The following is a 72,089-nucleotide window of genomic DNA, read 5'->3' as shown; positions in this document are numbered from 1 at the left end:
CCATTTCCAGTCTTGCTTCTCCTGTCATTACAAGTACCTCAGCTGCATTTTCAAATGTTTGATTATCATGTAAGCATACTCAATAAAATGGTACATAACAGCATCATAACCCATATGTTCCCTACAATGACAGAACAAAAGCATTTATTGTGTTTAGTTGTAGAAACTAAATAGGAACCGTTCATTCAAATCTTCAACTTCCCCAAAATGAAACACAGAAAGTAGGTGTGAGCTACACTGTTCTATGCAATCCAATGCAAATGTATGCAAATTTCTTCATATTAGAATCATTGTCTAGTTGTCATCCTCACATGGGGCACATCAAAGCCATATGACCTGATTTTGCACCTGCTGTTTAATTAAATTTACAAGGCAGACACTCTCTCTACTCCCGGTGATATACAAATACATTTTTACTACCACAGCTTCTAATTTACAAGGTAGTAGACTGCTGTGTTTCGCCGTCAATAGCTGCCCAACTGCTCTTTGTTAAAGTGAAGATTAAAAACTGAAAACTGGCCACCATTTGGGGGTATGAATTAAAAGAAATACTAAATGTGATTTCCCTCTTCACCTTTTTTAAAAAATGGGGCAAAAAGGAAACTACAGTAGGAATACCTCATACTAATTATAACGGTCTTGATTTTTTCATTCCCCTGCTGTGAAGAGGCCAAAACACAGCACTTTTGTCAACTTATCCATAGATTTTTTTCTCTTTTGCAGGAGCCATATGTTGAAACGTAGCAAGGCACCAGTGCTAGTAGCATTGATATTAACAAAGCTGTCTCTTTTCCTGGATGATCATGCAGTTTTCAATATTTATGTTATTGAATTCATGTCTTGTTTGGAAATGATTTTGCTGATCTTAATTTGATTTTTTCCACCAAAAAATAAAACCTGTTACTTTTTACTCCTTCCTGTATGCAGCCGGTACGCCTGCAATAACTCAGGATGTCAGAATGTTCAATGCTATGAAATTGTTCTCCAACCTTTAGACCAACTCATCAGCTGGCATTTACTATAGCTAACTTAACTATTGCCAAAGTATTAGTAGTCATAGTACACAGGTGCATGGAGTGCACAAATTATGAGTTACCAAAACCCACTAATTAATCTTTGTTTCACATATAAAATCATAGAATCATAGAGTGATTTAGGCTGGAAGGGACCTTTAAAGATCATCTAGTCCAACCCTGCTGCCATGAACAGGAACATCTTTTACCAGATCAGGTTGTACAAAGCCTGTCCAACCTGACCTTGAACACTTCCAATGTTGAGGCATCCACAGCTTCTCTGGGCAACTTGTTCCAGTATCTCAACACCCTCATAGTAAAGAATTTCTTCTTTATATCCAATCTAAACCTACCCTCTTTTATTTTAAAACTGTTGCCCCTTGTCCTGTTGCTACAGGCCTTAGAAGCCCCCTTTAAGTATTGAAAAGCCACAGTAAAGTCTTCCCAGAGCCTTCTCTTCTTCCAGGTAAGAAAGCACACTTGAATTTAATTATTAAAAATTATTAAAATTATATTTAAGTGAGAGTTATTGGTAGCAACGCATCAGAGAATGGGGGGAATCACCCTTTGCTCATTTTCTTTTATAGACACAATGAGGAAAAGCAGCAGTAATACCATATTCACAAGCAGTGAGACATTTTCAGTGAGCTACCTTTAACTAAAATAGTGACATTAGCTCATTCTCACCTTGTTTATGCTTAATTTAATGTCATATTCTGTAGTTAGCTCCGAGGATAGATGGGAAATGTGAGAGAACAGGGGAAAAGGCTTTCACAGGAGAAGCGGTGTTTATTATGAACTGTAAGAGCAAAGAGACATTTTCGGGGCTGCCTATGGGTGGCAGCACACGTTCACTCAACGACAGCGACATTTGTTAGAAAAGTTAGAATTAGTCCATACAAATAAATCAAAGGCGGGTTTTTTTTTCCTGCCTATGAACTTTTTTCATGAGCTACATGGGGCGAATCACTGAAATTCAGCAGTGCTTTCTGATGATGCAAAAGCTAAGCATTGCCATGCTGAGAGTACAAAACCTATGAAAATGGTGCCTAACACCCTGCCTATATCAAAGCCTCCTGTCACAGTTTTGTAGCGTGGAGCAACTCAGCCCAAATTTCCCGGCTGTTTCCCACCAGCTCACTTGCTGTTGCTGCTGTGCTTAACTGTGAACAATGACAGCAGTGTTAGTCCCAGCATTATCAGAAGTAATTCAGGTGATCTGAGGTCAGCGCTGAGCTGGTGCTCTCCCCACACTTGCTGGCAGGCATGGGGCCATAAGGAAATGCACTATGGTAGTGCAGGTGGCTGAACCTCGAGTTGCTGCAGAGCAGATGGGATTTGCCTGTGTCACCTCTGGAGGCTCCCCTAGAAGGACTGATTCTCAGAAGGTAACTGTCTCGGCTCTCATTTCTGTATTTCTCATGCTTTTCTATCAGCTCTGGCCCCTATATAATCTTCTTCCTGGATTATTACATACATACCATTTCTGAAGCTGCTGGCCACAGTTTTCCTTAGCCTCCACTGGTTCTACATCAATGCCTTGAGTCCCTTTGGAAAAGTTAATTCAGATCAAATGTCATTAACACATGTATTTCCAGCACAGCTTTTTACTCCTTAGCTTTTCCTCATTTCTCCCCGAGGGTCTCTGTGACTGTGGGAGCTGCTTTTTGTGGGAAGGGAGTCACTTCAGGTGTGGCACAGAAGGAGTTGCCACAAATTCAACAGTGACTGAAAGCATTCAGCAAGGCAAGCTTTTCAAGTAACACCAAAAGGACAGGAAAAAAAACCCCAAACAAAACCAAAACAGAAATTAAAAGACTACATTTGACTCATATTTAGGCAAGTTTGGACACTACTAGAAGACCCAGAGGGAGCTGACAGCAGAATTTTACCCAGTGTTCTCACACCATGTAAATGGACATATTCAGTGGTTCTTTGTCTACCTTGGATATTTTATAATATACATTTTACACAAAAAGCAAAAATTAAGACTTAACTCTTAAATAAAAAACGACCCAGTTTCAGCATAGCCCACTTTAGGTTGCCATAATACTTTAATTTTCCTGTTGATTCATATTTTAATGAGGAAACTATTATTGCAGTATCTTCATTGTTTAATTAAAATTATAATTAGATATTAAAATGTTAAAGCACAAAAGTAAGTTCTTGCTGAAGGGTATCCTCAGGAAAACAAAGGCTTATAAGGGTTGTTATGGCTTTGAGAAATTAGATGTGTTCACCAAATTGCATCTTATTTTTTTCAATAGTAATTACCTCACTAAGAACATACTGGGTTCCATAAAGAATTACTGGATTAAATTTGGTAGCCTGTATAATGAAAAAGGTCATTCTTGATGATCAGTGTCGAACTTTAGGCCTTAAACTCTATAAATCAAGAGAATCAATGGTAAAAAGCAATTACACTTAGCATTTGCATAGTGTTCAAAAATACCAACCACAGAACTAATAAACCTTCAGTGTCCCCATTCTAATTCATTTCCTGCTCCACCACAGCATTAACAGCATTCAGTATTTCATCATTATGTATTACCTAATATTTTAGAAGCAAGCAGAGACTAAGATATGAAGATATAATAGCTTCATCCAGGAATAATATACAATAAATAAGAAAATGTAGATAGAAAAATGTATGCATAAGTGGAATCACTGATACACATGCGAGAAAGTTCTCAGTTGTATTTTGGAATCAGCAAGCAGAAAGAGCAACTTGCAGAAAATCTGGTCCAGAGGAGGGAGGACTAGATCTTAAAAGGGAGCTGTGAAGACAGAGGGCAGGGAGATGAGCAGAGGAGGAGGGATGCAGATTTGAGAATGAGTTGCATAGTGGCTTACAGGTAGCCAAGCTCCATAGCAAGTGTTGTGCTTCTAATGGAATATTCATGGCTTGGCTTAAGAGCATGAATCATGACTCTTATCATGTTCCTGGAGCCTTTGCTGTGTCCTGTGATCAGCAAAACCACAACCTTGGTTGCAGGAAGCAGGGGGGAGGGAGCTGCGCACACAGGCCTTGCAGTGGAGGTGTAGCCATGGCAGGCACATACATGGTGCCATGATTTGGTGGGATGCCTGTTCTGTGTCGGCAGCCACATCATGCATGGCTGGGTAAGAAGGCCCGCCAGGTAGAGGGTAGAGAGAACCTGTGAAGGGAGCAGTGACCAGAGCTGAGAGTGGAAGTGAGAATTAGTTTGCTGTACTGGAGAGAAGATACGTAGTTCCAAGGAGTCCCAGGACAGGATGCAGCTGCCCAAAGGGAAGCATTTACTTCACTTTAGGTTCCGTGGGATTCTGAGGGTCCAGCCTCCAGATTGTGCTCCAAAGGTTACCCACAAATCCTGTGTCATCTGTGCAGATGTCTCTGAAGCCCTGGTAGGCTTCAAGTGACACTAGGTGTCTATATTTATCTGACAAATGTAGTCCTCTGGTGGTGTTGGCTAAATGCTCAACTTGGCTGCCTGATCCTCGTTCTCTCTGAGGTGTACAAGGGCATCTGTGGGGTTAGGGGACCCATGGCCTCCACGAAACCTATGTTCTTCTGGAGTCACAGCTGGAAGACAGGCAGGATGTTCTGGTGCATCTTGGGAAAAACATAAGATACCAGTTTGTATGCACCTGAACTGAGCCCTAAATATCCATAGACAATAAAGGGAGATACTGATATGTAGATTTGGGTACATTAGTTTTGAACTCTATCTGAAGGTAAGAACCTACTGAAATGGATGGGGTCCACTTGCCTAAACACAGACATATAGTGTCATCTGAGAGGCCTTAGCATGTCTTGACTTCCAGCTGCTCCAGAGGACAATGATATCCTACTGGTCGAGTGCTGTATTGCCAGGTTTCGGGGCACCTAGAATGGCCCATGTGGCTCAGTCTCACACAAACATGTGCATATGATGCATATGGTTTCAAGCAACCCAAGAAACAGACTGGGAAGAAATCAAACTTCTGGAGCAGGATGCAAAACCAGACTTAGCAGGGACACAGGGAAGGCAATTGTGACTGGAGGCCTGCTACTGATGAGTACATGGTCCTGTTCAGAAAACAAAAAATCCAAAGCTAATTATGCTTGCAAAAGCAGAGGATTTGGGTCAATCACCCACAAAAAAGTCCTTCTGCCCCATGGTCCTTAAATAGGAAATAGGGATTACTTTTTTTGGTTACTACCAAAGAGAAGAAAGACTGGAAATTTTCTCTCACATATAGATTCTGGTGAGGGAAGTCACAGGCTCTTTGCTACACTCGCACCAGTGAGGGAACATGGCTTAGAGGTGAGATTTCCTGCCCATATTCAAGTTACTACATAGCTCTGTATTGTAGCGCGTCTTGACAAGCCTCGACTCTGCCTATTATTAGCAATGGAAGCATTTTCATGAATTTACATTTTTAAAAGTTTACCATTTTATTCCAGGTAATTTCTGACTATTGTAATTAGCTGTCTTCTAAAAATTAGAACAATAAATGTTATTCTATGCAAAGAATGAAAAATGATAAAGAAAGAAAACTTAAGCAGATACAGTATATGGGCCCTTTGGCATTTTTCTTTGCTGTATGATATGCAAATTCAGAAATTACAGAGTCAGAAAGGCAAACTTTTTTTAATATCCTTCCCAAAAGCTGATTTCATTTGGGCTCTTGTACACTGTCAATGTTTTGACTGCTAGTGTCTATGCTCATTGTGTAACGAAATGTCTTACCCATGCAGCTCCACAAATGTAGAAGTCCAGTAAATTGAGATCAATATTTTTCCAGCATTGCATCAGCGGGGGGGATGTTGCACATATTTGAATTTAAACTGAGCGACAGGACAAGAGATAAGCTTTACTAAGCAGTGAACATCAGCAACAGGATTGACATAAAAGACAAATTTTAATTGCAAAATATACCAACAATGTCATATAAAGGTATCACTACAGTTCATATGTGGGTGTACTGAACAGTGAATATGCACTGAATTTGTTAGACTGTTTCAGGGGAAAAACAAACAAACAAACAAACAAAAAGGTTAGAACTTTTGTACTGATCCTTTCAAAACAATTGGCTGTTTTTTCTTTCTCATTTTTCAGATGTACTTACATGGAATTTTGAAAAACAGTGTCTGTTCCTTACAAATACTTCTTTTTGTCCCTCTGAAATATGCAAAACACTTCATTTCAGATAGAACAAGCTGTTTCATTTAAAGGAAGAGAACGTTGGAAGGAAGAGGCTTGCATTAGCAGGGAGGACAAACGTTGATGTTATAACCTGGACCAACACATTTGCATTGTGTTTTAGTTTGATTACACACATTGTCTTCTCATTAGCACTAGCAGCATCTGAATAGCTGAACTGCAATCTCTTCATCTATCGGTCATGAAAATCACTGTGACTGGAGTGAGCTGCAATCAGTGTGCAAGCAGTCACAGTGTGACTGGGCGGGGGGGGAGAAAGGAGATATCCATATTGCTTCCTTGCAGTACTTTAGGTTAAAAGGCTGCAGGTGGATAGCCGATGCCACTGCTGATGGTGACATTGTCCTGACTGCTGCACACAGGGTCAAGTTTGCCCTTGCAGGAAAGATTAATCCTACCTCGAGAGCGGTTCAGCATGTGAGTGGGCTTCCCAGTAAGCAGGTAAATGCGGGAAAGGAGAAAACAGAGCAAAACTCACATCCAGGGGAGAGGCTTAAACAAAAACAGAGAGCAACCTCAGAGCTTAAACACACCAAACTTTGTCCGAAGGGACCACTGAGACACCACCCAGGAAGAGGCTGAACTAAGTGGGCTCTGCAAGGCATGGGATTTTTTTACAGACTTCGCTCTAACTCATACAGAACACTTTCAAAACAACTCATTTATTTCCTATTTCCTTTACTTTTGAAATGTAACCTGCTTTTGTTTGCTTTGGTGTGCTACATGAGGAGCACAATGGTTATCGAGGTGAGTTTCCTGAGCTATAAATCATCAGCAGGTGGAAGATGACTGCCCTCAGACAAGCGCACATGGGAGCTGAAGTGAAGCTAGAAACTCTCATGAGGCATCAGTGAAGACAAGAAACATTACTGAAGGGTCAAGGTAACATTAAGAGTAGCAGAAACAGGTTTACCTTTACATCTTCACTTAACCTGGTCGTAAGACAAAGAATGCTTTTTTGAAATGATCAGTATAGGTAAACCTCCCCACTCCAAAACCTCTAGAAATGAAAATAAGTTATGTGAGGATGAGATTGTTGCCTAACCAGTTATTTCCGGCAGGACACATGCATGGCACTTTGTGAGGAAGGTAACAAAGCTTGGAAAATACCTAAGACATCAGGTCTGAAACCTCCAACTCTTTCTTACACAAACCTGATTGCCTAATAAATATAATTTATTTGCTCTCAAAATTTAATGGACACTAGATTTCACACTGCCATAGCTTTGGCTTTTAATAATGAAATTAAAAAGAGTTGTTTTATCTTCCAGTAGAACAACTTCAAAATTTAGTTGTAGCAAATGTCCAAAGTTCCCTTTGTCTGTCAAAGCACCTGAATATATTCAAAGCTGTGGTGGAAAATAGACTTTTTATATAGTATGTTGTGACTCCAACTAGCTTAGAAGTTTTCTCATGGCAATTTGAAACATCTCTGCATAGGTATATCTGTGAATATGTGTGAAAATGACAAAACAAATTTATGTTAACATTATATTAAGGATTAACTCATGCTAAGGTTTTTCACAGTGGTTTACAAGCTGCCTATCCTAAATGTAAAATAAAGTTTCCAGCCTGCCTCAGTTCAATCTCTTAGTTTTTCTCACAGTTGAATATATGTCGTCTTTTATGCAAACAGATGTCTATCTTGACTATTTTGTACATTTGCCCTTGCAAATGGGCATATTTGAGTTTCAGTATGGTAATTTCTTTCTTTAGAAAAAATATGGTGTAGGCAGATAATGGAACTGAATAATGTGCCTTTTCCATTTCTAACTTCTAGGATTCCATACATGTGTAAATTAGATACCACTTGAGGAGAAACATTTTCAATATTTTAATTAATTTGATGTGTTAAAACACAAGAATCGTGGGGCATGTCTAGAAAAGTTGAACGGTTTCTCCAGCAGTGCAAGTTTCTAACAGATTATTATCTCCACTGGTCCCTTAAATAAATAAATAAATAAAACTCACCTTGTTTTGGGCTGAAAAGGTATTTGGCATCGTACAATGCGTGTAAATAAAGGCAGTCCCTGTCACACAGAATAATTATCCTCCAGTTACGTATTCTCAATCCAGTCTCTGTGGTGCTGTGCCTGCCTGAAGGAGCTAGAGCCCTTTTGATATAGACACCACTTTCCCTTGTTTACCTGGTCTTTTCCACTGTTGAGCCCTGCCCTGGCAAAGCTTTTAGCTGCTGCTACTAAACTGCATCAGCGTTTTCCTCTGTACAGGTCCCTACATACCAGCTATCACTCTAGAGCTGGTCTACGAAGCCACTGACCTCTCTTCAGTTAAATTGTAAACCTTTAGTGGATAGTCTATGACTCATTTACGAGGCTCTACTAAATAGAAGCGTTGTTAAATAAAATAAATGTTAAATAAAAAAATAAAATACAAAAAATGTGATTTTGGTATCATAAAATGAAAGGTAGTTCTCCTGGATGAGCACAGGTTTTTGGAGTCACCACTAAAGACAAATACTGGTATGACATGAAACAGAAATGCCACAGAAATGAGATGTGAGTTATTAGTGGGATTTGTTTCAAATACTATTACATGCTCTAGCAAAGGACACTGAACAAAGTAAGTAGAGTAGGGTTCTCTTCCTTGAGCCAGGAAAGGAAAAAAGACTCAAACCCCTCACATACTGCAGGCAAGATGAAAGGCAGAAAGCAAAGTTTTATGCCAGAGTATCTCTATTCCACCTGAAATCTGATTTTAAGCTGCTCTGAAGTAAAAAAAAAAGGAACAAGTCTTTTCCTATACAAAGTCCCAAAACATATTTAATCTAAATCTTCATATGTAATTGTCACTCTCTGTTTTCACAGTCCTGCATTTGCTTCTTGTGAATTCTTTGTACAGCCCCACGGTTGATTTACTATTCACCTGCAGTCAAGAAGCACGTTGTACAGTCGCTCTACTAAAAGAAAAATTGCCCCTTAACAAGGAAACCTGTTAAGATTTATCCCAAAGACACACACAGTTTCTTAACTTCCAAGCAAGTAAGGTTGTCCCAGGACCCTAAAAGTCCAGGCGCACCCTCTTCTGCCCTTCACCAGGCAGTTTCTAAAAACTTCTATTCTATGCAAGGTAAACTGGGTAGGTTCCCTTAAACAACTTAAAAACAAGGGAAAGTAAAAGTGTATCTCCAATTAACAAACTTGGAATTAAATTACAATTAAGTGAACTTCAAGGGGTTACAAGTTCAGCTGTTATTTTATTGCAGACCATATATATATCATATTTACAGTTTCACCTCAATATGGAGTAAATCTGTTCCATGATAGTGATTCCATGTGGCAAAGGCAATAAACATGATTACTAGGTAGTTCTGGGACTAAAATCCTCCCCATTTTAAGCTGCTGCAGGTAAGTTCCTTCTCTTTCTTGCATATCATGTAGTGAGAAAGCAAGGTGAATAAATATATATGTACAGGAGTTCCATACTGCAGTTCCACATACAGCACATATATAAAACCCTGTGTGAAATGAAAAGGTTTAAGTTCAGATTCTCAAAAATAAGAGACATCAAAATTCATGTCCCCTCTATGAAGCAATTTAGACATCTTGTTGAACCATTATGATAGTCTTCAGTTACAAACCTCTTGGTTAACTTGAAAAAGCCTTCAAGTTTTCTTTTCTGCCTAACAGACATTCATTCCACATCACTTCATTCCAGGAACGCAGCTAGAAATTTAAAAAGGGAAAAACTGACCTACAGGTTATGAGAATGTGAAAATGTAATTTTACCAATATTATAAGTGGATAAATTCAGTTTCTTTGTCAGTACCTTGCAGGCAGACCCATGTCTCTCCAATTCTCTTTCTGCCATGTCTGTCTCTGGTTTCTTCTGGTCCACCTGGGGATTAATTGCTCCCATTGCAACAAAACAGTATCACCTGGAGCTGGGAACAATCTAATCACCAGCTCGTGTTTTGCTGTGAGTACATCAACTTGCCAAGCAAGATAGAGAGAACAACCAAATTTTCTCATGGAAGGTGACTATCTCTTTTTAGGTATATGAGTCGTTGTGGAGAACAAGTGTTACTTCATACTGCTTTTTCGGTGCTTCTAAGGGATCTTTACTCAGCATATTTAAAATACGTAACAACCCACAAGGGAATGGAATAAAATATAATACTGTATGCATAAACTACAAAAAGTACTGATTAGAGAGAGAGAAAAAATGTTTGATCAGATTGAAAAATGTACTATGATACTGCAGAGATCTGAATTTTTTAAAGGCTTATTACCATATTGCTGTGCTCAGGGAAATGACTACACATCAGTATACATTTTAATTAAAGCATAAAGTTTTAAAACTAGATTCTGTTTAGTTCTTCCTCAGCATACCCAGGGGGTTCCCCTCCCTGTTTGATAAAACGTGATTTTACTGACCTGGAAATATGTATTTTTCCAGTGATTGCAAACAGCTATCCATACAGTGACCTCAAATATAACGTGCCTGTCCAGCTTTACACAGTGTAGATGTTTTGTACATTTACTTTAAAGTCCCTATAATGCTACTTAATTAAGTGGTGGTCAAAAGAGCTCAAATGGAGGATATAGTATTAATATTTCTTGTGGTTGTTGCAAAACACATGTTAATCTGGAAACCTGTGTATGTGCACATGTGTACAATTAGCACGTTTGTTTCCCTGTTTTCGTGTCTATATATATAAAAACAAGATTGGAAGAGCACTTTTTACACATTTATGAATGAAAATGGAAAAAGGTGTGTGTTCATCCCAGCTTTAAGTGCCTAGTTTATATGCTGAGCTGGAAGATCATTCTCCCTTTGCAGTCAGCAGAGAAAAATAAGTTTATCCCAAGGAAAATCCAGAGTACATTTTAAACAGGTTGCTGTGTATGGAGCACACTGATGGAACTTATAATGGAACCTGTTTCTCTCTTTTGGCTAGATAAGAGAAAAGTCTTTTAACTTAAGTCATTCTATGTAGGAACCTAAAAAGGTAGTGTGAATTCCTTGTATATAGAAATTATGGGCAGTAGTTCTCTAGTAAAAACTTGAATATTTTAGATTGCAGTTTTCTGAAATTCTTGTTGAGGCTGTTTGTACCTTAATTCTACAAGAAAGACTGAGAGAGCTGGGGTTGTTCAGCCCGGAGAAGATAAGGCTGCGGGGAGACCTTATTGTGGCTTTTCAATACTTTAAGGGGGTTCATAAGCAAGATGGGGACAAATGTTATAGCAAGGCCTGTTGCTATAGGACAATGGGTAATGGTTTTAAACTAAAAAAGGGTAGATTTAGAGTAAATTCAAGGAAGATATTTTTTCTGAATAGGGTGGTGAAACACTGGAACAGGTTACCCAGAGAGGTTGTGGAGGGTCCATCCCTGGAAACATTCAAGATCAGGTTAAATGGGGCTCTGAGCAACCTGATCTTGTTGAAGATGTCCTTGCTTATTGCCAGGAGGGGTTGGACTAGATGACCTTTAAAGGTCCCTTCCAACCCAAAATATTCTATGATTCTATGACTTCTTGTTTTCCATGTGTATATTCAGCTCTAGTCTTAGCAATACTTTCAAGTCTGTGAAGACTTCAGGTAATGAGTACATCGAAGTTAAGCCTAATGTCTTCGTTACTGCAGGATCAAGACCTACAGTAAAAGCTATGTTCTGATATGAACACAGACATTAAAGGGTGTTCATTCCAATGAACACGGAGGAGAAATTCATTAATTTGTTTTCCCATATGAAACAAAATAACAAAACCTCGCAGTAACATCATTGAGGTTTTCCTGAAAGTTCTGAACACGAAAGTTCTGAGCACAAAAGTTCATGCAGTCCTCTCAAACTCATTTATTTTCCCTTCTCTTGTCCATCAAAATTTCAGTAATTCAGTCAGGCATCAAGAAGATTCTTTACACAATAATTTGTCCAATATAAATAACAAACTGAGGGTATGGAGAGATGCATTTGATCATCCATGAATAACTGATAGTCCATCATGTTCCCATATAGCTTGCTTCACACAGTTTGCAAATTGTTTTGTACAAGCTTTCCTTCCAATGGATGAAAATAGAGAAATATTACCCAGGTGAAATGGTTTGCCATGCCCATTTTACTCAAGTACGTGAAATCCAGTTTGACAAGATTTGGAAGAATCCTGTTCTACGTCCTTTGTTTTTTGGGTGTTGGGTTGGTTTTGGGTTGTGGGTTTGTTTTTTGTTTCTTTTTGGCTCTTTGAGCTATAAAAAAAACACCAAAAGTGGAAATCTGTTTATTGTCTGTTTGCCTGGAACCACTCACCACAGTCTCAGATGGCTGAGGTGGGGTAGGCACATATATCTCTGTTGCTCTTAGCCAGTTCAAAGCTTGCTGCCTCATACAGGCAGCATTGTCCTCTGAGGACTTTCTCCAAGTGTATCTGTGGCTCAGTACAATGGGACTGTAGCCAGTGATTTCACCACTGAAGTTTTTAAAGCTAATTTCTCCATGAGTTGTCTCAGTCCTGGCAGGGGTTAGGGGAAGAAATAACTAGATTTATGTTGAACTCAGTCAAAGTGAAAATACATAACAGTAAAAACTCTGATATGCTAGGATACAGTCGGAAGATTAACATTTTAAAAAAATATTAGAAACTATTGTTTTACTATGTGATTTTCTCTGAAATAGTGTGCTCAGATGTGCTTTCTGGTGTCTGAGTCATGTTTGTATTGTACTCCTCACTTTCCATGTCCGAGATCATGACTTGGTCATGGCCTATGTCCACCTAAGTTATGACTGTGGTGTTCACCCATCTCTCCATTCTGCAGTGTGAGTTTTCCATGGAACAAAATGGACTATAGGAGCTGCTGAGAAACTATGCCATGATGCAGCAGGTCCCCAGTCTGAATGATGGAGGTACCAAGACTACATGACACTCCCTTCATTGCTTCTCTCCTGCTCACAGAGGAAAGCAACTTAGCTTACTTTCTACTGTTACCGATCACTATATGTGCCTAAATTACTTTAACACTGCCATACTGGTCTATAAAATTCCCTGATGTCCCCAGGTGTCTCTGCTTTTTTTCAGATGAGTGCCTTGACTGTTTTACTACAATTTTGTATGTTCACACTACTTCCTTTTCAGTAACTCTTGAATCCTTTGGTAATATAATGCCTCAGATGTGCCCTACATATGCAAATACATGGCCTTATGAAGCCACGAATAAAGAACGTAGGCATATGACCCTCACTGTCCTTCTCCAACTGTTAAGATGGGCTGTTCTGCCAGGAGCTTCATTTCAAAAGACTGACTGGAATAGACAGCTAAATGAGTAGTCAAAGTAGAGAGTCATGAGTAACCTGGAGGCTGAAGTGCTTCTGTAACTTTTCCTTTGGAGAGTTTCAGAGAATGAATATATCATTTTTATCCAGCATTGTTCTCAAGGATGGAAATAATGGATAAGATCCCCTGTATTAAACTGTTCACTGTGAACAGTTTATTCAATCATGCATGATTATCTCTGGCAACATTTTGGAGAAACTTATTCTCTGCTGTTACTTTAATTATACTTAAACTTCACTTTCCAATCTATCATATACCAAAAGGAGGAAGAAAGGAGACTGAGATGGGATGCTTTTCAAAAATGTTTTTCAAATCAGCGTATGGAACAGCAACCTTGAAAAGAATTATTTTATTCCAGAGCAATAGGGTTGCAGGCCTTGAAGGAAAGAAAAAATCAAAAACCTAGTAGAAATAACATACCTTCCCTCTAGCACCTTACAGACCATGAGAAAGGCCTGTGTGAACACTAATATAGTGCCTCAGTGTAATGATCTTAAGTTTCTTATTACTGATAATTTTGTAGTGGTGTTGGCAGGCTTTCTGGTGCAGGCTTGGCAGAGAACATGGAGGACACCTGGCATCCTAGTGAGTAGTCTGAGGATAAGCTATAAGTTTATGAAGAAACAGCGAATTTGTCAGCTTCTTTCTCTCCTGCAGACTGTACATGCTCCTGGGATCCCATCCTCTATCTTCTTCAGGATGTGGAGTGCTCAGTCTCCCATCTGCACTGTTTTCTGCCTTTCTGCTTCCACAAAGAGGGTTTTCCCATCCTACAGGCCTTCGGAGGAAAAAAAAGGGACCAAGAAAGTGGAAGAGAAAGTTCTGTCCTTTGATACTTTCTACCTGAAGTAGGAATAAGAGAAGAGAGCCTAAAACAGATGCTCTGATTCAGGGCCCAATCTTCACTTGGTGGGTGCTGACCTATACTGAAATTATCCACACACGAAACTGCATGGACTTACATCCGCATGCCCAATAACTGAATCCTGATGCCTAGAAAGGACTAAGCTGCAGCTGAGCTGGAGACTGTCAAAGGTTGAAATGATTTATTCATTATTTATTGTTTAAATAGTAGCATAACATTTCCACAGCACCATGCACATTCAAAGCAGTGTCCAAACAGGAACTGTTTAATTAATTCTTACAATACCCCCTATGAAGTAGTTAAGTAAGTTAATGGGAGTTCACAGGCTCTCAGGATTGATTAGAGCATGCAAGCAAGGAAGTGTTTTGCTCAGGCTGATGATGTGAATGGATAAATAAATGAAGTGGGAGGGAAGGATTTGGCTTTTACAGCTCCCAAGTTTACAAGACAAAACCTTTAAGGAACTGAAACAACTATCATCACTGTTCAAATTAAAGCCCTCCTTTAAGAGGCACTCCCATTATATTTGGATTTTTTGATTCCTGGTGAAAATATAATATTTATTTTTCATCAGAGTTAGTGCTCTTATGTTTTAATGACATTCACATGGCCTTATTCCCAAAAAGAATATTTTGTTTATCACATGGACAGCAGGCTGTGAGTGATGCTGTTAACTGTTCTTTCCTTTCTCTTTGGCAGCTTTCGGGCAAAATGGTAGCAAAGTTACTATCACTCAGCAGTTGTGATGGGGTTTTGAATGAGCTATAACTTTTTCATTGGTGCCCATCATTAAAATTAATTATAATGGAAAAGTAAAAATAGCAATGCAAAAGAAAGGAAGAGAAATTATGGTGGTGATGTTATAAAATAAGCTTGAAATGAATGAAGGACAAACAATGACCCAATGTAAAAGAATAGTTTCCCTTCTCACCCTAGATTTTCTTCAGTTACGGTCTGTTAATTTAGCTTAAGATGTTAAGAACATATAAAGGATCCATATAAAAGACACAAATAATGGGGCTCCTGAAATGATCAAAATATTTGTAAAAGTAGATATAGGTGAAATCATAATTTGACCTATTTTTGGCTGCAGTCACCTCCCAGTCAGAATTATGTCTCACTGGCTCCTTCTTTCCAGCTGGAATGAGTGTCACAGTCAGAAGAGCTGACTATTATTCATGGATGTAGGGGAAAAAGTGAGTGGGTAAGATGCTCTTAAGAAGCCGCCTGCTGGGAAATATTGCATTAGACATTCTTAGAGACCTCTTCAGCATCTGAAACCCATGATGGGATGAAAGACAGAGGGGAACCTGCAAGATCAGGTGATTTAAAGAATGATCTTTCCTGCTTCCAAACCTGACGCCACAGATTAGTGATCTGTTTAAGGAACTACAAGATCTGGCTCCTGCTTTTCTCCCCTAGTTTCCTTTTCAAGGAGAAAAGTTTTAGTGCAGAGGTTACTTAGTAACTCAGAGGTACTCTACAAATAAAAAGTGATGGAAGGTTGTTATTTTCTGTTTGAAGAAATTGCCTGAAGCAAAGCGTTTTTTGTCTTGTTTGAAACTCATATGCATGTTAAATTGCTGACACTCCATTCCATTTTTTTTAATTCAATCCATGCTGTTTTCTATTTCTGTTTCTTTTTTTCTTACCTGAATCACACCATTTACAAAAGTCCATTAGCAGACTTTTTTTATAAAAAAACTAAAGAAAGTTTTTATAAAAAACTATAAGAAACTAAAGACTATGTCTTTAGTTTCTGCTATCTTGGCAAAAAAACTCTCTCAAGTTATTTTCACCTCTTGCAGCTTAAAACTTAAAATATTTTCTTGAGATCTATAACACAGAAAAAGAAATCTCCTCAAAATAAGGATATGTTGATGCATTATGCAAATATTTGAATAGGATATTGGTAGATGTGTACCTAAGTTTTGTGGGGTGAAAGCTGAAATGTAAGAGCCTTTCCTGTATCTGATTCTTTGTTGTGTTTGTTATTGAGATGCCACAGGCAAAACATGATTGAAATGATACTACATTAGAGGGTGGCAAATGAGACTTGATTTTTACTTGTGACAACCACTGCTAAAGGTGCAGGCTAACTGAGAGATCAAGTTTCTTTTCCTTCCCTGAGAGCTGAATTCTGGGCCCATGGAAAACTGGGTCAGGTTCTCCACCTTCCCACACAAAAGGACATGGGAAAATTTTTAATCGTTAGAAGTGGTTTCAGTTAGAGGAAGGAGGGGTCAAATAAGGATCTGCAACCCGTTCTAACAGTGTCATAGGACAGGAAATGGGTACACTGTGGACAATCTTAGCTCCTTTACAGTACATATTCAGCTTTGCAAAAGATGTGTTAGACACAATGTCCCCTGACTGCATTTTTGAATCAGAAAAATCTGATAGAGAAGGTATCAATGTCTTGATCTGATCTAGGCATCTGAGATATCTTGGAGGACAATCCATCCCATCTCAAGTAATTTATATTAATCTTTTCTAAATCTCCACTGTTTTCTTTCCACTGACTATGATGGAAGGCTAGGCTATTTACCTCAGATGTAGATATCCACATAGTGGATATATAAGACTTCATTCCTGTAATGGATATAGGATATAGAGCAGATCCTGCTTAGTGTATATATGGGACTTCATTCAATAACCTTCATTCAATCAGTTCATAAATTAATTCAATGTGTCTAGTGCTGCCTGAGATGCCCCAGGATACCCAACCTATATGGCATGTGGCTGCCACAGGACTTAAGAGAGAGAGAGAGATATCAGGTAAAATAGCCTAGGGCATCTCAGTGGTTTACCCTTTGAAACCTATGTGGAAGCTACTAAACTGAGACCCAAGTTCACATGATTTCATAGTCTGATTCTTCTCTACATTCTTCTGTAGTGTTCTGCGGTAACCGTAAACATGTCACAGAAAGTCAGAAGTCAAAGCAGCAGTAATTACATTTCACAACCTAAATGCACACCTCTTTAGGGCAAGATTCACTTGCCTACACCTAAATACTGATTGTAATTTTAGGCATCACATGATATCTGCTCAGCCTCCATCAGAAGGGATCAAGTGTTAAGATTCTGCACTGGATCTCCCAGCTCCATGCAGGCATTTTGAATGCCCTTGGATCTTTGAAATTAAACTAGATGCCTATATGAGACAACCAAATCCTCCCTAGTTACTGCAGAGCTCTGAACTCTACTAGCTGTGCAAAATGAAAGAAAAAAACATCTTGGAATTTGCGATCAGATAACACCTGCAAATACAGACATATTGAAGAATTTTGTCTGTAAAATTCATTTGGTCAAAGCAAAAAAACTCACCAAAATTTCTCTGACAAAATGCTAGGCTTGTTAAATACATTCTCATCTGGATAAAGGGGGAAAAAAGAGAACAAAACAACTGGAAGAGCCTAGCTTATGACTGCCAAAGAGAAAAAATAGACTTCAAAGGCATGGAGAAACAGCAGCTCTGCCTAATACTGGTCTGCTCTAAGGAGGTTTTCTTCTTAATTGCATTCTTTTAAATTTTTTTTTCTAATACTCTGTTGCTTTTACAGAATTTTTCTTTTCTGTATTTTACTTTTACTCTACTAAAATCAATCATTACCCTGCCTAGTTTTAGGAACAAAATTAAGAGGGATACAGACCACTCAGGTGCAGCCACTATTTGCAAAAGATAAGGAGAAGCACATATGGTTATAACATAAGTATACGAGCAGTTTCCTATTACGATTTCATCGACCTGACAAGTGCACTGTGCTGTACAGGGTGATGGCAATTTATCTACATACAATACCTAGAAATGCTGGGGTTCAGACTGTATTGCATATATGTCTATGCTTTTTTATCAAAGTAAAAAATACAAGGCCAGGTGATATATTTTAATCTTTCAAGTATTTTAATACTATCAGAATTCTTGAGCAACCGTCGATGAACATAAAGTGGTTTGAAGATTGCATTTGGCTGTTTTATACTCATTACTTCAATGAGATGTTTGTTGCCTGATCTAAAAAGAGCTTGGTGCCACTGCCAAGCTTTAAGGGCATAACTGTAGAACTGGGAAGAGTATGTTCCTTAAATGTTTAATTTCTGTTTCATTCAAATCAAAGCGAAGGAAACCCTCCTTGCAGACACACATACATCCGTGACACTTTCACGTTCTTTGAGACTCATGTCCAGTGAATGGAACTTAGTCTGAATTAAAAATAAGACTTTTTTTCTGCCTGATTGGGGGCAGTTTCTTATCCCAGATTACTACAAATCAGGCAAAGCAGGAATCTGAACTTCAGTGTCCCATGCTCCAGGTAGTACCCAAACTCAACATATAGTACATGGCAATGTTACTGACAAAAGCTTCCTCATCTCCCAGTCTACTTCTCATTAAAACCACCATTCTTCTGTCAGCCTCTTCTAGGCTTCAACAGAGGGGCATGCTTTCCTGACATTTCATTTAGTTGTAGTGTTAATAAATGAAATACGAAAATAAAAATATTACTCTTACTGGATACTGCATTGTGGGTTTTTTTCAATAGTGGCTCAAAAGCTGCAGTGTTTGTCTTTAGGCGGCAACCACCGCACAATAGAGGGGGCACTAATACCAGTGTACACCGGCACAGAGCTTTGCCAAGCTGGTTTTCAGTTTCAGAGAAATGCTCGTCAGGAATTCATAAATACAGTGACTCCTTGTGCCCAGCCATGTGATAACTGCAACAGAAAACCAACAGTAAATGATCCCAGGAAGATGCATGGAAACTCGCCTGCCCTGTTACAGTGATCTCATGTTTTTCTAGAGTATGTCTCATGCTCCTATGGGATTTAGTAATAATACCAACATTTCAGCCTGTAGCACTAAAATGCCAACAGTGCTAGAGATAGAGGAAAAAGAGGGTATGCCACAGCTTTGCCTAACTTCTTGTACAGAACATTTGGCTGAGATATGCTAGAACAATAATATATCTGACCAAAACCAAATTCCAGTATATTGCTCTGTACCACTATAGCACATTGTGATTTATAGCTTTAATGCATCTAAAGCTTTTTTCCAGTGTGAATAATACAAATCTTACAGCATGGAGAATTTGCAAGTGAAACTGTTTATAAGCAAAAATGAATGGATCTAATTTTAGTTATCCAAGATAAGATAAAAATAAATACAATCTCACTGAAGCGTAAAGCCAAAGAGCAGCAATTTCTGTCTATGGTGAAAGTTTGTAGTCTATTCATGAAACAATACATGACCCAGTCACCATTAGAGGGAAACAAATCACCATTTTGTTTGGTGGCAGATGAGTACTGTTCTTTTTAACACTGTAACACCCTTTTAGAAACTGAGATTATGAAATGTTTTTGCTCGTAATGACTATTCTGAAGCTGAACAGTTTCTCCAACTACACCCTCAGTATAATTTTAAGAAAACAGTAGAAAATATAGTCTTATCCTAAAGTCCCCCTGTGCTAGATCAGTATGATACACTCTCTTCAGACGTTACAGCATGACAAACATATTTTGCAGACCACTGTCAATTGAAACCAGTATTGTCTTACTTTAGGATACATAAAGTGAAAATCTAACTTTAGAGAGTCAGAAATTTATTTCATCAGCCAAAGGCCAAGTATAAATTTTAGAAAGAAATACACCTTTCTAGTCTCTTCTTTCTCTGATGAACACTTTGTCTTCTGTAAACCTTATAACCAGTGAGTCTGGGTAGTTTAGAAAACTTACTGATTTATGATGGGTTATAAATGACTTAATTTCCTTTAAAATGTATGACACGTCCGAAGATAAACAACCTCTCTGGCAAACCCAAAAGAGAAACGCAGAAGGTGCTTTATATTTCCAGCTTCAAAGAAGACACCTTTATAAAGGCAATGAGTTTATGTGGTCAGTGACTTGCCAAGCCTAGATGTCTTGACAGAATCACACCAATGTATTAGTGTTTGATCTACAACTTTATTTAGTATTTACTTTGTATTATTTGATTAATAATCTAGCAGAAGCGAATTGGCTTCCAGAAGTACCTTACTAGCCTTTTACTGAGACCAAGATCTTCTAAGAGGCAAAATGTTTTTCTCAGAAAGAAAAAAAGATGAAATCACCTTACTGTTTACTTCCCCAGAGGTAAATAATGATTTTTACAGCATTCAGTAGAGAGGGAGTGATGGTTGGCACTTGGGGAAGAAGCAGGAGCAATTTTTGTCTGAGTAAGGAATATAAAGTCGTTTAGGCATTAAAGGTAATTATCATGGTACTTCCCTTGCTAAGTGAAAATCATCACTGTATTTAATACACAGGAGAGGAATATATCCCAACTGTTATTTATAATAAATTGTTAGTTATTGATTGCCTTCAGAAAACAAACAAACAAACAAAAAATCAAAACCAGAAAGAATGAACTTGCTGAGCTCACTTACAGTAAGTTGTGTTTTCTTTTCCCTGACCAGAAATTGTGTCCATTAAAGCAACAACATAGAATGTGCTTCAGGTATTGGCTGGTACCCAAAACATGGCATAATTCCTGTAGCAGTCTGTATTCTTTTCTTAAAAAGCACTTTTAGAAGTGCTATCACTTCTAAGATCATAAAAACTGAACTTAGACAAAGGCTACATTCCTCACTGTGTGACTTTATGTGATATGCTCTGAAGCATATCTTGAATTCTGTCAGTTAAAAATATTCAGCAAGAGGGAAATTAGTAGAAAAATATATCTGACTAATAAGGAAGAGATACAGATGTCACCTACCTAGATTTCTGTAAGGCCTTTGGCATGGTCCCACATATCATCCTTCTCTCTAAACTGGGGAGATACGAATTTGATGGGTGGTCTGTTCAGTGACGGAGGAATTGATTGGGTGGTCGCATCCAGAGGGGAGTGGTCAATGGCTCAATTTCCAGATGGAGACTGGTATTGAGTGGTCTCCCTCAGGGTTTCATATTGGGACGGGTGCTGTTTAATATCTTCATCAATGACATAGACAGTGGGTTTTAATGCAGCCTCAGCAAGTTTGTACAGTTGACATGCCAGAAGGATGGGATGTCATCCAGAAGGACCTAGACAAGCTGGAGAGATGAGCCTGTGAGAACCTTATGAGGTTCAACAAGGCCAAGGTCAAAGTCCTCCACCACGGTTGGGGCAACGCCATTATCAATACAGGCTGGGGACGAAGGGATTGAAAGCAGCCCTGAGGAGGAGGACTTGGGGGTACTGGTGGATGAAAAGCTGGACATGAGCGAATAATGTGCGCTCGCAGCCTAGAAGGCCAACTGTATCCTGGGCTATAACAAAAGCAGCGTGGCCAGCAGGTCAAGGAAGGTGATTCTGCCCCTCTACTCCGCTCTGGTGAGACCCCGCCTGGAGTCCTGCATCCAGCTCTGGAGCCCTCAGCACAAGAAGGACATGGACCTGTTGGAGCGGGTCCAGAGGAGGCCACAAAAATGATCTGAGGGCTGGAGCACCTCTCCTATGAGGACAGGCTGAGAGAGTTGGGATTGTTCAGCCCAGAGAAGAGAAGGCTGCAGGGACAACTTATTGCAGCTTTTCAATACTTTAAGGAGGCTCATAAGAAAGGTGGTGAAACTTTTTAGCAAGGCCTGTTGCTATAGGACAATGGGTAATGGTTTTAAACTAAAAAGGGTAGATTTAGAGTAAATTCAAGGAAGATATTTTTTCTGAATAGGGTGGTGAAACACTGGAACAGGTTGCCCAGAGAGGTTGTGGAGGGTCCATCCCTGGAAATATTCAAGATCAGGTTAAATGGGGCTCTGAGCAACCTGATCTTGTTGATGTTCCTGTTCATTGCCAGGAGGGGTTGGACTAGTGCCCTTTAAATGTTGCTTCAAAACTGAACCATTCTATGATTCTAATGGCACAGAAAAAATCATAGGCAAAATAGGGAATTACTGCTTTGGGTGCCTAAAAATCAAAGGAGCGATGTTTTGACGTTATCTTCATCAGATTCTCATCTCCTGTTTACTAGCTGAATGTGAACCTTTATAATCTGGATTTATTTAACTGACCCTAACTTTTACCTCTAGATGTCTTAAGAAAAAAACACACATCATAGGAATGGGCATAGGGAGTGGGAGCGGGAGTTGGCCTGATCTGAGTTCTGCTTGGAGGGCTGCAAAGGGGACGCCTCACAGATAGAAGGAATGGGACAAGAAGGTTTGATCCTTCTCCTGGGTATTCTTTCAGACTCCTTCTGTATTCAGCTCAGGGGATTTCCTGAAGCAAATGTGATTTCTATCTTTTTTGTAACTTTGATGGATTTTCTTCCATCTTTTCTTTTGAGTGTCATTTCCATTTTCCCTTGATCTCAGGAAGAACTTTAACATTTGTAAGGTCTTTTGTCAGTGATTTCCCAAGGTCTGCTACCCAATGCATGAAGAAAAAACAACTTAAGGACATCTAACTCTTTAAGCTCACTTCTTGCACAACAGAAACACAAAGTATTGTTTCCTGAGGTGATTTGCCACAGAATTAAGTGTGGCACTAAGTGATTTCTTTTGTAACGGTCATAGGCCAAACAAGAATGTACTTCCTAACTGTCCCATATCCGTATTCTCTGTAAATTCTGTGTTGATCCCATTAAATATATACATGTGTACATGTGTATGTAGATGTATATCACCATTAGAAGTAAAAGCAGTTCCAGAGAACAAGCAGTTACAGTATGTGCATGGTTTACAAAGTGTACTTATACTACAACAATTGTTACAACGTCTTAATCGGTACTGCAAAACGAAATCTGGTTGTTTACCATTTCAGTGAAAATACGTGCAGTTCAGAAATGCTTTTTATTGACCCACATCATTTCAAATTCTGAGATGAAAAGGAATGTGCATAGCAGTACAATTTTTATGATAAATCTTCTTTTTCTTCCATTAACTCTCCTGCTTAAGCTGAGGAAGGATAAAATGACATGAGGAAAGAAGGCTAGTGCATGCTGAAGTGCTCCTCATGCTTTTGCTTACTGCTGTAAAAGCTTGAAATTGTGAACATGAGATTTTAAAAAAACATCCACTTCACTTTTCAAAATGGTGACTTTTCCATCCATTTTTGTCCCTGCTTACTTGGTGTCAGCCCAAAGGAATTCAGTGAGCTGCAATGGATTACTACCCTTTCTTCCCTTGCACAAACTCTTTGAAGTCAAGCTAGGCTTGACAGAGGATATTTTGTACCTCTTTAGCACTGATGTGTAATTCTTTTCTTCTGTGTGTTGTACTGGGGTCAAAACGCAAGGATTGTCATGCTTTCTGTATCCAGACAATCCTCCCATTGGTTTTTGCAGGTTACTCTGGCAAGCCTTGTATCTGACTTAATATATCAAGTAGTGGGTTTTTTTCATTAGTGGCTATCATAAAACCAGTAGAAGGAAGTTCTACACTAATATTTAAAGCTTTTATGCCATTTTCATTTGTGTCTAGAGTGCTATGTCCAGAAATTGGTCTTCCACATGCAGCTTATGAGACAACTTCTACAAGGCTCTTTTTTTCAATAGTGAAATTATCAGCCCAGGATACTGCTTGGAGGTTTTTCAAACTGCATTAGAGAATGGAATTAATATCAGAGATGACCAGTATTTATGTACTCTATTTTGTGAAAAGACAAAAAAGAAATGTGAAGCTATTCCTTGCAATTCTGGATTTCTCAGGAGCCAGTATGTTGCTCCAGCCTGGAGAAATATAATCAATGTTTAAACTGAAAAGATCCCCCGAAAGATCTCTGTTCAAAGTTTATTTAAATTTAAAAAAAAATCTGCCTACATTTCTGAGTTTTGTTTCAAATCCAAAACTAAGACAGGTTATTCCCAAGGCTCACAGGTATCTGTGGATAAAGCTGGAATTAATTCAAAGAGCCCTAACTCAATAAAAACTAGTATTGTTTGGGGTAAACTGTGTAAAAATACATTCCACTAATTTGTTAAAGGAGTAAAAGTTCTGGCATAAAACATTATTTAACATGAATCTAATAGATATGTGAAGGTAGGTGGGAATCCACTTGCTGTATCTAAATTTCTATATACAAGTTAAATGCTTTCCTTTTCTGGGGATATGATCCAAAGTCCATTGAAGCTAGTGGAATTTGCATCAGATCCTACCAAAAAAAAAAAGAAAAAAAAAAAAGAAAACCCAAAACACCGAAAACACCAGAAACAGAAGAAAAGGAGAAATGTTTTGCATACCAAAGATTCAGTCTTAACTAACAAAACATAACAGGACTTGTTCAATCTTGTATTCTTTCCCCTTCAAATTTCTCTATCCAACTCCATATGCAGATGTGTAATTATCGCTTGGATAGCTGCAATTATGCATTTTGTGGTATCTGTCGTGTTCAAACGTGCAGGTCTTCAGGTTGCAATTTAGTCATGCAAACTTTGACTCAGCAAAGTCCTAAAGCCCTTATGCCTTTGCTTATTTGCTTGAATTTGGACTTAAGCAGTTTTCTAATTCAGGACCTCCTTTTGGCATATTCGCCCTATTGTATCTGCTGACTTGTATTTAAATAGCTGTAGGACAAACATAATGTCCTTAGATGCTGTGCTGATGTAGGGCAGGTCAGTTGACATTCACCAACTTTTTTGCAGCGATTAAATGTTTTGTTGCTGTCATAGCAATCTTTACTGATCATTTTGGGTGAATAAGAAGGTCTAAATGCTACCACTCTGTCGTGGTTTAGCCCCAGTCAGCAACCCAGTACCACGCAGCCGCTCGCTCACTCCCCCCCTGGTGGGGTGCGGGAGAGAATCAGAAGAGTAAAAGTGAGGAAACTCCTGGGTTGAGATAAAGACAGTTTAATAGGTAAAGCAAAAGCTGTGCGCGGAAGCAAAGCAAAACAAGGAATTCATTCACCACTCCCCATGGGCAGGCAGGTGTTCAGCCATCTCCAGGAAAACAGGGCTCCACCACGTGTAACGGTTACTTGGGAAGACAAATGCCATCACTCCAAACATCCCCCCTTCCTTCTTCTTCCCCCAGCTTTATATACTGAGCATGACGCCATATGGTGTGGGATACCCCTTTGGTCAGTTGGGGTCAGCTGTCCCGGCTGTGCCCCCTCCCAGCTTCTATGCATCCGGCAGAGCACGGGGAGCTGAAAAAGTCTTTGACCAGTGTAAGTGCTACTTAGCAACAACTAAAACATCTCCACATTATCACCACTGTTTCCAGCACAAATCCAAAACACAGCCTTATACTAGCTACTATGAAGAAATTTACTCTATCCCAGCTGAAACCAGGAAACACTGGTAAGTGAAGTTTTACACAGGAGGACCCACTGGAAGCAGGCCTGCTAAAGTCACACAAGGGTGAATGTCCTTCTCTGCTAGAACAAACAGTAATACAGTAATAATCATCAACTAGAAAAAGAAAGATGGGAAAAAAAAAGAAGAGATTGAATAAAATGAAGGTTCCAACAATTTTATTGCAAAATCCTTAACTATGAATGTAAGATAAAGCAAGATTGTGAGGAGGAATAAATCACAACATAAAGTCAGAGCACAAGGATTTAGAATTTCAAAAGTTTTGAAAATGAATGTCCTCTGTCAAAATCCCTCGCCAAAGTGATTAGGAGGAGTTAGAATTTTCACTAATGAAATTCAGACTTCCTGATGCTTTAAGTAACACAAACAGTGAGTACATTCCACAATTCACTCACCTACACAGGAAAATCTGATTAGTGCAGGGAAACATATTATCAACATTTTAGGAGCTCTTCAGCAGCTAGTCTGAGTTCAAGTTCAGCTGTGTAAGCAGCATCACACTAAAATGGCAAGGGTGTTCAATTCACATCAGCTGGCTAAAATGCAGTGAAATTGGAGTCACTAGGTGCTCATTTTGTTTTAAAAAAAATTTAAAAATCCCATTGTACTCACCATATCTTTTGGACCTATTTTCAAAGATTAGAGATTATTTTTATTACTATTCCAGAAATTGGAAGTTGCCTGGACAGCAGTGACTATAATCTCATTGCATCAATCTCAGAAGACGATAGTCCCACCTAGCAAGATATACCTGATTTTCCGAAAGAGCTAGTGACCAGTAGCTGAGGTAAATTAAATTGGCTAAAACTGCCTACTGTCCATAATATGCCTGAGTTGAAAGCCTGTAAATAATTCTTTCCAAGGCATAAATAAAGTTACTTCAATTAACTAGCAAAGAGAGATTTAAGCAATTAAATTATTCTGACATTTTATAAAAGTAATCATGGATATCCGCACTACCCTTATAATTCTCCTTTTAAAACAGGTAATGGATATCTACTTAGGCAAACACCCAGCATCTGGAACGGGTGATAATTAAGTTATATATATTATATATTTTTGAAACACAGAAGTCTCTGCTTAGAAACTTTTCTCAGAGTATCACACAGTAAAGGCCATTAAAAAGTTCAAAATTAAGGAGAAAAAAAACAAAGTGCAAATGTCCTGTTTCAAAATTTATATCATACTATAATATTTCTGCATAAACATAAACTCCTTTACATTATGTGATGCTGCGTGCCTGTAATGCTTCAAACAAAAGGTTTTAATCACAATTTTAAAAAACCAATCAGCTAAGTATGTGGGGCCATAGTAAACCACTGGATCCCTTCTGGTCAACACAAGTTCAGAATTTTAATTATATTGTCAGTCTAATTTTTTCTACAGCTGTTGATTCTCATTGCTCAAAGATCATGTTCCATTTCAAATTGTTCCTTTGTAGTCACTAAGTTATTCTTTCTTTTCTTTTTTTTTAAACATGATATCACACGTAATACACATATATTCTTACAGACTGATAAATTAGTTCCTCTTATTATTTACAGACCAATATTTTGATGAAACTGTGCCAACACAAAGCAAGTACAAGTTTGGGCTTTTGTGTTTTCTTTTTTAAAGTGTAGATCAGCAACCAAGATACAGGCAACCTGCTCTAGAGATCCCTGAAATGACAGTCTATATCTAATAATCAGCAAGGTCAGAATCTTAAAGCAGACATTGTTTTCCTTCATTTCTCTGAATAGAGAACACTCAATGAAATTAAGTGCGAATTTCATGATTTAGCTTTTACTTAATGAGTTACAGGTTTCCTTTTGATCCAAAAATAGGAACTCCTGGATTTAGCAATTACTGATCAGTAATGCAGACCCATTACATACTTCTCAGACTGTAGATGAAAGGTCAAACTGCGGTCCATTACATACCATCTGTTTCTTGGTAAAGCTCTTCCATTGCTGTCACAGGAGAGATTGTGTTTAAAAATGAATGGGCCTTTAGATCCCAATCAGACGTATTTAAGTCTGCGGATTCTGAATGTAGCCACATCTGTACACATTTTGACAGGTTTCTGAAGATTTTTTCCAGATTTATAACAACATAAATAAAAAGAATTCTCAGCCTATTGACTCCTACTTTATTTTACCTGTTCAAATATTATAAATTCAGCATAACAGATGTACATCCACTTCTTTGGGGGAAAAAAAGATCTAACAGGTGAACATCCCTATTTCTTTATACCATACACCAGATTCTCAGCTGAGATAGATTGACAAAACTCCACTGAAATCAGAGGAGCTTGGGCAATTAACATAACTAAGCATCTGATTCCTGGTTTCCACCTTCAAAGATTTTTTTTTGGTTTTTTCCCCTTTTTGATAATGAGCTGACATTCATTTTCTCTGTCTTGACAGGTCACAAGCGCTCATGCAAATGGCTTGTGTGTAAACACACCTGACTGGGTATTGGTGCAGAATACTCAGGGCCATTTGCAACAGGGAAAGAAAGAGAGCAAGAAAGCAGAGGAAAATACTAAGATGCTGGCTGATCTTGTTTGGTGATTGATAGCTCTGCTTTTATAAGTACAGTGGGAACTGTCAGAGTGGCCTGAGTGGAATGCAGCTGCTGGCTCTGCACTCCTTGAGCAGCCTCTGCTGCTGCCCTTCAGGCGAGTCAGGTGGCTGTGGATCTTTGCCGGTATCTTTGCTGGAACTCACCAACTCTGGCTTCAGGTGTGGGCCAGTCTTGCAAACCTTCTCAAGGGGCATATATGATTAGCTCTAAGAAACTCTCCAAAACAACATCTGAAAAATTATGCCTGCCATAAGCATTTGGTGTTTAAAAAGAGAAAGGTGGGGAAAACGGCACAAAACAACAGCAAACCCAAAACAAAACAAGCTGTTAGAGAAGTGTTTAGGAAAGCTTGGCTATAATTGTGCAGGTGCAGAGATTGGGTAGATGCCAGGTCATGCTGATGCCATAGGTTTTGCATTAACATTTGTCAGGATTGAGAACTTTTTGAGGTTAAAAAAAAAAAAAAAGAAAAAAAAAGGCAATGTTTTTAATATCAGTCAGCTGGCAATGAGTTTCAAAGTTGAGAGTAAAATTGTTTGTGATAGCACTGTCACTGAAACTCCACCTAAGCAGAAATGAAACTTGCAGGTTGTAGCCCTTCCTTTTTCATTTGTATGGTGTCAGGCAGATTGGCAGTATGACCCCTAAACACAAGAAAGCAGATATTATATTCTGCTAGTATCAGAAGAGGATTTTCAGAATACTTTTGGAAATAAAAGAGACCTAAACCAACTTCCCCTGAAGACAAGGGAGAAACTCTTTCTAATTTTGGTGGAGTAGGTCTGAGGCCCTGGGGAATTAAGACTAAAAACTGAAGTCTCCACAACATGAACATCTGTGTCTTCATCTCTATTCAACATCAAGCAGGCATCCAGAATCTTTTAGTTCGTTCATTTGGTGCAGCCAAAGGGAGGTACAGTTTGGGCCCTCAGGAGAAAGCATATCTGTAGGAAACAAACCCATCTGGAAAGGGTTGTACCAACAGGATGGTTAAACCACATTTATCTGAAAAAGGACACAAAGGGGGACAGCCACATTATCACATACATGGGTAATTAATTTGTAGAATTATTGTGGATCTTGAAATGGAAAAGATTTCAGAGAAATCCATAGAAGCTTTTTAAGCCAGAGCATATGCAGAATGAGTACGATATTTGCAGGCATTTATGTAATTTGATTTTAAGCCTGTTTTCCTCCCTTGCTAGGCAGAATAAAGCTTTCAAAACATCTAAAAGTCAAAGCCATTTTTTTTCATTCCTTGATGAAAAATGGGTATTTTCTCAGTTCAAAGCAAGTAGCTTTTATTTTGTATTTTACTAACAGAAAATGGGTTTTATGACTTTAATTGTGGTTCTTACTACTTATTTTCACAATTAGTGATTTAAAATAAAACCATAGTTCAGAAAGAAGGGCATCTGCAGCATCCAAATTTAAGACTTAGGGTCAAAAGTTACATGTGATGATGAAACCTGCCAGACTCCCTGCAGTTCCTGCTTTCATTTATGGGAGCTGCAAACCAAGGTGCCTATGACTGTGCAGAAAAAAGATTCTTTTCAGGTCTTACCCACTACAGTAAATAGCTGATTGATCAAACACGGCTTTTGGGACAGTGAAGAAAATCTAATTTTGAAATTGATTTGGTATTTGCTTAATATTGTGCAGTGGTTTCATTAAGCAGTTTAACATCATTATTTACTGATGCAACCTGTCTTCTGGCCTCCTACCAGGATACAGTTTCTGTTGTCCTGTCCTCATTGTGAAGAGCATGGGTTTGTTTGTTACTGTGTTGAATACTCACCCCTGGCTCTGAAGAAAGGTAGCAGAAAATGATTTCTCCTTCTAGCTAAACTGCATAGTGTGGAGACAGAGAGAAAGCTTAATGTCTCAGAAAGCAACCTCATTATCTTCCATAGTCCTGCTATTTGCAGGAATGCCCACACTGAACCCTTTACCTCACATTTAACAGAGCAACTGAAGTGCTGCCTAGGCATGATTCTCACAAGAAATTGAGACACAACACCTAGAAAGCAGCAAAGTACCTGCAGACTAGGAGAAGGAGATTGCTTTTCTGTGGACCAAGGAAACAGAGGCAGCATGTGTGGGATTCAACATATTTTATATATGAGAAAGAGCAAAAGACATAGGAGACCAAATTTAAGATATCTAAAAATATGCAAAGACACCAAAAAGTAACTGTCCATAGGGAGACACACTAGAAATCTGAGCTCCCAATATAATCAAAGGCAAACTAGGCAATGCAGTAGATGCAGCCTAGAGAGTGGTTCGGTTCATCCTACAGCAGACACCAATTTCATGATGCAGTTTCTCACAAATAGGCCTCCGCTGCAATTGGAAATGTCCTAGTCTAGCTCTGCATGGGGATTAGCAAGTAGGAGACAAAAGATCCAGGGGAGACATACTCTTCTAAGGATGACTGGAGGAGAGGCAGTGTACTCCACAGTAGGCACCCCCGTTGAGCCACCTGAATCGCATAGCTGGTCACGCAGATTGCTCCCCTGTCTCCTCTATTTTGGGAGCTCAGATTCCTAGCACATCTGCAGACACTCACATAAAGATATTTATACTAATCCCAGGCTGAATCCCAGGACAAGTCTGTAGCTGACAGACCACAAGACAAAGCCAGAGCGCAGTCTCAGATTTTTGGAGTCTGTGCAAAAGTTCCCCCTAAGGCTACCACCAAGGGAGGCCTTGGGAGCTGCAGTGGGGACATTGTGTCTCCCCCATTGCCACTCAGCAGAGCTTTCTCCTAGGTGTTATTCCAACAAGTCTGTAGCGGACAGAAAGCGGAGGGATAATGTGCACAGAGCAAGGTGCTAACATGCCACTTAATATGCAGTGAAATGGTCTTGGGAAAGACGAGCAAAGAATGATTTAGACTGCAGCTGAGCAAATCTATCATGTATTTGTTTTGGTAAAAGTGGAAAGACACATGTCTCTGTGACTGAAAGTCTGAAATCATTTATATCAGCATTCGGGGATGTAAATGACCTTGTAGCCCTGCCTGGGCACTGGGCTGGCTAGGGCTCCTCAGGGCTGGGACTGTGAGGGCTCCTCATGGAGAGGGTGGTGCAACAGGGCCTGGCAGCCAGGGCCCATCCCACCACCCCAGCCAGGGGCAGGGCAGCTGGGGGACACAGGGGCAGCCCCAGCCCCAGGCAGCTCCCTGTGGATGGGCCGAGGCCAGGCTGGGATGTCAGCCCAGAATTGGGCCCAGCTCAGCAGTGCCCATGGATGGGCAAGGCAGGGCTGTGATGAGCTGGAGACTGGCCCTGCTTTGGCATCTCTGGGGCTGATGGCCCCAGGGGGCTAAAATGCGGTCATGGGCTGTGGGACAGGGCAGAGGAAGTCCCAGGGCAGGTGGTCAGGGCCATTGTAGCTTTGTGGTGCCCACAGAGCCCTGACAAACTCACCTGAATCTAAATCTTTAAAAGGCATTGGAATCATGCTTCCCATTTAGTCTTGTCTGTGTTAAAATACAGAACTGAATTCATACTGCTTTAACACAGGTTTTATTTACAGGATGACTTAGACCACAGAATCCACTTCACTATTATTGTAAGCCTACCTAAAAAGTAGTGGGTTTACTTCAGTTTCTTGTGGAAGGCTGAGGAAAACAAGGCATGGCTTCCTTCTTCAGGTAGAGTCCTTGTCTTCTGGCCATATGATGGCTGTACCTATCTGGGAGGCAGAGAAATGTCAAAAACTGAAACTTCCACCATTAGGATGACGAATAAATGGAGCAGGGTGGCCTCGGGATGCTTTCTTTCTACTAAGTACTTCCCAACTTTTTATTTTCAGGAAATGAAGGGATGCAAAATCAAAACAAACAAGAAAGATGAATTTTCATACAGAGTGCTATTAATAGACTGCAAAGCCCATGGCGAGGCCATGCTAAAACAGCCAAAATGCAACAACATTCAAAGAAAGACTGGACATTTCTTTTTATGGATAACATTTAGCGTATTATATGGTCTACTTAAAATGACATGTTGGCTCACACTCACACAAATGGGTTCTGGAATCGGATGAAGCCAGCCACAAAAACTAAGGCTGAGATCAGATCTTCACTGAGCAGGCTATCTCAGAGCTCTTCATAATGGAGTTTCGTGCTTCAAAATTCAAGATAATTCAAGGGGGAATAAGGTGACAACTACTTTGTCGGAGTTGGTTTGGTCATAGGATACAAAAAATTTAAGTTTGCAGTCAGTTTTTTTCCAAGGCCTAACTACTACAGAGCTCAGCGAAGAACTCTTCCTTAAATAAAACCTAGTAGTTATTCAGGTTTTCATTCAGTGTGTACTTGATTTTTATTAAAATCATAGTTTTGTATGAGTATGTAGGGATTTCTTTCTGTTACTCTGCACTCCTGCTTACAATTTTTTCCTGTTTTCTACTTATTGCAAAGGCAGTACATCAGACTGATATCTTAATGTTATGCACAGAGTAAAGTCTCACAGATTTAATAAAGGACAGCACGTATCTTTATCTCTGTAGTTCGGTTACTTACTTAATAACGTTGCCCTGTTTCCGCAATTAAACTTCACTGTGTCCAGCAAGGCTCACCATCTTTCCTGGAATGTGAAAAGTAAAGTGTAACTGGTGGTCTAGGGACCTCCGACACACTACATGATTTCCTTTCATCAGAGTTATCAACTTACCTTCAGCCGTAAGTCATAACTGCTGGAAAAAAAAAGCTAATTGTGTGGTGCTGACTGTTACAACTTTTCAATGAGGTCCTGGTATGTCTGTATCTGATATATAATGTTTGTTTACCTTTACTTTAATCTCACATGCAGTTATGCAAATAGTTATACCACAGAGTATCTACCTTACCAATCTTTCAAAAGACATTGAAAAATCTTAGAAAACAAAACAAATCTGATGAGTTGTTTACTGAGTATTGTATCAATCTCTTTCTAATCAAGAAACCCAGCAAAAGATGAGCCTATATCTTAATTTGATTTTCTCCACATTCAGAAGAACAATATGTATATATCTCTTCAGGGCATCCAAGTAATCAGGAAAATGATGGCTTGGTGTGTAAATAATAGTTTGCAAACCTACTCTCCTTAAAGCCACTGTTTGAAAGGTGCCTTCTAACAATACGTATTTATCCTAAATGACCCCATGATTCAAGAGGCTAGTTTCTGTTTTCCAGCTGTAGCTGGCATCAGAAGAAGCTACAGAATATCCTGCAAAAAGGTTTTGTGGGACCACCATTTTCCATGGAATGTCTCCTCCTCTTATCTAGTAATTAACGGTCATATCATGAACCATAATCCTGGCCCTGGTTATTGAGAATTAAATAGAGAAATGATGAAAGGATGCTTTAGCAAATGTTCCCTAGATAAAATGCACAAATGAAAAACAAAACAAAAAAAATCCAGAACTTTCAATGTAGCAACTTTCATCGATACTAAATTGCATATTGGAAAGGATATCAGCATTTTATTTGATGTTTTTTAGACACTTTGAAACTTTTTGAGAGATTAAAATACAGACAACACAGTTATAACAACATTTATTAATACTGTTCCTGGGAAAATATCTATTTCCATATCCAGCACCTCACATTCTGTGGCAGAAAAGAAATTGTGGTAAACACAGGCTGCTCTTGTTACTTGGAAAATCACATACCTCTTCCTGATCTCTTACAAGCTGTTAGCTACAGCTGGCCATGATAACAAGCCCTTAAAAATCACAATGCCCTTTAACATCTAAATTGCCATTGCAACATTCCTACTAAATGCTCAGCATGACTGGTGATGTTTCAGAAGCATGCACACAGCTGGTGCCAAATAAAACAAAAAAGTAGTAATTTGTAAAGTTCACGTCCTAGTCCAAATAGTCGGATAAAATGTTCTACAAGGATTTAATCCTATGAAACAAATGGTTGCAATTAGTTTTTCAGGGGATTATTTTTAAATGTTTCCATTTTATTTAGTGCTGTTTTAAATATCTCTTCATTTTTGTGTTTAGCTGGACACGTTTCAAAAGCCATTTGTTATGACCCCCTGTTCTGTGGCAATTCTTTTGTCAAATGCATTAGTGGAATAGCACTGTCTAAAAGTGATGTAAAACAGATCGGTTCAGCCAGCATGCAAGGCTGCCGAGAGTCACTCTAGTGACCCGAAGAGAATTTGCAAAAGAGAAGTACATTCAGTATCTATCTAGAACCAAATGAATGGGGAAACCACACTATTGTGTTCACAACTTTACCCTTTCTGTTCACCTTTCCAAACCCCACTGAGTATGACTCCATCTGTACACCATTTGAACATGCAGTGTTTTTGGGGTAGCAGGGTTAAATCAAATAATACTTAAAAGACCAGACTTTTTTCAATTCAAACTGTAAAACTTCCGTTCAGTTTATCCTCAGAGTATTTTAGTGATGGCATGGTTCACTGCCCAAAGGGTCTCAATTGATTATTGAACTAAAGGACAATCCCAATGACCTCAGTTGGACTTTATGAGGGCATGGGCTACCCAGGGCATGTTCATGACCTTTATACAATTGAATAGATCACAATATTTGGGATGAAGGATGTCGCTACTGAAGATATGGCATTCCCATCCTTTTAGGTAAGGTTCAGAAACTCACAAGAAAACATTCTCATATTTCTCTGGCTGTTACCTTACAAAATGAAAAAAGATTAGAGCTTTCACATTTCCAAAGCAAAAAAACCAAGTAGAATAAAAACAAACAAATAAGAAGGAAAAAATATCTTCTGGACTTTTTCAATGCATCATTCGGAAATGAAAAGGAGCAAAACACCGTTAAAATAATTATTATCAGGTGACCTCCAGCAAGTGGTTAGGTAACACATCATTGACATAACAGGTTTCATAACAAGATTTTGTTTCAGTAAACATTATGTAGAATCTGAAGACTGTAACAGATGAAGAAGAGAAGGTGTTTCCTTAAACACTGTGGCAATCTATGGAGGGGTCAAATTTGAATACAATCTTTCAAAATTGGATACTAATTATATTACCTTTTACTGATTTGAAAAGATGCCCTGCTCTTCAAGGTAAGATGTAAGTACAGCTAACTGGAAAGACGGAGGTATTTAAATAAAACAACATAAACAAATATTTTGCTTTTTTAATTAAAGGAAGATTTTCTTGTTCCAAAGAAAAAGAACAGAAAACAGTCTTATGAAAAAAAATCCAATATTGAATAATTTTGATAAATTAAAAAGGTGCATGAAAAGTATTTGAAGAATATAAGGCTGCTTTCCTTTTAGAAATGTCTTTATGAAGTCAGATTTTAGAACAACTTGAGTTCTAATTAGGATTGTCACACCTTTATTAATAAAAATCAGTTCCTGTGTTTTCAATATATTCTATCATCCTTGAGTTAGAAATCAGATTTAATGAAGTCAACCTACATAATGAGTATTACTGAACCAATGGAGTTACCCTCCAAGTAATTACTGTTGTGAAAGGAAAACACATTAGTATAGCCCATATTTGTGACTTTGTATTCAGAGGAGCTCATGTTTTAAGGCACACAAAAGAACAGGGATAATTTGCAAGGCTTCCCAGAGAGTACCTGGTTATTCTCAGCGTATATGTATAGAGTTTTCTTTATGCATTGAAACAGAAAAATATAAAACAGAAAGGGCTAATTAAATTTTTTAATGGTTGATAAATGTGTCTCTGCATAAATATGTATGATCTATGTGTTCAGTTTCCTATAATGAGTATTATTTTAAAGAGAAAGAAAACATCAGGCTGCATAAATGTCAGTGTAGAGTGGAGATATATGAGGTTTAGATGAGATCCACAGGACGAAATATATTTGTTTCAGTTTGTGCTTGAATTACTTTGGGATATAATCACCTCAGTGTATAACAGGTCCCTGTGTTTCATTGTACTGGAAGTGCAGTGGGTGTGACTGAGCATTCCACAACTCAGGATAAAGCTGATAACTCTTTATCCCTGAATACCTGCTGAAACAACAGATAGTAATAACAGCTTTGCATCTAATTCCTAGTTTTTAATACAGTGGCCTGATTTCTGTTTTGTACTTAAACAAATAACTTATGTTTTGGGAAGAAAATTCTTATACAGCATGTCCAGCTCTTCAAACTCTTTCCCCAGCATGGAAAGGAGATCATGAAAGCCCACAGTCTTCAGGAGCTGACAAAGACCGTGTCTGCAACTCTGTTCTAGGTACCCTGTGGTCCTGGGTAGTCAGGGGAAACTTGGCACCCAATTTAAATGAGATAACCCAACAAATGAGATGACAGTGGTACAGTGTGCAATTGCTTGAGATATATTTTCACTGTTTACAAGATTACTGGAAGGTATTTCAACAAAACAGGCCAGATCACCTACATGGGTTTTGTACCAAAATTCTAAAACTCCCTTTCCCAATTTTCTAGCACATATAGAACTACACAGGGAGATAACCCTCAATACTATGTGTTTTAGGCTTAAACTGTGGCACATCTTTAGTGGTAGTTAAGGGCAAGAGAAGGGTGGAGCCTGGAGGAAAATCTAGTTTTAATTTCTGGCTCTGCATCCACACACACATTTCTTCCCTTGCACTCACCGTTTGTAAAATGAGAGTAGCAGAATTCATCTCATAAAGTACTTTGAGTCTGTAAATGAGAAGGATGGTAAGAGCCAGGAGCTGTTTATTAGGCTGCCAAGTACAACAACAGTGACTGTGGCTAATGCCTGGCCTGTATTTCCAATCCTCTGGAGTCCTTGCCCTTTAGGTTGTTAACTGGTCTCATTTGTGACAATTCAGGCATTCCCAAATTAATGGAGTGGGGAAGAAGTCTCATTTCTAGCAAGCTAGACTAGTGTTGTTGAAGCATCCTCCTGATCGTCACCAAATCTAGGGTATAATGATACATAAAAGTCTGCACTGCTGGCGGTCCTTGTTCCAGAAATGTTTGCTGGGCAGGGTTCCCCTAGCTGCCACCTGACATTTGAAGTAGAGTGTATCTGGTAGTCTTTAACTACTTATACAGCACTCCATCATGTAAAGAAAAGGATGGCCTGTGCTTCCTTATTGCTGTAGATAAGTGGGCCATTTCCTGAAAGATTTTGTCACGTTTGAATATGAAAGAAAAAAAGGGCTCAGAGACGTATTTTCTCTAAGGTTCAAAAGTAATTGGAGAAGAAAGTGAAGAAATTGGTGGTTTCATTTAAGTGAAAACCAGCTTGTTAATATCCCATTTAAACTTCAACAGTCATGGTTGCATCTTACATTTAGGAGCTTTTCCCATACTGAGATCTTTAATGGTGTTCCTATCAATATTTTGTCTCTCCTGCTCCCCTTCTCTTCATCCTTCCCCAGTAAATCTTATTTTTCACTGTCTCTCATCAAGATTAGTTTTATTTTTTATTTAATAGGAAAGGTGGCAGATATCTGCATGGGTGAGATGGTAGGCTCAGCTCAAGTGAGCTGCTATAGTTCACATTTTTTCCCTACACTTGCAATCTTTCTAAGGTCACGGAAGTGGGAACCATCATATCTATCGGTATGGTCAGTTTCAACAAGTTTTCCAGAAGGTGGCTCCTATACTGATGAATATTGACTGAGAAAAGATGCTTGTTTGCAAAAGCCATGGCTCTCTGGAAAGCTACATTGAAGTGCAACTGGTATATAAATTTCCCCAGGAAATATAGCTGTTTAGTGACATCATTTACCCTAGCTGCTTCATCTCCTGGAAAACAGCTCATGTGCCCTACCAGCTGATACTTTGGATTCCACTTCCAATGGCATTCTGAAGCAAGAAACCTGGGAGGTAATCAGTGCTTCTCTGTCTTAAATGCCGTGTAGCAAGGGGACATTAAATGTGGCCCCTCGGACACTGCTGGCCAAAAGATTCTTATCTCCCTCACTCAGTTCACATGAGTACCACACAAAGGACCTGAAAGAAACCTGTTTTTTTGTCACAAGAGTTGCTTCTCCCTGACTTTTTATCAACTTTTTAGAGTAGGGTTCATTCTGTTGTGCCACAGAGGCATTGCAGAGGCATTCTAAAACAAAAATATCTATTTGCCATTTGTAGTTTTTCTTTGTATACTCTGATGACACTCTAGAGCTCTTATACTCCTCTAAGATATTTTCTAAACTCATTATCTTCTAGTTTAGATCAGTGTTCTGGCCAACTGTCAGATGGCTGTGAATGCTGCTGCTAATGAACTGTAAACTGTCCAGGGAATAAAATGTTGGCTTCACATTTAGTATACAGATTTGGAGATTTTATATATGAGATAAGAAATGGTGTTACACTTCTTTTTTTATCTTTACAGGTGTTAACACTTAAACACATTATCCATAACACACCTGAGACAATTTTGTCCTTCCAAGGATATGTTTCAGTCAAAGGAGGAAGAAAAGGTCATAATTCACAACACATGAGCACTTTTTCTGAATTCAGCTCAGTTAAAACTACGACTTCATTTATAATGCATTATAGTGCACCCAGCTGATAAAGTTCTCCTTGAAATTTTGACTTGCACCATGAACTACAATTCTTCGGAAAAACACAGCCTGGGCATAACTCTGCTTGTCTGTGAAACCCCATTGGTATTAATTTTCTTATAGTGGCACAGCTGAAACGAGAATTAGCTCCAATTAAGCTGTATCAGAGTGGCTTATAAAGGCTGTGTTTTCTTTGGTACATTATTGTAATGTAAGACTAAAGTGGTGCCAAAAAATTGAATGATGTTTTATAACACTTCTGAAGTTAAGTTTTCTGTAACTTGTTACTGTGAAAAGAACATCATCAGATATGCCTCTTCAAAGTTCCACTCTACAAAATATTAATCTACTTGGACTCATGTTCATGTGCTGTCAACCTGAATCCTGATGATTGCATGTTGAGAGACTTCTTCATGGGAATAGGGTTCAAGGGACTAATAGTCAGATTGACAATATATAACTAGCCATGGAATACCTCAATCCCAAACAGCACAGAATTTCACTGAGCCCATTGCAACATACACAGATGCACACAACACCCGTGTTACTTTCTGACTAGATTAGTTAGGCAGATAACGGTTACAAAGAGGATATTTTGAGGAGACATGATATGTCTCTTATATGTTGAATAAATATGTAAGAGTCCTGCCAAATGGAAAGGCATATACTCTTCTCAAGTCCCCTGAGAACAGAACAATAAGTAATGGGCTTAAATTTCAACAAAAGAGTTGTAAGTTATCCATTAGGAAGAATATTGTACTCTATGGATAGTTAAACATTGGAACAGTTTATCTGGGAACATTGTGGAGTCCCCCTTTCTAGAGGCTCTAAGAAGGGGCTAGCTAAACCTCTGTCAAATATGGCTAATATGCATTCATCCTGTCTTTGGCCAGGGGAGTGGGTTACATAGCCTCATGGGATTTAATAAACAGCAATTTTTTTGCTAGTGGAAGAGTTTTTGCTAACAGTGAATCTGAATATGTTTATCCTAAAAATCCACTATGTCATATTTTAAATCATCAGAGTGTCTTGATAATGTAGCAGATCTTGGTAGCAAGTGTGGTTTACATCACATATTCACATCTAGCAAGACACCCATGTTCTTTCCCAGAAATAAATGTCTCATTCACTTCTGCGAGAAGTGGTACATTGCATTAATGTTTTGTATTGATTTGTAACTTCAAGGAAGAATAATCTGAATACAAAATATGCATGACGTATTTAAATCCAGCATTCATCCTACTCTGGATGATGGTCTACCAATATGCTAACATATAGCAGGCTTTTTAAATTCAAAGATAATTTCTAGGCCACATATGGATCATGGAAATGGCAGATCATGTTCAAACCCACTGATATTCAATAAATTAATAAGTGCTATATTTAATTAAATTAATGAGTGTTATACCTCTAAATCTATTATTCTGATCTATTTTATATATCTGCTTTAGATTTGCATCCTAGATATGCCCATTTCTCTCCAATGGCTTTAAGAGGAATCTAGATAACTAGGACAGAGGTAGATGTTTATACTGTAGCATACTAAAGTTAGATCAGATAAATCTTTGACTGGATTATTGTCCTTCTATTGACTTAATATTATCAGCCATCTCATTATTGGTCTAACACATACCCTAAGGAAATGGAAAAATACTACAGCAATTGTCTAACATCAATGAGGATAGCACCTGAGAAGCATTCATGGTGGGCCAAGCTAAATCAAGTTACCTAGTATTTGCCTAGGTCAGGAGCACTCACGTGGGTAATTAGGAGAGCTCAGATGATACGCTGTAACTTTTTAAGCTACAGTAATGATATAGCTCTTCCAAGCCCTAAGGCCTTTACTTTGGAGTTAGGTGTAAACTTATCTGGATCTTGGTATAAGCAGCTTGTATCACAGAACCACAGAATGATAGGGGTTGGAAGGGACCTCTGGAGATCATCTTGTCCAACCCCCTGCTTGAGCAGGGACACCTAGAGCAGGGGGAACAGGAATGTGTCCAGGTGGGTTTTGAATGTCTCCAGGGAAAGAGACTCCACAACCTCCCTGGGCAGCCTGTGCCGCTGCTCTGGCACCCTCACAGTGAAGAAGTTTTTTCTCATCTTGAGGTGGAACTTCCCATGTTCCAACTTGTGCCCACTGACCCTTGCCCTGTCATTGGGCACTATTGAAAAGAGCCTAGTCCCACCATCCTGACACCCACCCTTTAGATATTTATAGGTATTGGTGAGATCCCCCTTCAGTCTTCTCCAGGCCGAACAAACCCAAGTCTCTCAGTCTTTCCTCATAAGGGAGATGCTTCAGTCCCCTCATCATCTTGGGAGCTCTCCGCTGGACTTGCTCAAGCAGTTCCACATCCTTCTTAAACTGGGGAGCCCAAAACTGGGCACAGTACTCCAAATGTGGCCTCACTAGGGCAGAGCAGAGGGGGAGGATAACCTCTCTCGATCTGCTGGCCACACTGCTTTTAATGCAGCCCAGGATATTTTTGGCCTTCTTGGCCTCAAGGGCACAGTGCTGGCTCATGGTCAGCTTGCTGCCCACCAACACTCCCAGGTCCTTCTCAGCAAAGCCACTTTATAGTAGTTCAGCCCCCAGCCTGTACCGGTGCATGGGGTTGTTCCTCCCCAGGCATAGGACCTTGCAATTGTTCTGGTTGAATTTCATGAGGTTCCTCTTGTATCAGCTGTCCAGCCTGTCCAGGTCTTGCTGGATGGCAGCACAGCTTACCAGCGTATCAGCCACTTCTCCAGCTTGGTATCATCAACAAACTTTCTGAGGTTACACTCTATACCATCATCCAGGTCATTGATGAATATGCTGAATGGGGCGGGACCCAGCACAGACCCCTGGGGAACACCCCTAGTGACAGGCCTCTGCCCAGACTCTGCTTTGTTGATCATGACCCTCTGAGTTCTGTTGCTGAGCCAGTTGTCTACCCACCTCACATGTGTATGACAGCACACAATTGCATCCATAAGTACAATTTTACTTAAAACTCCTTTAATTCATTAAAACACACCAAGTATCTTCAGTAGAAGTGATTCAGGACTTAAAAGTCTGTTCTACACTGCTACTACTCTATTAACTGGCATGGCTAACATCCATCAGAGATAACTGGGTTTTTGTCTCACCCTTTCTATGCTGTGCATTGTTTCAGCATGGGTGCCCTTATTTAAACTATGTATGTCCTATATTCTTTTAGTATTTTAACTCTCTAGGCACAACAGTAGACTACCTTGTACTTCATTGAGATAGGCAAGGTAAAATATGTCATAAAATTTTAGTCTTTAGTTGATCTGGTTCCTGAGCTCGGCCAATATCCATCATAGTAATCTAGGATAAAAAAAGATTCTGGTTTGGTTTTTTTTTTAAGTTTCTTGAAGAAGGCAAATTCCTCTGGTCAGAAGCTTTTTATCCTCCCTTCCAAACTCTTCAGGGCCTTTTTTATTTTTCTATATGACCACTTCTAAAACACACGCGGTCAGAGAAATCAAACACAAATATGTAAAAATACATTAAAACTTTAACTGAAGTCAGAATTTAATGTGATGTATATTGTAGAATCTTATACTGCACCCCAGCATGACACAATCTGAGTCAAAGTTGTTGTCTCTTGGAGTTTCATTGCCTCTTTTATTTTCATATTTTTTCTTTCAGGCAGACAAGCAGTCCTTCATGGATACATTGGTTTTTTAAGTTTTATATATTGCGTCTGCACACTTGCCTGCTTACTAGACGATAACAAAGAAAAGAGAAGAGGGACCAATAATGGAAAATAACGATGGGAGGGGGAGGATTATTAAATACTCTTGAATCTCCAGAGGCAACATATTTCTATCGCTACCTCTGGCACCAAAAGTAGTTGGCATGAGAACAACTGTCTCATTTACTCTTCTTTAGTGCAAGGAGACAAAGTTACTGGTAAGATTTGTACTATCCAAGCAAATTTAAAAAAAGAGGATTGTTTCACTAATTGTCATATCTGTACTGCCCAGACTTCTTCCTTATGTGCTTTTCAAATTAGCGACACAAAGCATATTAAACTGATTAATTGCTCTGTGAATTCAGGATCAAGCTAGTTGAAAACAATGGCTTGCACTTGTATGTCTAAAATTATGGACCATTGAACAATACTGGTAAAACAAGAACATATTTGTAATCAGTTAGGAATTAGTATTAACATTTAAATGAAATTGCCATCAAATCAACTTAAACAAAATTTATTACCACCATCAGGTGTAACGCTACATCTTCATATTGTTCTCTTAGATAAGCCTTTTGATCTCACTAGGACTTTGGGGTATCCAAGGGAACAGGACCCCCAAAGAAATGTTTGTGCATAATGTGAGCAGGACCAGCTAACAAAATTCCAGACGTCTGTATTACCAACCAAGGGAGGGAAACTTGAGAGTGTGGGAATGAGGCCATGAGGTGAGATAGTATTTTGATTTAGCAGGAATCACTACAGCCCCCATGAACATGAGGAATTAAGGCTCCCAAAATACAATGGCAGTACAAATACCATCTGTCCTGTTTCTGGGTTGAATCACTTGCACGTAATTTGTTATACACCAGATACACTTAGATACACTTAGGGTTATTGTAATAATTACAATGTTTTAGCTGCTCATAGCTTTGTGTGAAGATGAAAATAAGAAAAAAGGATGTAGATGTGGCATGTAGGGGCATGGTTTAGTGGTGGACTTATCAGTGTTGGATTTGCAGCTGGACTTGATGGTCTTAAAGGTCTTTTCGAACCTAAACGATTCTGTGATTCTATGACTCTATGAAATATTATGCATACAACACAGAAGACAAACTCAGGATATTTTTTCCTTTTCTATAGACTCTTTGTATGACTTACATTATCTTTCTACAAATACTTGTGCCTTGGTTTGACTATCTGCGTAGCAATCCATATTGTTCTACTATGCAATATTTTTCTACTAAGTGCATAAAATTAACTCTAGATGTACAATTTTGCATGGTTAGCACTATCATTTCTTTCTGTACCTCATCTACTGCAGAATATTACATCTTCCAATGTAAGGAAGTGACTGATCCTGGTCGTCTCCTTTTTTGAGGTTGTACACCATGTTGGGTCAATCTAACAGAACATTGGCATGGAGCTACAAGAGGAATGTTGTGTGACAGGATGAACATACATGTCCATGTGTTCTCTGTCTATGGTGCAGGACAACAGCTTCTCCAGCTTTGAAGAAACTAGGGAAAAACACGGTGTTGAACAGGAGTTAGGAGAGTGTGAGAAGCCACAGCTGTAAGCATGCTGTGAGGAAATGGCTCATTTGGTGCAGAGCAGCAGAAGACCAAGAGGAGCAGAAGATTTTTGCCAGTCCTCCATGCTTCAGTGAGCGGTTGAAGAAAGAATGAATCACAGATAAAGTTGTTTTTTCTCCTTGCAGGCAGTGCTACTACTCTTAGGCCTTATGGATGGTATTCATCTTGCCTAGCTTTAGAGCTGACAGCACAGATGTCTACAAATACTCAATGTAGCCTCTCTTTATAATTCACAGAGGGCACCTTGGGGTGTAATTGATCTAATTCTAAAGTAGGCATCTAAAATAGGCCAGAAAAATCATGTCTCAAAAGTATAATATCAACCATTTACTGGATTTGAATTTGATCTATCATATCCATGCTCAGTATGCTACACAATAATTTGTGCATTTATAGGTATCTTCATTGCCTGTGTCATCCTGAGGAAGGGTCTTAAAAAGATTTGCAGTCATAAGAAAGAAGAACAGATGGTATAACAGCTTCATCTGGCAATGACTAACATATATATATGAGGCCTACTCAGGACTGATGCCTTTCTCCTCTAAGTAATTGAACAGCTTCTTAACAGGACAGCTGGAAGGACTGCTGAGCCCACTTCCATTCTTCTGGACACAGTGGCCTGGATACGAAACAGAACAGAGGAGCTGAGTTTCTTGGCATTACCAATTTTGTTTTCTTACAAAATCAAGCACAAACGAGGAGAAAATAAATACAGTAGTGCAAAAAAAAGATTTTATGTTCCTTTTGCTTATTACAGTAAATGGTAAGGTTTGTGTACTCATGAAGGAGGAATAATTCAGAAGCTGAGCTGCTAGTGTTGGAGAGAGAAGATGGACAGGAATAATCTTTTAGCAGAGAAAGAATAGATCTTGCAGCATCTGAGAAAAGTCATTTTCTTGTAGGTGCCAAAGGTAAACCTAGTAAAGCTATTTTGACTGAAGACACTGGTAAACAGAATCAGGAAGGATTGAATCAATACTACAAATCTTGTTACTGTTCATGGTACATAGATAACACTGAGAATTGGTGCCAGGGCTGAAGATATCCATGTATGCAGACCTTAGGATGTTCTGTGACTTCATATTAAAATAATCTCAATACTGGTATACTGATAGTAAGTGAGCTCTAATACGAGGGTCCCTATATGCCTGAAAGGACACTGGTTCAAGCTGGGAGCTAAGTTCCCAAAAAGTGGAAGAAGGGCATAGAGAGGTGTTTTTATTTTTATAGATCTAGGGTAGAAATCTACCTTTATGTTCCAGGATATTGCTGTTATATTTTTGGCAGAGAGGAAGTTCTGGGAGCTAAAAATGCTGAGAGGTGTTCCAAAGAAGGAGTAAAAACTATACAATCTATTGAACAGATACAGTCAAGATACATTTAGAAGAAGACTGTTCAAGGATGAGTGAAAACTTAGATTCAAAATGAGGTCTTGGTGACTTTTCTAATAGAAAAAAAGGAAAAAAACCAAACCAACCAAACAACAAAATAGAAACAAAAACATTTTGGGGCAGGGAAGCAAAACAAAACAAAATTAATAGTCTGCAAAAGAGACTGAGAAGGCAAGTTCTTCCATGAAACTGTCAAACCTTGAAGAGCGACCTAGTTCATAAATTGAAAAGAGTTAGGGACACAGAAGGGGGACAGTTTTCAACCTATGTAAAAAATCTCAAAATACTTTTTTGACTACTAGTCTTAAACTGTTTAAAGGGCATTTAGAACCATAGGAACATAGAAGCATAGAATAATAGAATGGTTTGGGTTGGAAGGGACCTTTAGAGGTCATCTAGTCCAACCCCCTTACAATGAGCAGGGACATCTTCAACTAGATCATGTTGCTCAGAGCCCCATCCAACCTGATCTTGAATGTTTCCAAGGATGGGGCATCTACTGCCTCTCTGGGCAACCTGTTCCAGTGTTTCACCACCCTTATAGTAAAAAAATTTTTCCTTATATCCAGTCTAAATCTACTCTCCTTTTGTTTAAAACCATTACCCCTTGTCCTGTCACAACAGGCCTTGCTAAAAAGTTTGTCCCCACCTTTCTTATGAGCCCCCTTAATGTACTGAAAAGCTGCAATAAGTTGTCCCTGCAGCCTTCTCTTCTCCAGGCTGAACAACCCCAACTCTCTCAGCCTGTCCTCATAGGAGAGGTGCTCCAGCCCTCAGATCATTCTTGTGGCCTTCCTCTGGACCCGCTCCAACAGGTCCATGCCCTTCCTGTGCTGAGGGCTCCAGAGCTGCACACAGGACTCCAGGCGGGATCTCACCAGAGCGGAGTAGAGGGGCAGAATCACCTTCCTTGACCTGCTGGCCATGCTGCTTTTGTTATAGCCCAGGATACAGTTGGCCTTCTAGGCTGCGAGCGCACATTGTTCGCTCATGTACATTTATGTACAAAGTTCTCCAAAGACTAAGGCAGAAGATATGAATGTCCTGCCCGGTGCAAGTATCACTTCGTTATATCAGCTGTTTCCTAAAACAGCCACCAACAGAAACTGGCAGTGGTCAAAATTTTTTAGCAGATTCTCACTGTAGTCACTGCTACAATGCGCTGTTGTTCTTCTTTATATCTTATTATGTATGTATCATGTAGTACCTTAGCATTTTATACACACTAGTGAATTCATCAGAAGTACCTGAAGTACTCCTTACAAAAAGCTCTCTTTTTTAAACCATAAATTTCAGGATTGGTTATGATTTGCTTCATTTTGTTTTGTTTTGTTTTGTTTTGTTTTGTTTTGTTTAACACTTACCAGTTAAAACTCTGCTCAACCTGTTTCATTTTGAAGTCTCCCACAGAATTATGGCTGTAGACCTGAGGGGAAAATTACTAATGTAGGGACATATATAAGCAATGGGAAACTGGAAGAAATATGAGGTGTGAAAATATCCTCAACCAGTACTATTTCTGAACATGGTTTATCATGAAACCACAGCCCCACTTGCTGGGTCACTGGACCTGGCCTAACTGACAAACCAAAGCAATTCAGACTCTCCTGCATAGATTTGCCCAACCATCAGTCTTTTACAACCAGTAGCCTGACTGACATGTACAACATTCCTGCCTTTTGTCTAGATAAGGCAGACAATACCATAGCCCTCCTGTGGACAACGAAGACTGGAGGAAGCTATTCTATATGTCAACTATCCTTTGTAGAGCCAACATGATTCCTACTCTCCATCTGCTGTGTTCACCTAACTATACTCTGTCTGGCTTTCTCAAGGTCACAAAGCTCAACAAAGCATTTTAAACCACTCTGTGAAAGGGAAGTACTCCACCACTGGGGCTTTCTAGATGTGGGTTAATTTGCTTCTGAGACTACCACAAATACTCTTTCCCATTTGGCTTCTCTGAGTGCAAGATATTTCTAATCTTAGTGTGTGTACCTTAGGGAGAAACACTGTCAAGTTTTGCAACCAAGCCATTAGGCTATATATCTGAAGTGTATGGCCCCTCACACTGAACTAAATGGTAAGGGGTCTGAATGATCAGGGAGCTGAGAGACAGAAGGTGCAATGATATGTTTGTGCACCAGGGATCAGATGCCTGACAGTGACAAGGCAAAGAATTGGAAACAAATTCCCTGTGGGTCCTGGCATTTTCCAGACATAAAGGTGACACATATTCAGCCTAGACTTGGGAGTATGGATTTATATAGTGCAGACAAACACATCTGCTGCATGTGTAGTCCTCTAGCTTTGGATTAAACATTGCAAGGGATGAGGAGAGAGAAATTTGTTGTCCCCAGGTGGCCCTTTTAATGAAAGATAATTTTGCCACTGGAGACTAGGGGGAGTTAGAACAGCTCCCAGGCTTGTCCTAAAATCTAACTTCACCCAGATAATCTATATAATCTATATGTGAGTTGGTAAAAAAAAAAAAAAGAAAAACAAAAAAAACAAGCAAAGAGAATGTCAATGAAAGTAAAAGAAATAAAACTTTTCTCCTTGGCCAGGTCCATGCCAGCTGAATGAAGATTGTTTGGCACGAATGCCAAACAGTGAAAAAACTTATTATTCCAGAGCAGTGTGCATAGCTCAATAGGCAAATGAAAACTTTGTTTTTCTCTTAGTCCTATGATAAGAACAAAGAAAGTCCACCTCCTGTGTGTCCCATCTCTTGTGACTGTATGCCTGTACATGGTCCCAAGCTGTCCAGTTTTTAGATCTACCTAAAATCTATTACATTGTTGTTAAAATATAAATAGGCATCTTTCACTTTCAAGTAGAGGAAACTCAAAATGAGACAGCAAAATGCAATGGGAAAGAAAAAGGGCTTTTATTCAGTCTTCCACTGCCCACTCTGTCTTGAGGGAAAGTCTTCGACAGGGCCAAGTGTCAGGCCAGCACTTGGGTCACAACTACACCATGCCATGCTACAGGCTTGGGGACAAATGGCTAGAAAGCTGCCTGGCAGAAAAGGACCTGGGGGTGCTGGCTGACACCTGGCTAAACTTGAGCCAAGACTGTGCTTAGGTGATCAAGAACTCCAACAGCATCCTGGCTTGTATCAGGAAGAGTGCGGCCAGCAGAAGCAGGGAGGTGACCGTGTCCCTGTACTCGGCACTGGTGAGGCCGCACCTCGAATCCTGTGTTCAGTTTTGGACCCCTCAGGACAAGAAGGACATTGAGGTGTTGGAGTGTGTCCAGAGAAGGGCAAGGAAGCTGGTGAAGGGTCTGGAGAGCCGGTCTTATTGGAGAGGTTGAGGAAACTGGGGTTGTTTAGCCTGGCAGAGAGGAGGCTGAGGGGAGACCTTATTGCTCTCTACAACTACCTGAAAGGAGGTTGTAGCGAGGTGGGTGTTGGTCTTTTCTCCCAAGTTACTAGTGATAGATTGAGAGGAAATGGCTTCAAGCTGCCTCAGGGGATGTTTAGATTGGATATTTGGAAGAATGTCTTCCCTGAAAGATTGGTCAGACATTGGAAGAGGCTGCCCAGAGAGGTGGTGGAGTCGCCATCCCTGGAGGTGTTCAAAAAATGTGCAGATGTGGCACTTCAGGACATGGTTTAGTGGTAGACTTGGCAGTGCTAGGTTAACAGTTGGCGTTGGTGATCCTAAAGGTCTTTTCCAACAGAAACAATTCTATGATTCTATCTCCTGTTTACTTTTTCCAGTGTCCTGCAGTGAGCTGAATAGCAGTAACTGAAAAGCCTGGATTTCAGAGGAATCTAGCAATGTTAAATACTTTTAAGTACCATCTCAGATTATAACCATGTAGTTAAAATATCCTTTATGACACCACAAACAAAGGAGCATAAAAGCCAGTATTTCCTGTACTAAATTCATTACTAAATCTTGATTCAAGGAATGATACTGTATACTAGGGATTAGACATAAAATATAGAAAATTAGGATGTAGTTTTGGCAATACAGTTGATCAGAAATAGTATCTCACTGCTGCTTAAACAAGTGATGTGACTCACCACTACTGCCAGCAACTGGCTGTAGGTTTCTTCGTCCTCTTTCATGCCATTATTGCTGCTTTTCTGATCCCAAGATAAGCTATTGCAAGAAACTAAACCAAGAGAAGTTATCTCTAAGGTTACTTTTCTGCTGGTTAAGATCACAGAATCATTTTTTTTCATGGCAATGAACAAATACAAGAGTCAATACAACGGAAGTAAATGGAACACAGAGGTTAAGTTGCCTGTCCTGGATGCTGCTTGCTATATGATGAACTATAACATGCAACTGTACCTTCAGTCCACCAAAGTGACTTATAAAACAGTATGTAACAGTGTCTGGCTGGATACTTCCTTTTTGCTGTTGCTGCATTAACCCTTCTTTGCTAACACTTTTACATTATTACTTCTTTCCAACTATTGAATGGAAGCCTCCAGGTGTCCCTAAAAGAAACCCTGTTCTGAAGCCATATCTGAGTTTTTCATGCAACATCACACATCTGCAGTTTCTTTACCTGACTTATCTACAGCTACACAGTCACTAGATCTCTAAGCCCATCATATATTTAATACCACACAAAATGAAGTCTCCTTCCTTGACTGAGCATATTGAATGGCTATACTTCACTGTCTTTCTGAAAAAATTACACCGGAATATCAAAACGCAAGCAGCAAAGTACTTGGGGAAAAAGGGTAGTATACCTCTGTAAAAGTGGGGCACTTCACCTCCTCTGCCATAGCCATCAGGGACTCACTCTACTTCTTGCATAGCGTCACAAGAGCCGTGCTCATTTCATCCCACCTCCTGATGATATGGACTTGGGAGTCTCAGTACTGAGCTTGCCTTCTTCAGAGTGCAGTCGTTAAACGGGCTTTCAGTTGCACAGTGTGTCTAGGACCACAAGTAAATGCCCGTGTTCTCTGACTTGTACAGTCCTTTGTTTGTATTCAAGTATCTAGGGAAGTTTTTATTTCAAACATGCATAAAAATGTAAATCTCTTTTTACAGTTGTTCCATGTATAATAGAAACTTGCCATATTTTCACTTCTGAACAAAGCAAAACTGCATTCCAATGATCTTCTTTTGTCTTTTCATTTAACTTTTTAGTTATTTGTGTACAAATACACATATCACAAAAGTGTGAGAGCATCACACTGAGCTCAAGAAATCACTGTAAAGATAAGTATGTTTTTTCTAGTGAGAACTCTGAGAGTTGTAATAAACTGACAAGTGTGAGTCTTGCATGGGTTTCTGAATATGAATGCCTCCTTAATAACTCCAGAGGTGGACACCATAAATAGCTATCGAAGTAATATTTAACCTGAATCATCAATGAATTTCAGAAATCTTCTTAGAATAGACATCAGTAAACATTTTGATCTACTACTTAATCCAGCACTCAGGGCAGAACTGACAGGTCAAACTACCTTCAGAAAGCATACAGAATGCAGGACTGGCTCATTCTTGAAGCAAATCTAAAAATATTTGAAAGAAGGGTGGGGGTGAAAGATGGGTGCCTATTATTTTGTAAGCAATTAAAACCTGCCTCTACCTGGTGCCAAGAGGACAGAGTTGTAAATCAGCACGTACCATGGGATGATTTTTAAATCATCGCAGCAGGTTTTCATTCTAGTCTTGCCTATTGATTGTTAATACAGCTTATCTCTCAAAATTTCAGTAACAGAAACAATACCCTGCTATTCAAGGACAGCGCATTTATGCTAAATGCTAGAAGTAAATATTTCATGTAAAACAAAAAATCCCAGTCATACTGTGTCTTGTACTGGAAGTAATCCATAAGAAAATCAGGAGCTATAGAAGAAACATGGAGGGCTTTTTCCTACTCGACTCTATCCATTACCCAACAAATAAAAACCACAACACCATAAGGACATCCTAAAATCTCCGCAGATACCAAGGAGAGACCTTCTTTGGAACTAAAGAAATGGAAAATCCTACAGCTAGGATTTCAGAATTTCATTCCCACCCTCTAAAGGAGGGTTTTTACACAGCTTCTGTGAACCTCAGAGGAAAAAGAATCAAGACTAGTGATAGCATGCATAGATTTTGTGAAAGGAAAGGTTCCAAAACGATGGTTGGTCTTTTCTCCCAAGTTACTAGCAATAGATTGAGTGGAAATGGCTTCAAGCTGCACCAGGGGAGGTTTAGATTGCATATTAGAAAAAATGTCTTCACTGAAAGAGTGGTCAGGCATTAGAAGAGCCTGTCCAGAGAGGTGGTGGAGTCACCATCCCTGGAGGCATTTAAAAGATGTGTATATGTGGCACTTCAGAGCATGGTTTAGGAGGCATGGTAGTGTTGGGTTGACAGTTGGAGTTGATGGCCTTAAAGGTCTTTTCCAACCTTAATGAATCTATGATTCTTCACTAACAGGGCTTTAAGGTAATATATTGGTTGTCTGAGTAATAGAAAACTCAGTAATTCCCTTCTGGTCCTTAGGAATTTGTCTTTTTGTGCCAAGGCCCAGCTCCTTGCACCTCTCTTTTCTTAGTGGCTTCTCTGTCCGGGCCACAAGCTCCTAGTAGCTTGGTATGACTCTCTCTTTACTGCTTGCCAGAACAGAAATCCCACAGCTTTCTTCAAGGGCAGGCCCAGGTATTCCACAGGGAAGGGGCAGTCTCCCCTTCCTTCCACCTGACCCACTCATTCCCTCCTCGAACCAACAAAATATATCCCTAAGTAAAAACTATAAAACAGACCAAGTAGGTTTGTGAAAAACAGCCTTAATAACCTTCAACCTGCAATTATTTCCTGTTGTGTCCTGAATCAACAGTAATAATGGACATGAATCTGAAGAAAACTTCTTCACCAGAAACACCATAATTTATACAATCTGAGACACTTACACTTAGTGCTATCCCTTCTCTGGCTACTGAATGCATGAAGCCAAATGTCCTCAGGCTTCAGGGAAGTTTGCATTTGTTGCTGAACTTTATGGCTTATATCCAGCTCTGATTAGCATCCAGACTTTCTATGTTGGCCCCTCACAGATGATGTGTTGCAAAATTGTCATTGAGATATTCCTTCTTCCTCACTTTCTCCAAGTATTTTTGGTTCAGTCTTTATATGTCATCACAGCTGGCCACTTTCCTTATAGTTTTGGAGGCAGATATACCTTGGAGGCAGATGTACATTCAGATTGCTTGGCAGCAGAGGGTGTATTGCTGGAGCCAGGAGAACAAGATTAGAAGGTGAGATAAACATATGTTTTTACCTCTCAAATAAAGATTGGCTTCTGTAGTACCTTAAATGTGAAACTTTCAAACCTCCCAAGAGCCTTGGAGCTATGAATTTATAGGAAAGGGAGCATTTTTTTTCTCAAGTTAAAACATCAGGTACTTTCTGCCATTTTTAGCACTTACTATAAATCAAACAGAAATGTGAAACTTGTTTTTATCACTCAGCACAAAGAGCACTTGAAACATGTTACAGATGGGAATTTTGATCAATGTTTATTGATCAATAAAAAATATTATAAATCAATAATAAGGAAAGTAGTCAGTAGTCCTAGAGAGTATGTAGCAACAGTGTAGGAAGGTCCTACAGAGCATGTAGCAATAGTACAGACTTTATTTCACAAATCTCCTCAGTGACTTTGGAAAAGCCAGACTGACTAGCACTGTGCCGAGTTCAACATGTGATTTTCCATTAATTACAATAGAATTAAGCATGAAGCTTTAATCTGCCAATATTTGTGTTTCTCTGTATAAAATAAGAGTTGAAAAATTTACTTTTATGAACAAGTTTGTATATGCTATGTGCTTAGGTGGGACCAACTATACCAATATATACTTTGCAACCCATACACTATATATAGGGTCCTTTGCATCTATTTCATAAAAAAGATATACACACTTGTCTTTGTAGTCAAGGTGATGAAACAGCTTTTTCTTTACACAGCTTCCTTCTAAAATACTAAAAAGGCTATATTTAAAAGGCTATATCAGTTGCTCAACATGTGTAGGTAACGTATCTGACCCAATTCTAAATTTAAATAAAAGTAGTGAGCTGCAGTATTTCTCTTCTCAATATATTTCTTCTGTAAAAAGTGTTGCTTTTGCCCCTATTTGGGATCAAATGAGCTTCTGAAGCTCCAAAGGCACATTTGAAAAGAAATTTAAAACATTTTAATACCTCAGAATATCCCAGTATTGTTTAAATGGCTGTGGCTGTATTGCTAACTCTGAAATAGATAATGTTATGAAAATCAAAACAGGATAAGTCAGCTCAATGGGAATACTTTATGTTCAATCTGCAGGTAAATAAAGCAGTAAAGAGCTAAAATGTTTTTAGGTCCCAATCCATCAATGTACTTAACCACTTTTAGCACTAATCATAGAAGTGCTTTGATTGATTTCCATTGAACTATTCTAAATCTGAAGTACTTTGCTAATGACTGAACTTACTGCTTTACAGGAATGTATGGAACTATAAGGATTTGTAAATATTCTGTTCTCCCTAGCAAGGGACAAGAGAGAGAGTCAGACAAAAGGACAATGGACATAATGGACAAGCAAAGCCATTTTAGAAAGCTATAATTCTTATAAATATCAGTATACACTTCACTTAAATTTTAGAAAGCTGTTATTGATCTGATGCAGCAAATATGATGCAGAAGTAAAGCTATATTCTGACTCTCTTGACGTTGGTTTTACATGACACGTGTTACTTGAATAGCTGAGTGGCTATCATTCCAAATGTGAAATGTTGAAATAGTGCAGCCCTCCAACAATTAATTATTTAGTTGCAAGCTGGTTAGTACATTTTTTAAAAACTCCTGAGAAATTTACCTACAGAATTAAGAAACTGTGAATGGCATATCAGTTTCTATAGTTTTCCTTCCTGCACTTGCAAGAAAAGGAAGTAAGTGTACAGTGGTTTTATGTTATAATAACGGCCAACTTTGGCTTTGCAAAGAGAGGTGCTGTAAGAGGACCAGTCAAAGTGTATATGAAAGGTGGTGCGCTCGGAGTTTAGAAATTTTTGTTAGAAAACAAACTTACTTTGATGTAGGCTGTGCAGTCTTTACAGCAACTCCGCTTCGTGTTTGCCACAAACAAGTTCATGTCCCAGGATTTAGAAAAACATACAAACCTACAAAAACATCACTCCATGATTTGGTTCTTGAAGCAGTAGAGTGTGCCTTAAGGCTCTGCAGAATAAAGGATTTAAAATTTAAGGCTCAGCCTCGAGCATTATTGTCCTTGATAGAACAGCAGGAGGTAAGGACAGCAGGCAAAAATTATCATAGCCTGAAGCCAACCCAGCTGCAATAGGAGAGGGAAGCAGGAGCCAGACAACCTGACAGAATCATAAGCCAGCAGCAGGACAACAGTAGGAAAAGCTGAACCCAGCCAAAACTGGAACCACTGTATTATCAGCAATAGGAATTTGGGGTTATAGTAAGGTATTAGTGAAGAGATGACATAACTGTGATTCATACATTAGGCTCACTAGGAACTGAACACTGCAAAGAATTAGAAGAAGAGTCATTTCCCACTAACATTCAATAAAGAAATGAATAAGACTTGCAAATAACAACAACAACTACAAAAAGCCGTGTTATAAGAGCTTGATTAAGTTACAAGTTCAAGTAATACAAAGTTTGGACTAAAAGCCCTCAGAAGTTTGGCTAGCATTTTTCTAATCCCTTGTGCACGTATGTTATGAGATGACCATTAATTGCAGACTCATTTTCTGGATAGGAACCCTTCCTCACTGAAGTGCACAGAATGGATGATGTTCACTGAGCAAATGTTCAGAATTGCCTAATTTTGCCAAGAAATGTTCTTCCTGATCTCATTTCTCTGGTCTTCAAGATAACCTAATTGGTTTGGCAAAGCTTTTTAAAAAACCAGACACAAACAACAAACCAAAATGCAACAGCCAAAGGCAGCTACCCAGCCTCGAAAAGCATAGTTGAACTGGTTAAAGTTTTTCAAAATTATTAGTGATTTTAAAAAGTTTCATATAATCGGCAATAACAATGAGCCCTAGTAATAGGCAATGTCAGCAGCCACATTTCAAACAAATTAGTGCAACCCTCCACTCTGAATCTTTTCTTGTTCTCCTGGGTTATCTCCTGTAAGTTCAAATACTCTATATAACTCCTATTATACTTTAATTTCATATTATTTTTTATAAAGATAATATTTAGATTATAGAATTATAATCACTGACTTCATAAGGATATGTATGTCAACCAATGAAGTGCATCTGTCTAATTCACACGGGTTTTCAAATCTGAAGTGTGGCCTTCCACTGAACGGACATACGTCTTTCCTCAGGACATCAGCTACCTTCTTTCAGTCTGTGATGTCTTGATCTGACAGAGACATTTTAAACGCAGCATCTCTCTCTCACATCCATTAATCAGTACTGCTAAACATGAGAAATATTCTCCAGGACTAGAAGAAACACTGCTTTCTTTCTGTCCGTCTGACAGAAACTGAACCGGATGTATAGAGAGAGCCCTGCAACAGCTAAGTAGTATGAAATGCTAAATAACTTTGAACTCATCTCACAAACTTTTTAGTCACTTATATTGTCTTCCAAAACAGTAATTGTTTTAAAACTTTTCGCCATCATTCCTTCTTATTTTCCTGCATGGAGAAGCAGAAAATTAAAAAGAACAGGTGAAATGTCAGAACAGTTTCTGATAAATGGCAGAAAGAGCCAGAACTGTATGCAACAACATTTCTGCTTGTGCTACTTGGAACACCAGTCAGTGTGGGAATAATGTGAGGGCTTCTAACTCTTCCTTCTGGTGGGAATCTAATAGCAAAGAAAAAAGTAGTATTTCATCTCTGACTGTATTAAGAGATACTGCACTGTTCGTATTTGCTACAAATATTTGGGGTTTTGCCTAAATATCATAGAATCATAGAATCATAGAATGGGTATTGCTGTCCTTTAATTTTCCCATAGAATTCATTAGGGATAATTGTGAAATCACTATACTATCACAAAATGGCAGCATAGAAAGTTAAATGTCAATTGACTCATTACCAATAATAGGTAGAATACTGTTTCAGTAAACTTTATGAGAATGCATTTCTTGCAGAAATAGTACATATCGATTTTTTTCAGTTGTATTCTTTCTTCTCTTTTGCTTTCTTTCTGTCTGTCAGTCTTTCTGTCTGTCTGTCTGCCTCTTTGTTTATAGACACCAACCTTGTTGTCATCCAGGTCACAGCATTTTACTGGATTAGTTGAGTCCAAAGCATGGAACTCATAGGTGTGATTTTATATTGCAGTTAAAATGCCTGATTTAATTCTCCCAACCATATATCTCACTTGAATGGACATCATGCCTGAGTTTGCCCTGAGCAATATTTTTGTCTTAAATTTCACTACCTTACTTGGTTTTTGGCATGAGTTTTCTATTCATGCCAGTGAGTAAGACTCCATGTCTCATCTATAGTGAGCTTCCAATTGTTTTTACCCATATTCCTGCTAGACTAGGAAATGCAACTTCTGGAAATGTTCAAATACTAAATAAGATTTACACAAAAGTAAATATTCCATATTTCTATGACTTTCTAGCAATGATGGATTTTATTGGGGTTTTATGGAAAGAAATCTATGAAGTTAATAAAATCCCTTGGGGACTCGTTCCACACAAATCTGGTTTTGGGCACATATTCATCTGAGGATTACATTATTTTTACTACTTGTCTTGAAGTATTCTTCAGGTAACTTGTTTATAATACAGAGCTTATGAGCTTTTTTCTTAAATAACTTTTTTTTTATTTTCTCAGTTATGCAAACAATAAAGAAAGCATTGAGCTAATCTTTAGAAGACTTTACACCCCAAAATTCAATTTTTAAGATCACATTTCTTGTTGTGGAAATAAAACTTGCTGTGGAAATCACATATGAAAATCCCGGGTGCACATTCCTACTTGAAACAAGTTGATGGATTCAGGTGGCGGACACCTGGGGTCACTAAATAGTTTGTATTTTTCACTTGCTTATACACTTCTTAAAATCATACTTTTGGCAATGTACTAGGATATCTTTGAATTTTTCTGAAGTGGGGTGTCGTGTCAAACCAAAGTCGTGGTAAATATTACTAACTGTAAATACTGATTGTTGAAGCTGTAGATATTATCATTAGTGATATATTTTTGTATCACTGATTTGTTACATTGGTTGGGGCCAAGCACTGTGTGATCTGAAGTGAATAGCGAAGATGGGAAGAAACAGCATCAACAACATGATCCCATAAAAGCCATGAGGTTTCAGAGGATCTGTTCTTTTTCGGAGCTTTATAATTTGCACACAACCTCTTTGCATACTCAAGAGGAAGACAATAGACAGCAATCAAAATGTTCTTTATCATAAAAAATAGACAGGAGGCTCCCTAGGGAAAAAAACATGACTCCAGATTTTCACCAGGGAACACTTTTCTCAACACTGTTCGAGCACATTGTTATTATCCCATAGGGGGAGGATTAGCTCATCTAGCATTCGTCATCTTGTCTACACTGCTCGTTTAGACCTCTTGTCTAAGCAATGGAGAAAGAGAAATGGAAGAATTCCTTTCCTGCAGTGACAGTGTCTTCAGGGACAGCAGAGGATGACCTGATCATGTGGCTTAGTCTAGCATCTGATTTCTAGGACAGAAAGTAAAAGAGGTGATTGCTATTCCTAGCAATTTAAAGAAACCTATCTAGAACCTTATACCTGAAATTCTTCTGTCTCCACACTTGGAAGTGTGACATTTGGTGCCTCCCATACACAGATGAGCTGTTTCATTTTATCTTAGTTATGACACATTTTACTTTTAGCCCACCATTTTGCAGTAGAAATGGAGAAAAATACAAGTGAAGACGGTCTAAAGGAGTTCAGGAAAACTGTACAGTTAGGTGCACTTGCAACTAGAAGCCTTCCATGGTCAAAACTAGCAAGAAATTTTGCTAGAAAGCTGCTTATTATAGCATAGACACCTAAGAATATTTCCCTGTCATTAGGAAAATGAACTCTTCTGGTATCAGCAGAGCTAGTAAACCCTTGTTTCTGTTGGATACTTGCTCTGAAAACCTCTGCACTCTCCACTGCAGAAGTAGCCCCTCCCAAGGCTTGCTGTGACAAACCCAGGGGGTCCAGGAGACCAAGTGCTGTAGGGCAGTGTACTAAGTTGCATGCATGGGCACCAATCAGCCAGCTCATGCATGCTGGTGGGCTCTCAGGCTATTGCCCAGAAGCATGGGTGACGACTGCATTCTGCTTGTCTTTCCCTTAGTGGGAAGGGACAATCTCTTCATCTTCTTTTCTACCCATCTGGGGTTTTTCACAGGGTTTCTACAAGTTTAGTTACTTATAAGATTTCTGTGCCTTTTCCAAGGATGCTTGAGAATTGCTGTGACTTAGCACTAGACACTGATGGTTGACCATGTTTTCAAAATAAACTAAACTGTCATCATAAGTATGATCTGGTGCCAATACTAGGAAATTAAAATAGTCCAGAGTAAACACAGACAGTAAAGCTGTGAAGCACTGTGGTATTAGGAAAGGATTCTCTCTTTCTTATGAACTGTTCAGGACAGTGAAACTGTAGATCTTCCTCAAAGTGGGGTAAAGCCACTGGCTGGCAGAAGTACTGTCTTTAGCCATGAACTGGTGCAGGTCTGCTCTCTGCCCAACCAAATCTGACCTCTAATGTCACATATTAACATTATGCCTAAATCTACTAGGCGTGTTTGCCCTAATAATTAATCTTCTCTGGTATACATTCAATCAGTATTGATAGAAATTAATATATGTGTTTTAATTTTTAGTTAAATAACAAATCAAAAAAATTCCAGAAAATCATATATTTCCCCTGACAGAAAACCAAATGCTCCCCATTCTTCCTCCCCATTTTTTTAATGAAACAAATGTCTGGGAAACCAGAGAATGCCGTATCAACTTACAAATTTGCTGATGCACATAAAAATTATGAGAGCTCCTTTCAGCTCTGATCCATACTAGAATACCAGAAATGTCCATATAAATACATGGAAAAGTATTTCTATTCTTTAAAGTCTGTAATAGTACTTTAAAAACATATATTCTCATTTGCTTATATCAGTACAAACTATTTCCAGCAGAATGGTGCGGTGATTTGCCCTGTGCTTTTCTCTTAACTTCTTTCCAATTTCATTTTATAAAGGAAAAAGCTTCTCTGCCATTTCTTTTTGCCACTATGCATTAGCAATTTGGAGACTGATGGCATTTTCACAGAATCACAGAATCACAGGTTGGAAGGGACCTCAGGGATCATCTAGTCCAACCTTTCTAGGATAAGCACAGTCTAAACAAGATGGCCCAGCACCCTGTCCAGACGACTCTTGAAAGTGTCCAATGTGGCCGAGTCAACCACTTCCCTGGGGACATTACTCCAATGGTTGATTGTTCTCACTGTGAAAAATTTCCCTCTGGTATCCAATCGGAATCTCCCCAAGAGCAATTTGTGTCCATTCCCCCTTGTCCTCTCCGTGTGACTCCGTGTAAAAAGGGAGTCTCCATCTTCTTTGTAGCTGCCCCTTAAGTACTGGTACATGGTGATGAGATCCCCTCTGAGCCTCCTTTTCTCAAGGCTGAACAAACCTAGTTCTCCCAGCCTATTCTCGTATGGCAGGCTGCCCAATCCTTTGATCATCTTGGTGGCCCTTCTCTGGACCCCTTCCAGCCTGTCCACATCCTTCTTGTATAGCGGGGACCAGAACTGTACACAGTACTCCAGGTGTGGCCTGACAAGCACTGAGTAGAGTGGGATAATGACTTCTTTATCTCTGCTGGTGATGTCCTTTTTGATGCAACCCAGCACCCTGTTGGCCTTCTTGGCCACAGCAGCACACTGTTCTCTCATATTGAGCTTCCTGTCCACCAGGATCCCCAGGTCCCTTTTGACAGAGCTGCTCTCCAGCCAGGTGTATCCCAGTCTGTGCTGCACTCCCGGGTTATGTTTTCCCAGGTGCAAGACCTTACACGTGTCCTTATCAAACTTCATAAGGTTCTTGCTGGCCTACTCTTCCAGCCTATCCAGATCTCCCTGCAAAGCAGCTCTCCCTTCTGGAGTGTCTACTTCCCCACTCAACTTGGTATCATCAGCGAACTTCATCAGGCTACACTTGATGCCATTATCCAGATCACTTATAAAGACGTTGAATAACATTGGGCCCAATATCGATCCCTGGGGGACTCCACTAGTGAGAGGTTGCCAGTTTGAGAAAGAGCTATTTACCACCACCCTTTGGGTGCGGCCTGTCAGCCAGTGCCCACCCACTGCACAGACCACTTGTCTAGGCCATAACACATCAATTTCTCCAGGAGGAGGCTATGGGGGACCATATCAAAGGCATTGGAGAAGTCCAGGTAAACAATGTCCACTGCCCGCCCCATGTCAACCGGGCAAGTCACTTTGTCATAGAAGGCCACCAGGTTTGTCAAGCACGATCTGTCTTTAGTGAATCCATGTTGGCTTTTCCCAATCATGTGCTTCAATTGACTTGTGGTGGCCCCCAGGAGGATTCGTTCCATAACTTTCCCAGGGATTGAAGTAAGGCTGATGGGCCTATAGTTACCTGGATCCTCCCTTGAGCCCTTCTTGTAGATAGGGGTAACATTTGCCTTCCTCCAGTCCTCTGGGACATGCCCCGTTCTCCATGACTTCTGAAAGATTATGGAGAGTAGCCTCGCAGCGACATCAGCCAGCGCTCTCAACACCCTTGGGTGGATGGCATCAGGGCCCGTTGATTTGTGGGGGTCAAGCTCCTGTAGTAATTCATGTACTAACTCTTCCTTCACTGATGGTGGGTCGGTGTTTGGTTCAATTGGCAATTTTGTTCCCAAAGCCTGGGACCCTACAGTGCTGGTAAAGACCGAGGTGAAGAAGGTGTTGAGGACCTCTGCCTTTTCTGCATCATTTGTGATTGATTCTCCTTTTCCATTTAACAATGGGCCTATGTTTTCCTTCTTTTTCTTCTTATGGTTGATATGTCTGAAGAACCCTTTCTTGTTATTTTTTATGTCTACAGCCAGTTTCAATTCAGATTGGGCTTTTGCTTTTCTGACTGTGTCTCTGCACTCTCTGGCTATGCCCTTGTAGTTCTCAGTGGACAATCCTCCACTTCTCCATTTCTGGTGTGCTTCCCTTTTGGATTTGAGTAGACCCAGGAGGTCATGGTTGAGCCATGGGGGCCTCTTGCTCCGCTTACTTCCCTTTCCTTTGTAGTGGATAAATTGGCTTTGTGCTTCCAATAGAGAGTTCTTGAAGAATTTCCAGCTCTCACTAGCTCCTTTGTATTCCATGGAAGCCTCCCATCGAATCCCTCCCAACTGAGCCCTGAGTGCACTGAAGTTTGATCTTCTAAAATCAATAATCCTTGTCTTAGAGCTGACCTTCAGCACACTCAGCAGGGTCCCGAACTCCACAATATTGTGGTCACTGCAGCCAAGGCTATCACTAACCGAGATATTACAAAGCAGGCTTTCTCGGTTTATGAATAACAAGTCCAGCAGTGCCTCCTTCCTGGTTGGCACATCTAACATTTGTATCAGGAAACAATCCTCTATACATTCCAGGAACTTGGTGGATGACATGGAAGCTGCCGTATTGTTCTTCCAGCAGATGACATGATTAAAAATTTCATTACCCCCAGCACTTACAATGCCTTTGCATGTCATAGCTTGACAACATAGAAGAACCAGGTGATGTTTTAGAGAGCTCTGGAACTGTTGGTAGCCCTGTCATAGCATATCAGGTGTCTGTGTTTGGCTATCAGTGAATAAACAGTTTTCTTTAGTAACTTGTCTGAACGTGAAGAATTATTAAGAAACACCACAAAATTAACTTTGTGAAACACAGGGCACTCTCTGCTGATGTTTCATTTAATTCCAAATAATTTTAAATCACTGGTTTTGCCAGAATAATTCTGGTCTCTGGAAATTAATTCCATAATGATAGGTTGTTAAAACTAGAAACCTATTTTAGTATTTGAAGATATTTCCTTTCCTCCCCACAATAAAGAGTTTATTTAAAGAAAAAAAATTATTTCTGTTTCCAATCCTTTTTCTAGCTCCCATTTAGAGAAGAGCTGCTTTTATCAAACTTCATTTGAAGAATAAGATATAGCCAGGATGCTACTGAATTTATGCAATGACGTGCCATAAAATCATACTCAGATTGAAAAATAATCAAAGCCACAAAAATGCTTTCACCTATTTCTATTTCTTGAAGTTTGCAACTTTGAAAAATTGTTTTGGAGAACATTAAAGAGTGTGCTAAGTTTTAAATGTAAAAACAGACTTTGCAACTTATAGCAATGGAACTGAATTAAACTTACTTTAGGGAAAAAAAGGATTTTGCTGAAGGTGTACTCTTCTAAGTTACTGGTTTAGACCTAGGGACAATGAAATGATACATGTTTTCCTGGCAGAGATGGTCTTCCCAAATAGACAGATTTGACAGATCATTCAATTGCAATGTTAATCAATCAATTAAGATGGTCCATATGTGAACATAAAAAGCTTTTTCAACACCTAAATCAATCAGTGGTGGAGCCCAGCCTTCTAAAACAAGTCCATAATTTGGTAAAACATTGTGATTTCCTTGGGTGAAAGGAACACAGTAGCCATTCCTTCCAGCCACCGTGCCCCTCAGCAGGGATGAGCGTGACTTTCTGCATCAAGAAAGTCAACCTGAGTAGAGGCAATTGGCTGTCTAAACAGGCTTTTGAAAGACAGAAAATAGGAATTGCCAATGTATTGCATGGTCAGTACACCTGCAGCTCCTGTGAGATGTCCTTCTTACTAAATATTGTAGACAATGGGGATTCCTCAGTGCCCAGTCCCTTTTGCTCCAGGACCTTGTATGAGTCAGGTCTGTGACACTCCTCCACAAAGAGAAAAAACAGAAAGCTTTGCTTAAGTTTTGCAGAATTTATTTGTTTCTTGGCAATGTTACAGAAAACAATATGCAAAATGGGTTTGCTTCCTTCACAGGTTTAGTTTTTGAGAAGGTAAGGCATTGACAGTAATAGATGGCTATAAAAATAAACCCCAGTGTGTGACCTGTTATATGCATTTCACAAGCTGAAAGAGCACAGCAGGTTGTAAAAGCTGTTATGCACTGTCTACAGGGCTGAACTCAAGTGAAATGTTGCATTAAAACTTCTAAGTTCTCCTTTGAACCATCAGTACTAGGGATTTTTGTTAAGAAAGCCAAACTGATCAATGTGACTCTTATGAGTTAACCCCAGCCAGAAACTAAGCACCACACAGCTGCTCTCTCACTCCCTCGCCCCCAGTGGGATGGGGGAGAAAATCAGAACAGTGAAAGTGAAAAACTCATGGGTTGAGATAAAGACAGTCTAATAGATAAAGCAAAAGCTGCACGCACAGGCAAAGCAAAACAAGGAATTCATTCACCACTTCCCATGGGCAGGCAGGTGCTCAGCCATCCCCAGGGAAGCAGGGCTCCATCACGCGTAACGGTTACTTGGGAAGACAAATGCCATCACTCCGAACATCCCCCCCTTCCTTCTTCTTCCCCCAGCTTTATATACTGAGCATGACGCCATATGGTGTGGGATACCCCTTTGGTCAGTTGGGGTCAGCTGTCCCAGCTGTGCCCCCTCCCAGTCCCTGTGCACCCCCAGCCTGCTCGCGGGTGGGGTGGGGTGAGAGGCAGAAAAGGCCTTGGCTCTGTGTCAGCACTGCTCAGCAGGAACGAAAACATCCCTGTGTTATCACCACTGTTTCCAGCACAAATCCAAAACACAGCCCCATACTAGCTGCTATGAAGAAAATTAACTCTATCCCAGCCAAAACCAGCACAGTGGCTAACAATGATCTGCTTGATTTTATGCGTAACAATTATAATTTTTTTCAACTTATGCCAGGTAAATTATTAATATATTTTAAAAATATTTTTTTGTTTTCTACTGCTGTAATAACTTCAGAGTCCATTGAGGAATAGCAGTCTATATTACTTATTAAATACATTAATTTACTAAAACCTGAATTGAAACAGTTGATTATCTGTCTTTTCTGACTCTCAAGCTCTTGGTATTCTCAACTCTTTAAAATGTCCCATCCAACTGAGAAGGCAGTTTCAAAAAAAAAAAAAGAAACCCAAAGGAAAGAAAGATCATTTCCCAAGATTCATTTAATGGAATGAAGAGTAAAATCCTGGCCCCATAAAAATTGATGGTAAACTTATGGAACCCCACCGCCTTCAGTAGGGTTTCTTATTAAACATTTAGCAAACCATTGATTCAGCCCAGTTCTTCCTGAAGATATCTGGGAGATAAACTGGGCTCCATATCCACTTCAACTTTGCATTTCCCTCATTTAATATGATTATTTAATGTAAAAAAAAAAAATTCATTTTTCTTTACTTTTTCTTACATTACTTAATGATTCTGAATGAGTATATGATTTAGATTCTGAGTATACGTTGTGGAAAAATGGTCTCGTCACCTTTCTGTCCTTTCTTCCAATAAAACCTCATTTTTACAAAAAATTACCTTTGAATTAATATTTTCCCAACATTTTAGAATATTTATTCTAGATACTTTCCAAAAAGCTTTTAGTTCTAAACCATAAAAATCTATTCTTTATTGTTATAAACATTAAACAACTTTGCCTAGCTACCAGCTGCTACTCGGCACAGCTGTCAATATGGCCAACAGCCTTATTCAAGACCATTAAAATAAAAGAGCAACTATTTTCTGCTACAAGCTACCACCTTTCACCCAAGATGATGCATGAAATGGACATGGAGTACCATTTACAGGATTAATATTATCCAGTGTTTACAGCTAATGGATTTGTGTTACTGCTTCATTTTACAAGGCCTCTTTTCGTCTTTTAATTTATCCTCAGGTCTGCTGCTTTATTTTTGTTCCATCATCCTCATAAAAGCCATTATCTTTCCATTAGCAAACCTGTTAAATAACTCTTCATATGCTCTTTGATCTGTCCAGCAGCCGTTTGCATTCTTTGCAGTGAGTTTTTCAATTACACTCAAGAATTTTAAAATCCAAATTTGCTGAGAGCTACTTCACACACTGTGGTACATTTAATTAATATAGGATGGAAGAAAGGTTTGCAACCATGTTGCTGCTCTTTGCTGCCATAACGACTCCTGGTTTCCTTATCTTTTATGCAAATCAGGTCACAGACATTTATGTCAGTGAAATGTTGCAAAACCTTTTTACGTAACAGTGGACTAAATGCATTTCTCAAAACCTGCATCAAAATAATTGTGCTTTTTTGTTGCTTTTGGTAGTTTATCTAAAAATTTTCTTTCCAGATACTGGATCTGGAATGTACTTCCTGAGTGAGTTTGTGTTTGCTTGATTTCACAAGTAATATCATTTTTATTTATTCCTTTCTTTTAATATTATTCTAACCAGAAAATATGGAATGTAGCTCTTTTATTAAGGCAGATTTACTTTGTGCCCATTGTGTGACCACAGTGTTGTTTAGTCATATCTAACAATGGTTTAGAAAATAATCCTTAAGCATCAACTTGCACATTAGAATATATATTATCAGTACTGCCTTAGCACTGAAGTCACCCCTGGGTTATGAGACATACTAGTGAAAAATATCTGTCTTTTCTGACACTTTTCTCAGATGTCAAAATGCCTTCTTTTCCGTGGTAGTCTGCAGAGAGGTTTTGCTATGACTCTGTGTCCCACAGAGAGATTTAGTGACAGAGAAATGAACTCATCAGAGGATACCTGATGGTTCTCCTTCATGCCTTCATGCCAGGAGAGCAGAATGTTCAGTGGGATTATATTATCATTCTCAAAAAACTAAGATTCTTCTTTCTAGTAAGACCACAAAGCACATTTTTAGTAACATAGCTTATGTGAAGTCCTAATTTCAGGAAGCAGGGAGATACCCTTGGGGAATTAGAGATGTTGAACAATTTCTTTAAGCTCTTTCTTTAACTGAAAAGGATCCCTGATATTCACTGGATTTCTAGGAGAATAGCTAGAAGTTACTCCTCTGACCAGCAAGTTATTGTTATTGTAGACTTGTAGCAAGTTATTGTAGACTTGTCATGATTCTTCTTTTCTCTGCAAAATAGGTATACTATTGCTACTATTTATTTATAATACTTTAGGTTTCAAGATGGTTCAGAGAAGTAGCATGATATTATTCCACTTTCACAATTTTCTTTTCCAAAAAGCCTTCCCTTATTTTGTGATACTGAATTTGAATGCCCTGTATGCTAATATTTGATGATGTGTCTATTTCTTGTGTGGTCCACCACATATTTTGTGTGTCTACTGCTCTGCTTTCTCATGTAGAGATGTAAAAGAAAAAATTGCTGAAGGCCACAGACTGCTGTGTGGGTTATTCTCTCTTTAGCCATATCCATGCATTTCTCCTCTTCAAAGCAGCTCTGCTCTGAGCATATTTAATACTAAAAGCAAGTTCAGAACAGAAAGAAAAATTTGGCCAAAACCCAACCCAGTACCCATCTCAATGCTAGCCATAGCTGCTGGTAAATGAACTACTATACTAAAATATCCCATTACCGTTAGTCCTTGATTACATGTCCTTGATGGCAATAGCTTTCTGGGTCCATGCACGTCACTAATTCTAAGAGAGACCTCACTTTGCAGCTGCCAAACCAGGAGAAATCATGTCACATTCAGCAAACCACTGAATAGCTAAGAAATGTTGAAAGTAACATACATGACTTTAACCACCCCAGCTACAACTCGACAGAGCTCTCTGTAACTGATATCAGGAATTAAGGGCACTAAGATGGAACACTTGAATAATAAGTGTTTTGAACTTTCCAGTGACCTATTCCGCCTCAGAGATGATTGCTTTTCTGAGATAAAGGTGCAAAAAATTGTTTATGAGCTAAGTAGACAGCAACCTCTCTGTCATTTCATTTTGCCATTAGCTCAATTTACCAAAGGAGATAAAAGTATTGTGATCTGATTCATGTGCAAGCTGCTAATACAAAACTGATACAAAACTCTTTTTTTTTTCTTTTCAGGAACTGTTTACTGAAAAATAAATAAATAAATCGCAGAATCACCCCAAGAACAGAAGTGTTTGTAATTGTTCCATTATCTTCCAGTGTTTTGCTGTGGTTTCCCTTGTTCTGAAAGCAGAGCGAAATCACTCACCCCATCTACCTTGTCTTTTCAATACTTTCAAACCCACTAAGGCCCTTTGAAAGGGCTACATATTCAGGCTTCATTCACACTGAAGCATTTAGAGCATCATTTTGGAACTTTTCCTTTCACAAAATCTATGCATGCTATCACTAGTCTTGATCCTTTTTCCTCTGAGGTTCACAGAAGCTGTGTAAAAACCCTCCTTTAGAGGGTGGGAATGAAATTCTGAAATCCTAGCTGTAGGATTTTCCATTTCTTTAGTTCCAAAGAAGGTCTCTCCTTGGTATCTGCAGAGATTTTAGGATGTCCTTATGGTGTTGTGGTTTTTATTTGTTGGGTAATGGATAGAGTCGAGTAGGAAAAAGCCCTCCATGTTTCTTCTATAGCTCCTGATTTTCTTATGGATTACTTCCAGTACAAGACACAGTATGACTGGGATTTTTTGTTTTACATGAAATATTTACTTCTAGCATTTAGCATAAATGCGCTGTCCTTGAATAGCAGGGTATTGTTTCTGTTACTGAAATTTTGAGAGATAAGCTGTATTAACAATCAATAGGCAAGACTAGAATGAAAACCTGCTGCGATGATTTAAAAATCATCCCATGGTACGTGCTGATTTACAACTCTGTCCTCTTGGCACCAGGTAGAGGCAGGTTTTAATTGCTTACAAAATAATAGGCACCCATCTTTCACCCCCACCCTTCTTTCAAATATTTTTAGATTTGCTTCAAGAATGAGCCAGTCCTGCATTCTGTATGCTTTCTGAAGGTAGTTTGACCTGTCAGTTCTGCCCTGAGTGCTGGATTAAGTAGTAGATCAAAATGTTTACTGATGTCTATTCTAAGAAGATTTCTGAAATTCATTGATGATTCAGGTTAAATATTACTTCGATAGCTATTTATGGTGTCCACCTCTGGAGTTATTAAGGAGGCATTCATATTCAGAAACCCATGCAAGACTCACACTTGTCAGTTTATTACAACTCTCAGAGTTCTCACTAGAAAAAACATACTTATCTTTACAGTGATTTCTTGAGCTCAGTGTGATGCTCTCACACTTTTGTGATATGTGTATTTGTACACAAATAACTAAAAAGTTAAATGAAAAGACAAAAGAAGATCATTGGAATGCAGTTTTGCTTTGTTCAGAAGTGAAAATATGGCAAGTTTCTATTATACATGGAACAACTGTAAAAAGAGATTTACATTTTTATGCATGTTTGAAATAAAAACTTCCCTAGATACTTGAATACAAACAAAGGACTGTACAAGTCAGAGAACACGGGCATTTACTTGTGGTCCTAGACACACTGTGCAACTGAAAGCCCGTTTAACGACTGCACTCTGAAGAAGGCAAGCTCAGTACTGAGACTCCCAAGTCCATATCATCAGGAGGTGGGATGAAATGAGCACGGCTCTTGTGACGCTATGCAAGAAGTAGAGTGAGTCCCTGATGGCTATGGCAGAGGAGGTGAAGTGCCCCACTTTTACAGAGGTATACTACCCTTTTTCCCCAAGTACTTTGCTGCTTGCGTTTTGATATTCCGGTGTAATTTTTTCAGAAAGACAGTGAAGTATAGCCATTCAATATGCTCAGTCAAGGAAGGAGACTTCATTTTGTGTGGTATTAAATATATGATGGGCTTAGAGATCTAGTGACTGTGTAGCTGTAGATAAGTCAGGTAAAGAAACTGCAGATGTGTGATGTTGCATGAAAAACTCAGATATGGCTTCAGAACAGGGTTTCTTTTAGGGACACCTGGAGGCTTCCATTCAATAGTTGGAAAGAAGTAATAATGTAAAAGTGTTAGCAAAGAAGGGTTAATGCAGCAACAGCAAAAAGGAAGTATCCAGCCAGACACTGTTACATACTGTTTTATAAGTCACTTTGGTGGACTGAAGGTACAGTTGCATGTTATAGTTCATCATATAGCAAGCAGCATCCAGGACAGGCAACTTAACCTCTGTGTTCCATTTACTTCCGTTGTATTGACTCTTGTATTTGTTCATTGCCATGAAAAAAAATGATTCTGTGATCTTAACCAGCAGAAAAGTAACCTTAGAGATAACTTCTCTTGGTTTAGTTTCTTGCAATAGCTTATCTTGGGATCAGAAAAGCAGCAATGATGGCATGAAAGAGGACGAAGAAACCTACAGCCAGTTGCTGGCAGTAGTGGTGAGTCACATCACTTGTTTAAGCAGCAGTGAGATACTATTTCTGATCAACTGTATTGCCAAAACTACATCCTAATTTTCTATATTTTATGTCTAATCCCTAGTATACAGTATCATTCCTTGAATCAAGATTTAGTAATGAATTTAGTACAGGAAATACTGGCTTTTATGCTCCTTTGTTTGTGGTGTCATAAAGGATATTTTAACTACATGGTTATAATCTGAGATGGTACTTAAAAGTATTTAACATTGCTAGATTCCTCTGAAATCCAGGCTTTTCAGTTACTGCTATTCAGCTCACTGCAGGACACTGGAAAAAGTAAACAGGAGATAGAATCATAGAATTGTTTCTGTTGGAAAAGACCTTTAGGATCACCAACGCCAACTGTTAACCTAGCACTGCCAAGTCTACCACTAAACCATGTCCTGAAGTGCCACATCTGCACATTTTTTGAACACCTCCAGGGATGGCGACTCCACCACCTCTCTGGGCAGCCTCTTCCAATGTCTGACCAATCTTTCAGGGAAGACATTCTTCCAAATATCCAATCTAAACATCCCCTGAGGCAGCTTGAAGCCATTTCCTCTCAATCTATCACTAGTAACTTGGGAGAAAAGACCAACACCCACCTCGCTACAACCTCCTTTCAGGTAGTTGTAGAGAGCAATAAGGTCTCCCCTCAGCCTCCTCTCTGCCAGGCTAAACAACCCCAGTTTCCTCAACCTCTCCAATAAGACCGGCTCTCCAGACCCTTCACCAGCTTCCTTGCCCTTCTCTGGACACACTCCAACACCTCAATGTCCTTCTTGTCCTGAGGGGTCCAAAACTGAACACCGGATTCGAGGTGCAGCCTCACCAGTGCTGAGTACAGGGACACGGTCACCTCCCTGCTTCTGCTGGCCGCACTCTTCCTGATACAAGCCAGGATGCTGTTGGAGTTCTTGATCACCTAAGCACAGTCTTGGCTTATACTCAGCCAGCACCCCCAGGTCCTTTTCTGCCAGGCAGCTTTCTAGCCATTTGTCCCCAAGCCTGTAGCATGGCATGGTGTAGTTGTGACCCAAGTGCAGGACCCGGCACTTGGCCTTGTTGAATCTCAAACAATTCACCTTTGCCCATCAATCCAGCCTGTCCAGATCCCTCTGTAGAGCCTTCCTACCCTCAAGCAAATAAATAATCCTGCCCAGCTTGGTGTTGTCAGCAAACTTACTAAGGGTGCACTCGATCCCTTTGCCCAGATCTTTGATAAAGATATTAAATAGAACTGGCTGCAATACTAACCCCTGTACAACATGACTTGTGACCAGTCAGCAACTGGATTTTACTCCATTCATCGCAACTCTCTGGCCCCAACCATCCAGCCAGTTCTTAATCCAGTGAAGAGTACACTTGTCCAATATTGTGGGGAACAGTGTCAAAGGCTTTACTAAATTTTAGGCAGTCAACATCCCCAGCCTTTCCCTCATGCACTAAGTGGGTCACCTTATCATAGAAAGAGATGAGACAAGCAGGACCTGCCCTGTCTAAACCCATGCTGACTGGGCCTGATCACCTGGTTGTCCTGTACGTGCTGCATGATGGACTCAACACGATCTGCTCCGTAACCTTCCCCAGCACCGAGGTCAGGCTGACAAGCCTGTAATACCCCAGATCCTTCTTCCATCCATTCCTGTAGATGGACATCACATTTGTGAACCTCCAGTTATCTGGGGCGTCCCCAGTTAGCCAGGACTCCTGATGAAGGATTGAAAGTGGCTTGGTGAGCACTTCCACCAGCTCCCTCAATACCTTTAGCTGGATTCCATCTGGCCCCAGAGACTTGTGTGTGTCTAAGAGGTGTAGCAAGTCACTAACCATTTCCCCTTGGATTATGGGGGCTTCATTCTGCTGCCTGTCCCTGTCTTCCAGCTCAGGGGGGTGGGTACCTGTAGAACAACAGATCTTATCATTAAAGACTCAGGCAAAGAAGGCATTAAGTACCTCAGTCTTTTCCTTATCTTGTCAGTACGTTTTCTCCCACATCGAATAAAGGATGGAGATTGTCCTTAGCCCTCCTGTTTTTGCTGATGTTTTCAGAAAAACATTTTTATTGTCTTTTACAGGAACATTTTTATTGTCTTTTACAGCAATATCCAGAGTAAGCTTTGCCCTTCAGGACTGCCTCCCTAGGGACTCTCATCTAGTGTCCTAAACAAGCCAAAGGCTGCCCTCCAGGAGTCCAAGGTAGCAGTTCTGCTAACTCCCCTTCCTTACTACTCCAATAACTGAAAACTTTGTCATTTTGTGATCCCTATGCCCAAGACAGCCTCCACCCATCACATCACCCACAAGTCCTTCTCTGCTTGCAAACAACAGGTCCAGTTAGCTCACTTGCCAGCT

This window comes from Phalacrocorax aristotelis, chromosome 3 (assembly GCF_949628215.1).
Source record: "Phalacrocorax aristotelis chromosome 3, bGulAri2.1, whole genome shotgun sequence".
In the NCBI taxonomy this organism is placed as follows: Eukaryota; Metazoa; Chordata; class Aves; order Suliformes; family Phalacrocoracidae; genus Phalacrocorax; species Phalacrocorax aristotelis.
This window is presented reverse-complemented; position numbering follows the sequence as displayed.